The sequence below is a fragment of the Hemiscyllium ocellatum genome, chromosome 6 (genome assembly GCF_020745735.1).
Source record: "Hemiscyllium ocellatum isolate sHemOce1 chromosome 6, sHemOce1.pat.X.cur, whole genome shotgun sequence".
Classification (NCBI taxonomy): domain Eukaryota; kingdom Metazoa; phylum Chordata; class Chondrichthyes; order Orectolobiformes; family Hemiscylliidae; genus Hemiscyllium; species Hemiscyllium ocellatum.
In genome coordinates, this window is record NC_083406.1 from 123,319,607 (window position 1) to 123,391,695 (window position 72,089).

General features: G+C 51.3%; 2 protein-coding genes and 1 non-coding gene across 5 annotated transcripts; 2 read left to right on the top strand and 1 right to left on the bottom strand.

Annotated features, from left to right (window-relative positions):
• Window positions 1–4,554: 4,554 nt before the first annotated feature.
• Window positions 4,555–15,020, top strand: LOC132816583 (sialidase-3-like). 2 transcript variants are annotated; one of them, XM_060826372.1, is made up of 3 exons: window positions 4,555–4,588; window positions 7,137–7,344; window positions 9,871–15,020. In XM_060826372.1, the coding sequence occupies exons 2-3, from the start codon at window positions 7,147–7,149 to the stop codon at window positions 10,870–10,872; spliced, it is 1,200 nt and encodes a 399-aa protein (XP_060682355.1). In that variant the 5' UTR covers window positions 4,555–4,588; window positions 7,137–7,146; the 3' UTR covers window positions 10,873–15,020. The 2 variants fall into 2 exon arrangements, with proteins under 2 accessions (XP_060682355.1, XP_060682356.1); XM_060826373.1 differs by lacking the exon at window positions 7,137–7,344 and having other exon boundaries at window positions 4,561–4,588.
• On the bottom strand, window positions 13,380–32,676 carry wdr73 (WD repeat domain 73). 2 transcript variants are annotated; one of them, XM_060826374.1, is made up of 8 exons: window positions 32,584–32,676; window positions 29,567–29,634; window positions 26,843–26,931; window positions 23,930–24,018; window positions 21,717–21,784; window positions 17,924–18,085; window positions 16,886–17,242; window positions 13,381–15,797 (listed from the first exon to the last, which is right to left on the bottom strand). In XM_060826374.1, the coding sequence occupies exons 1-8, from the start codon at window positions 32,649–32,651 to the stop codon at window positions 15,568–15,570; spliced, it is 1,131 nt and encodes a 376-aa protein (XP_060682357.1). In that variant the 5' UTR covers window positions 32,652–32,676; the 3' UTR covers window positions 13,381–15,567. The 2 variants fall into 2 exon arrangements, with proteins under 2 accessions (XP_060682358.1, XP_060682357.1); XM_060826375.1 differs by lacking the exon at window positions 17,924–18,085 and having other exon boundaries at window positions 13,380–15,797.
• Window positions 32,677–33,294: 618 nt separating this feature from the next.
• trnaq-cug (transfer RNA glutamine (anticodon CUG)) lies at window positions 33,295–33,366 on the top strand. The gene has a single exon. It is a non-coding gene; the product is annotated as a tRNA-Gln (tRNA).
• The last annotated feature ends 38,723 nt before the right edge of the window (window positions 33,367–72,089 follow it).

The window sequence follows — 72,089 nt, forward strand, 5'->3', positions numbered from 1 at the left end:
TTTCCCCCCCCCAACCAAAACACACACACACACACACACACACACACACACACACACTCATTCTAAACTGAGTGTGGGCCCAGAGTCCTCAACCGTTCCTATATGATAAGCCCTTCATCCTCAGAACCCCCCCGCTCCAATGTCATATATCCCTCCTTAGATATAGGGTCCAAAATTGCTCAGTGTTCCAAATGCAGTCTGGAACATCTCTGATATCTCTGTTCTTCTGTACTAGCCCTCTTGAAATGAATGCTAAAATTACATTTACCTTTCTAACTGCCAACTGAACCCGCATGTTAACCTTAAGTGAATCTTATACTGGAACTCTCAAGTCTCTTGGTGGTTCGGATTTCTGAAGCTTTTTCCTGTTTAGAAAATAGTCTGTGCGTCTATTTTTCCTAAGTGCATAACCTCACACTTTCTCACACTGTATTCCATCTGCCACTTTGCCCATTTTCCTAATATGTCAAAGTCCTTCTGAAGCCTTCCCTCCCTCTCTTTAACACCATCTGTCCCTCCACCTATCTTTGTGTCATCTGCAAACTTAGCAAAAATGTCCTACGTTTCTTCATCTAGATCATTAATGTATGACATGGATAGTTGTAGTCCCAACATTGACCCTTGTGAAATTCCGCTAGTCACCAGGCTGCTATCCTGAAAAAGACTCCTTCAGTCCCAATCTCTGCCTTCTGCCAGTCAGCCAATACTCTATCCATCATGGGCTCTTGGCTTATTTAACAGCCTCCCGTAAAGCACCAAATAGATCACACCCACTGGTTCTCCTTTGTCTAACTTGCTCATTATCTCCTCCAAAGAATTCTAACAAATTTGTCAGGCATAACCTCCCCTTGACGACACCGTGCTAATTCAACTCTACTTTGCCATGTATTTCCAAGTAATCCGCAATCTAATTTTAATATTGAGAAATGTTAAGTCTGTATAAAGGAGGTAAAAGCAGAACACTTAAATAAATATATATGATCAAGAAGAGCCTATGTGGCTTCCTGAAGAGAAATCTAGCTGATTTACAAGAATTAGAGTCATAGAGGTGTACAGCATGGAAACAGACACTTCGGTCCAACAGGGCAACTTTTTCATGCAGAGGGTGGTACGTGTATGGAATGTGCTACCAGAGGAAGTGGTGGAGGCTGGGTACACTTGCAACATTTAAGAGGTATTTGGATGGGCATATGAATAGGAAGGATTTGTAGGGATATGGGCCGGGTGCTGGCAGGTGGGACTGGATTGGCTTGGGATATCTGGTCGGCATGGACAGGTTGGACTGAAGGGTCTGTTTCCGTGCTGTACATCTCTATGACTCTGTCCTTTTCCAAAGTAAACACTGATACAAAGTACTCGTTTAGTATCTTCCCCCATCTCCTGCAGCTCCACACAAAGGCTGCCTTGCTGATCTTTGAGGGGCCCTATTCTCTCCCTAGTTACCCTTTTGTGCTTAATGTATTTGTTAAAACCTTTTGAATTCTCCCTAACTCTATTTGCTAAAACTATCTCATATCTCCTTTTTGCCCTACTGATTTCCCTCTTAAGTATGCGCCTACTGACCTTATACTCTAAGGATTCACTCAATCCCTCCTGTCTATATCTGACATAATCTTCCTTCTTTTTCTTAATTAAACCCTCAATTTCGTTAATCATCCAGCATTCCCTACACCTATCAGCCTTTCACCCTGACAGGAATATACAGTCTCTGGATTCTTGTTATCTCATTTCTGAAGGCTTCCCATTTTCCAGCCATCCCTTTACCTGTGAATATCTGCCCCCAATCAGCTTTAGAAAGTTCTTGCCTAATACTGTCAAAATTGGCCTTTCTCCAATTTAGCCCTCCAACTTTTAGATCTGGTCTATCCTTTTCCATCACTATTTTAAAACTAATAGTATTATGGTTGCTGGCCCCAAAGTGCTCCCCCACTGACACCTTAGTCACCTACCCTGCCTTATTTCCCAAGAGTAGGTCAAGTTTTGCACTTTCTCTAGTAAGTACATACACATACTGAATCGGAAAATGTTCTTGTACATGCTTAACAAATTCCTCTCTATCTAAACCCTTAACACTGTGGCAGTCCCAGTCTATGTTTAGAAAGTTAATATCCACTACTATAACCACTCTATTATTCTTACAGATAACCGAAATCTCCTTACAAATTTGTTTCTCAATTTCCTGCTGACTATTCGGGGGTCTATAATACAATCCCAGTCAGGGTGGTCATCCCTTTCTTATTTCTCAGTTCCACCCAAATAACCTCTCTGGATGTATTTCTGGGAATATCCTCCCTAAGTACAGCTATAATGCTATCCTTTTCTCCCTGCCAGTATATTAGTCCCCTTCCGATTGAGGTGCAATCCGTCCTTCTTGTACAGGTCACCTCTACCCCAGAAGAGATTCCAATGATCCAAAAATGTGAATCCTTCTCCCCTGCACCAACTCCTCAGCCATGCATTCATCTCTATCCTATTCCTCCCCTCACTAGCTCGTAGCACCAGGAGTAATCCAGATATTACCCCTGTCAAGGACCTCCTTTTTAGATTCCTGCCTAACTTTCTGTACTCTCCCTTCAGAATCTCATCCCTTTCCCTTCCTATGTCATTGTTTCCAATGTGGACAGTGTCCTCCTGCTGGCCCCTCTCCCCCGCGAGAACCTTCTGCACTCTCTCTGAGACATCCTTGATCCTGGCACCAGGGAGACAACACACCATTCTGATTTTTCACTGCTGGCCACAGAAACGTCTGTCTGTGCCTCGGACTAGAGAGTCCCCTAACTCAATCTCTTGGAACCCGACGTACCTCTCATTACATCAGTCTCGATACCAGAAGCATGGCTGTTCGTGCTACATGCGCCGGAAAATCCATCACCCCCTACGTTTTCGAAAACAGCATACTTGTTTGAAATGGAGATAGCCATTGAAACCTCCTGCACTACCTGCCTACCTCGCTTACCTTTCCTGGCGTCAACCCATCTATGTGACTGTATCTGTGACTTTTCTCACTTCCTATAACTGCCATGCATCACACCCCCTTGCTCTTGTAAATTCTTCATTGCCTATAACTGTTACTCCAACCGTTCCATTTGATCTGATAGGATTCACAACCAATGCCATTTATTGCAGATATAATCCTCAGTAACCCTTAAACTCTCCCTAAACACGCATTCAACAAGAAGACCATATCACTCTACTCAGGGCCATTTTTGCTTCTTCCAATCTGCAGGCATATGGGTGTTCCAGAGATGTTCTCTGATAGCCTCAGAAGAATTCATACACTGAACAGACTATATTTCTAAACACAAAATCTGTAAGTACAACAAACCCGCACCTACTGCCCCATGACAGAACATTTCAACTATCCTTCCCACTCTGCCAAGGACATGCAGGTCCTGGGCCGCCTCCACCGCCGCTCCCTTACCACCTGATGCCTGGAGGAAGAATGCCTCATCTTCCACCTCGGGATCCTTCAGCCCCAAGGCATCAATGTGGACTTCACCAGTTTCCTCATTTCCCCACCTCACCCCAGTTCCAACCTTCCAGCTCAGCACTTCCCTCATGACCTGTCAATCTTCTTTCCCACCTATCTGCTCCATCCTCCTCTCTGACCTATCACCTTCAACCCCACATGCATCTCCCTATTGCGCTCTCTCAGCTACCTTCTCCGCAGTTATCTCTCCACCTCCGAGGCTCCCAGCCTCATTCCTAATGAAGGGCCTTTACCCGAAACATCGATTCTCCTGCTCCTCGGATGCTGCCTGATCTGTGGTGCTTTTCCAGTATCACTCTAATCTGAAAGATATACTGGCATTGGAGGTTGTTAGGCTGAAACCAGGTATGGAGGACCTGCCTTACGAGGAAAGGTTAAATTGTTTGAGTTTGTACAGTTGGAACAAAAACAGAAGTTGCTGGAGAAAAGTAAAATGTCAGCATATCTGGCCGTATCTGTGGAGAAAAAGCAGAGTCAAAAGTGACCCTTCAGCAGGAGCTGTAAAAAAAAATCACACGTCGCATGGTTATAGTCTAATTTATTTGGAAACATGAGCTTTCAGAGCACTACTCCTTTATTAGGTCATAATTCAGAGATGCCGGTGTTGGACTGGGGTGTACAAAGTTACAAATCACACACCAGAAGGAGCGTTGCTCCAAGAGTTAGTGTTTCCAATTAAACCTGTTGGACTACAACCTGGTGTTGTGATTTTTAACTTTATTAGGTGTGAGTGAGAGAGGATGAGAGATTCTTAAACACAGAATTTGTCAGATAAAAATCAAAGGGCCATACAACTCATGCATTGAAGTGTTCTTTAGACACATAGTTTATAAGGTCTTCCTCCAGCTAACAGCTGATGAAGGTGTAGTGTCCCAAAACCGAAAGCCTTTGGACTGTAACCTGCTGTTGTGTGATTGTGGACCTTGTCCACATCACAGGAGCTGTGTTGTACTCAGTAGGATTGAGAAGAATGGGAGGGGACTGGGAGGGTCCAGGAGCACACAGTCCGGACTACAACTCCCAGAGTGCCCCGCGGCTCGCGCATGCTCTGTTCGCTCAGGTGTGGTGCGGCGTCGGTCTGACACCGCGGAGCTGGAGGTAAAAGCGGACGTGAGGGAAACAACCCCCACCCTAACTCCACACCCCTCCCCCACCCCCCCCCACACCCCGGGGGGTGAGGGGAGACACGGAGCCCCTCTACCCTCAGACCGCGGAGGCCGGAGTGGAGTCGCAGGCTTCAGGCCGCGACATTGCGGTAGCGCCTTCCGCATCCTCACGGTGCACACACCAGGGAGCACAGCAAGATCCCACTGACCCCATAAAACACGGGCTCCTCCGACAGTGCGGCGCTCCCTCAGCACTGACCCTCCGACAGTGCGGCGCTCCCTCAGCACTGACCCTCCAACAGTGCGGCACTCCCTCAGCACTGACCCTCCGACAGTGCGGCACTCCCTCAGCACTGACCCTCCGACAGTGTTCACTCCCTCAGCACTGACCCTCCGACAGTGCGGCACTCCCTCAGCACTGACCTTCCAACAGTGTTCACTCCCTCAGCACTGACCCTCCGACAGTGCCCACTCCCTCAGCACTGACCCTCCGACAGTGCCCACTCCCTCGGTACTGACCCTCCGACAGTGCCCACTCCCTCAGCACTGACCCTCCGACAGTGCGGCACTCCCTCAGCACTGACCCTCCGACAGTGCGGCACTCTCTCAGCACTGACCCTCCGACAGTGCGGCACTCCCTCAGCACTGACCCTCCGACAGTGCCCACTCCCTCAGCACTGATTCTCTGATAGTGAACAAACAAGGAAAATTTACAGCTCAGGAACAGGCCCTTCGACCCTCCGAGCCTGAGCCGATCCAGATCTACTGTCTAAACCTGTCGGTCAATCCTAAGCGCCTGTATCCTCCTGCTCCCCACTGAATCACGCATCTGTCCAGTCGCGTCTTAAACGAATCTACCGTGCCTGCCTCTACCACCTCTGCTGGCAACGCGTTCCAGACGCCCACCACCCTCTGTGTGAAGTACTTGCCGCATGTATCCCCCTTAAACTTTCCACCTCTCACCTTGAAAGCATGACCTCTCATTATTGAATCCCTCACTCTGGGAAAAAGCTTGTCTCTATCCACCCTGTCTATACCCTTCATGATTTTGTAAACTTCATTCAGGTCCCCCCTCAATCTTTTTTCTAATGATAGCAATCTTAACCTCCTCACCCTCTCTTCATAGCTAGCACTTTCTAGGCCAAACAACATCTTCGTGAACCTTCTCTGTACTGTCTCCAAAGCTTCGACATCCTTTTGGTAATGTGGCGCCCAGAACTGTACATAGTATTCTAAATGCAGCTGAACCAGCGTTGTGTACAATTTTAACATGACCCACCAGCTCGTATACTCAATCCCTCGTCCGGTGAAGGCAAGTATACCATATGCCTTCCTGACCACTTGATCCACCTGTGCAGCCACCTTCAGGGAACAATGGACCTGCACTTCCAGATCTCTCTGCTCATTATCTTTTCTCAAGGCTCTTCCGTTTACAGTATAGTTCGCTCTAGAATTAGACGTCCCAAAATGTATCACCTCACATTTACCTGGATTGAACTCCATCTGCCACTTCTCCACCCAACTCTCCAATCTATTTATATACTCCTGTATTCTCTGCTACTCCACCAATCTTCGTGTCATCTGCAAACTTATTAATCAGATCAACAGTGCCCTCTTCCAGATCATTTATGTGTATGTGTGGTGCTCGCTCAGCGCTGACCCTTTACATTACATTGTGATGTGAAGGTGTCTTTGTTGCTTAGTTGAACTTGTTAGACATAGGGTAAAGTGTTTGCAGATATAGAAAAAGCATACAGAAAAGGGGTACAGCAAAAGAACTATTAACTCAGCAGGTGTTTAGGGAAGAGTATCTCTACTTTTCAGTGTGTAATTGTGGTTAATTAAATACAAACTTTGGTGTGTAATTATTATAGCAAATAAGTTATTTTTAAAAATTGTTTTCAGCAAAAAGCTGAGATAACCGAAATACTTGGGCTACACAAATGATGCAAGTTAATGAAATGTCCGAGGATGGAATGTACCAGCAGAATTGATACAAAATGTTAAACCAAATCTTGATGTACTGTTGACAAAATAATGCGTGTGTTAGCACTTAGAGAGGAAGGTTCCCAACCTGGGGAAGGGGGCAATGGGCATAGAGCATAGATGGGCAGAGGCAAAATACTAAGAGAGATTGGGTAATGCAGGAGTCAGGAGAGGTGACCTCACGCAGCTCAGAAGTATAACTGTGTAGTAGTTTGAATAATCATCACTTCAATTGCTCTCTGCAATTGGGGTCCTTTCTTGCAAGATCGTAGAATAAATTGTCTTGTTTCCAGCTTTGGTAGTCTCACCTAAATTTTATTGAATTTTGTTTCTAACAAACTGGCCACGGAGCAGGTTGCCATGCGCATGATGTCTGTTCCAGAGCTCCTTCCTGGCGATAGTGACTGTTAACAGTTAAAGAGCAGGAGAATTGATAAGCAGATTAAAAGAGCCAAATGGAGATTCCTTCTGAGGCAGTACCCTGTATCATTTTAATTACTTACTGACACATTTTAAACATGCAGAAAATATTTTTTTTCTGTTGTTTGTTTTAGGGCCGTAATTATGCCAGCTAACCAACATCCAAGTAGAATTACCTTATTTAAGAGGGAGAAGGATACTGTGTACCGCATCCCCTCACTCCTCTACCTCAAGGAACACAACATTTTTTTAGCCTTTGCAGAGGAACGAGCATCATTCCGCGATGTGGATGCAAAGCGTCTGGTGATGAGGAGAGGCTCGTTTATCAGAGGAACAGTGAAGGTACGCATCGTCCACAATCAAGATGGTGTCTTAATCATCTCTCTCATCCACCGCCCGGACACACCTTGGCGTGCCCATTTGCCACCGGGCGATGTGGATCCCCAGTGGAGGGCCCTCTATGCAGGAGTCCTCCCCCTTTCTCTCGGGGATCTGGGGTGGAGGGTGCTGCACGCAGCGGTCCCCTGCAATCGCAGATTGCGGTGGTTCACAGACTCCCAGCCCAACTGCTTGTTCTGTGGTGCTGTGGAGTCCGTGGACCATGTGTACGTTGGGTGTGGGCGTTTACACTCCCTTTTTGATTTTCTAAAAACTCCTTCTCTGTTTTTGGTTGCACTTCAGTCCCACGCTCCTGATCTTCGGGCACCCGGTGCAGAGGAGGGAGGGCAGGTCTGAAGACCTCCTCGTGGGTCTGCTCCTGGGCCTGGCTAAACTGGCCATAAACAGGTCCAGGCAGCGGGCCGTGGAGGGGGTCATTAGGGCCGACTGCCTGCCCCTCTTCCACAGTTACGTTAGACCCCGGGTGTCTCTGGAGAAGGAGCACGCGGTGTCCACCAACACCCTGGAGTTGTTCAGGGAGAGGTGGGCACCGCAGGGAGTAGAGTGCATCATTGCCCCCTTCAACTCTATTTTGATTTAACCCCTGCCCTCCCCTTCACTGTTTTGATCACACAGCATTGCCCTTTGATGTGAGGGGCACTGCTTGTCACTGGCTACTCGGGTGTTTCTTTTCTTCCTGGTGATGGAAATTGGGAAAAAATAAATAAATGAACAGGAGTGTTATAGGTGCTGTTCACTCTGAGAGCTGGCTCTGAGGGAGCTGAATCAGTGTCGAGGACTCTCCACATGTAAATAAAAGAAAGAAAAAGATGGTGTCTTAATCAGTTCTAAATGGCACAGGAATGTTTTGAAACGAAGAGAAAAATGGACTGAATAGAATCATACCTTCTAGCCAATGCCCAGATACCCCATCCCTGCACATGTCCTGTACCACAGGCAGGACAGAACCATTAGAGATGGTGGCACAGTGGTAGTCAGTTGGTGAGGGAGTTGCTCTGGGAGTCCTCAATATTTACTCCATGAAGTTTCCTGACACCAGGTCAAACATGGTGCCATACATGGATTTGTTGTTGGTTTAGTCAGCCGGGGGCACAATCCCCTGTGGACAGTTTGAAAGCTGTAAATAAAAATCTGATCTCAGAAGCTGGTTCACTGATAGTTTTCAGGGAAGGATACCTGCTGTCCCTCTCCCAGCCTGGGTCTATGTGTGTGTCGAAAGCATTGAACATTTCGGAAATGGGACTCACCATCACCTGCTTAAGGCTGATTTGAGACTGGCAGAAAATGCTTACCTTATCAACTCGTTCTACATCCCTTTTTTAAAAAAATAAAAATTTCCAAAGTGCACCCTGAAATTTCTTAGTTCAGTAAATATCCAAAAACGCAGCGATCATCCTCAGACCGACGACTGGAGCAGTTACAAAATATGGGCTGGCTTTGTCCTAAAAAAAATAAAATCAACCTGGCTCAGTTTAGGGTTCCTACCCCGGGGTTAGGCAGGTTCCTACCCTTGCCCTGCCTGGCATTCCGTAACTCAAGTTTTAACACCATAAAGTGACACCGTTTTTTTTTGCAGTTCATGTGAAAGGAGGTTCATTCACAGTTTTTCAGGGTAACTGAGAAAGGCAATGAATGCCAATCTTGTTAGGATCATGTTTTAGACCAGTGCCCCTTGGGTTAAACCTGAGCAATGGCCTCACATTAAAAATCCCATTGTGGTTCCAGATTCCTTAAGCGATAGCCTAGGAGGTCAGTTAATACACACAAGTACTAATTTAATAATCTGTCTTTGATAATAATTGGATTTTAATCCCTGTTTACCCCATAGACAGCATCCCCCACAAAACCTCACATAAATACCTTCCCTGCCCTCCCTCAACAATAACAAGCAGATGAGGCAACTGGGAATTAGGAACACTGATCATGGGAAGGGTGAAGAGAGAGATTGGAGAAGGAGAGAAATCAGAGTGAAGAGGAGATCAGAGATCAAGAGAGGTGAGAGAGAGTGACAAATTAAGAAAGACTGGAGAGGAGAGAGAGATCAGAAATGAGTGATTGGAGTGAGGGGAGACAAAGACATCAGAGAAAGTAGAAATTAGGAGATGGAATTTGAGAGGTCCGAATTGAAACTGAGATTGATTGTCTGGGAAGAGAGAGATTGGAGGCTGGGGGTTAAGGATGAGACGGGGAGGGTGGGGAGATATCTCTGGCAGCATGATCCCTGGGGTTGGGTGTATTTGGGGAATTGTGAATTTGACAGAAGTGTGGGTGAATGGCAGCTGTTGGAGGAGTTTATTGTGGAAGGGCTAACGCTGATAGTTGCAATGTGCCCACAACAGCCTGTGATAACAACTGTATCCCTACCCAGCCAAACTCCTTTGAGCTCAATCCTGACTGCTCCAGCCCACTTACCTCTGCACTGTCTGTGGAAGGAGCTGTGTCTGATCTTGTTGTGTTTTTGGTTCCTAGTGGAAGGACATGATACCACTGAAGATGGCCATGCTGCCTGGGTATCGGACAATGAACCCGTGCCCAGTTTACGAGCGGAAGTTTGGAGTGATTTACTTGTTCTTCACCTGCGTCAAGGATGGTGTCACAGAGCAGCAGCAGATCTGGTGGGGGAAGAACGCGGCCAGGCTGTGCTATGTGCTGAGTCGAGATGCTGGAGCCAGCTGGAGCCAGCTGACAGATCTGACTGACACAGTCCTCGACAGCCGGCTCAGCAAATGGGCCACCTTCGCGGTGGGACCCGGTCATGGTGTGCAGACACAACAAGGGAGACTCATCGTCCCGGCCTATGCCTACATCATCAGCCGGAAATGCTGCCTGATCCCGCCTATATTCTTCACACACCCGCACTCTTTCTACTTCTACAGTGACGACGGTGGAGACAACTGGAAACTGGCGGAACCAATAACTGAGTGCCCAGCAGTGGAGTGTGAGCTGGCAGAGATTACCATCACTGACAACTACCATCTCCTGTACTGCAATGCCCGAACACAAAGGCGGCACAGAATGGAAGCACTGAGCCTGGACCTCGACCACTTTGAGATTGTTCGCTTGGCGCAGGGACTGCCAGAATCGAAGGATGGCTGTCAGGGCAGCGTGGTGAGTTTCCGTCTCTCAAACCCAGAGACCGTTTCATCCAGCAAGTCAAAACCTGGGCAGACTGGCACAGCGGTTGAGATGTCCTGGCTCCTGTACACTCACCCAACAGGCGAACCTTGCTGTTTTTATCACAAACGCAATCGGACTAACCTGGGTGTCTACATCAACCTGATGCCCCTGAAGCCTAAACAATGGTATGGACCGTGGATCATCCAGGCTGGACCTAGTGGTTACTCTGACCTGGTGTACCTTGATGGGATGGGAATCTTTGCTTGTTTGTATGAATATGGTATCTCCAAATTCTGGGAACAAATTGCTTTCTGTATGTTTACCATCGATGAGGTAATGGAAAATATCTTTTAATCGCATAGCCATAATAATATTGACAGAAGGCCAATTGTTCCACTACCTTCTGGAAGTAACCTCCATTTGGAAATAGCCCTCCATGTTCCAAGTATGAATAGGTGGGCCACGTGAGAGTGAGTGCCTGTGACAGAGTTGGGGGCTGTGTGTTTGTGTGTTTGAACTGGAGGAATGTGTGCACACAAGAGTTGGACACGTGTTAGGGTTAGGGTGAGTTTTAGGTTGGTGTGTCAGAGGTTTGGACATGTATGTGTAAGTTGTTCGGGTGTTTGAGAGTTGTGGGGAAATATATGATTTGGGTGTGAGAGGGTTAGGGGATGTGTGTTTTTGAATTGGAGGGGTGTGCAAGAAAGAGAGAGAGGAAGTTGGAGGGATGTGTGAAAGGTAGTGAGTTGTGGGGTGAGTGTGTGCAAGAGATGGAAAAATCACAACACCAGATTATAGTCCAGGAGAGAGTGAGGGATGAAGAGTTTATGCTTGAAACTTCGACTCTCCTGCTCCTTGGATGTTGTCCTTTTCCAGCAGCACGTTTTGACCGGGTTGTTAGTCCTTCATCAGGCAGCTCGAAAAGCTTGTACTTCCAAATAAACCGGTTTCTAACTTTGTACACGTAGTCCACTGGCACTGGTACCTCCACATCATGTTGAAAGAGAGACAGAAAGACAGTTGGAGGGTTGTGTGTGTGTGTGTGTGAGAGAGAGAGTGTGAGTTGGAGGGGTGTGAGAGAGTGCCCCTGAGAGAGTTGGAGGGGTGTTTGTGCATATGTAGGTGTGTCTTCATGTGGACATGTATTAGATGGAGATGTTTAGGCATGAATATCAGCTCAATGCTGGTCAGGCAAATATTCCACCTCTCACATATGTTGAAAGAGGGATTTGGGAATATATTGAACATTTTCCAGATCTTGGCAGCAGCCTTCGCTCAGGAGGAAGAGATCCAACACTGGCTTAAGTGCACCAACTCACATTCAACAAACTCCAGCAGCGAGTGTTTTGACTGTCAGTCAACAGAAGGCCTAATGTACAGAGCACATTGCCTTGCTGCTGTGAGACCTGGACAGTGTATCCATCACACAGTGGGAGGATATGGGCCAAGGGCAGGCAGAATGATCATTTTGGTCCTGTTCAGCACAACATTGTGAGCCAAAGGACCTGTTCTTGTGCTGTACAGTTTCTCTGGTTTATGTAAAACAAAGACTCCCCCAGCACTGCGTTTCTGGAATGTGGGAGGATCACTGAATTAGTCCTTCTTGAAACCTGCTCCACAGTATTTCAATCAAAATTGCGATAGGATCGATGATCATCAACCTGGCACTCTGCAAATCGGATAGCCACCATTCCTGGCAGTCTCGTTTTCTCAACTCCTAAATGCCCACCTCGGAGGACAGAGCGATCACCACAAAGACATGAGAGATATCTCATTTGAAACACAGCAGCATTGACAGTAATGACTGGGAGGCCACAACCTGTTTATCCAACTGGATCAGTCTCGATGTCTTAATGAGGTAGAAAGGTGACACACAAACAAGGGAAAGAAAGTAAATTCTGCTCTTAACCTCCTGGGTCATGTCCTCATCTGTCTAAGGACACATGGATCAAAAATTAGCCTTCTCAGTCACTTAAAAGTAATGGCAGAAACTAGCAACTCTGGTAAAGTTCACCCTCAAATCGAGGAACAGCCAATCACAGAATTGTATGAGAGTGAAACGTCCATGTGAAAACGTGTCTGTGTGTAAGTGCAGTATGTGATTGAAGGTGTGAGAGAGTTAGTGAACAAAAGTGTGGTTGAAGTATGTTAATTGTTAATATTTGAACACGAGTGTATGTGAGCATGGAAGGGTGTGAAAGACAGTGTACATGAATGCAGAAATTCCCATGTATGTTTGTGTTCCTGATTCAGCACGTGTACTACACAGGTATGTAAATGTGGGAACCTGAGTAGGAGTTTGAGCATGACTGCCCATGTATGTGCAACTGGGATTGTGTACATGTGTGTGTGATTGTGTATGAGCCTGTGTGAGACTGTGTGCACACAAATGAGAGAGAGTATGAGAGTACTGTGCATGTGTAAGAAAACGTTCAGGCGGCTGAGACTGTCATGTCTGTACGAGGTCATGGGTGCAGATGTTGGAGAGAAAAATGGCTGGATACGCATTCCTGTCTCAGAGCCAAAAATGTCTTTAATCTGGAATTGAAAGCTGTTTTGTGGTCAACAGCACTGAATCCAATCATCGATTATTATAAAAACCTATCCAGTTCACTACTATCCTTTAGGGAAGGAAATCTGCCCCCCTGACCTGGTCTGGCCGCCACATAGCCGTGGTTCAGGAGTTAACTCTTCACTACCGTCCGGGTAATTAGGGATTCACAGCAAATACTGACCCAGCTGACAATGCCTATATCCATGAACAAATAAATAAAACACCAACAGCAATGTGCTGTAATCTTAAAGCCTTCTGAAATAGCCAAGCAAGCCATTCGGTTTTAAAAGTATACCAGTATTTTGTTTTAATGTTATTCCAACTTATGTGAGCACTGGCTGTCTTGTATGGCACACAGCACATATATAAGCTTAGTTTTAGGCATAAACCTAGATTTTCGATAGACAAAAGAGCTATTTTAAATTGTTTTCATGGGATGTAGGTGTTACTGGCATTTATTATATCCACGAGAAGATGGTGAGCTGTCTCCTTGGAACATTGCAGTCCATTTGCTTTACATAGCCCTATGGTGCTGTTGTAGTCATCAACATATATCGCCACTTCCGACCTTATGATGGAGGCAAGGTCATGAATGAAGCAGCTGAAGATGGTTAGGCCAAGGACACTACCCTGAGGAACTCCTGCAGAGATGTCCTGGAGCTGCCAACAGCCACAAACGTCATCCTTTGTACCAGTATGACTCCAGCCAGTGGAGAGTTTACCCCGATTCCCAGGTCCAATGATGGCCTCCCCCATCATTGAGGATGGGGATATCTGTGGAGCCGCCACCTCCAGTGAGTTGTTTCGTTGTCCACCACTGTTCATAACTGGATGCAGCAGGACTGCAGTGTTATAGATCTATTCATTGGTTGTGGAATCACTTTGCCCCATCTATCACCTGCTGCTTACGCTGTTTGGCATGCTCTTTGGTAGCTTCTCCAACTTTGTTTTAGGTACAAGTCATTCCGGTATAACACAGGCTTTATCAATGCAATTTGGCTGTAACATGATTGATTAATAATGCAAACTTTCTACTGAACAGGTATAATTGAGTTTCTATAATGATCTTCGACAGAGTGAGGTTGTAAAGGAACAAGCCTGTTGTGTTTCTGTGGAATGACCTCTATGTCTGGCGCTGCTCCTGCATGCCAAGCTGCACTCTCCATTAAACCAGGTTGGTCACCTCGCTTGATGGTAAGGGTTAAGCAGAGGAGTACAATTCTGCTGCTGCTGATGGCCCTCAGTACCTCACAAATGTCAATTTTAAGCTGCTAGATTTTTAAGAATCTGTCCCTTTTAGCACAGTGAGGGCACTGTCCAACATGATGGAAAGTATCGTCAGGCCCGATGTGGTAGTCCCTCCGACCGCTCCTCTCATGGACAGATATATCTGCAAGAGGGAGGGTGGTGAGGCTGAGGTCAAAGTATGATTTTCCCATTTGGTGGTCCCCTCACCACCAGCCGCAGACTCAGTCTTGCAGCAATGTCCTTTAGGACCCGACCAGCTCGATCAGTGGTGCTGCTGCCGAGTCACTTACCTATCGCAGTCTGAGCTACCTTCCCTCCAGCCCCTCCCCACCCCCTCGGCTCACATCCTCATTCCAGATGATGGGCTTTTGCGCGAAATGTCAACTCTGCTGCTCCTCAGATGTTGTCTGACCTGCTGTACTTGTCCAGCAACACACACTCTAACCTCCAGCATCTGCAGTCCTCACTTTCGCCTGGTATTTTAGGACAACATCTGCTTTACGCAAGGCTGAAAATCTGATGCAAAATTAACAGATGAAAATCAATGAATCAATAAATAATTATAAATAAGTATTTATAATTTGTGCCAAGTAACCAACAAAAAATAGCCTGTTTTAAAATACACTAAAAAAAACAGAATAAAGAGAATTACTTTTTCACGTGCAATGGTGTACACCAGTTTCAGTTGTTAAATCATTAAAAACATTTATGAAGGTGCCTGCTGTTGTCTTCATACCTAATCCTTGATATCTCTCCCAATGCAATCATTCCTCGTGCTTTAATAGTGACAGCAGCTTTCCAATTATAAATACCTACATCCACAAAGGAAACTCGAATAAAGACCTACAGTCTCTCAAAACAGTATGACAAGTCCCTGCCCCTCGAACAACAGGTCGATCGATCACATAGACGGGGCCGCACTATCGAGGGGCCAGTCAGTCACACAGTGACAGAGCCACACTATTGAGGGGTCAGTCAGTCGGTCACACAGATACAGGGCCGCACTATCGAGGGGTCAGACGATCACATGGTGACAGTCTTATTTATATTGGGTTGTGATGTGTCGCAAGGAGACTGGACTATTTATTACTCACCAGTCCCATGTAAATATCACCCCCTGGCTGAACTTAAGCTGGTATCACAGTCACCGACTCCTGATGCAGTGTGGGATTGCTGGAGAAGACATACAATGGTGTGGGGTTTCTCTTGGGAAGCAGTGTCTGATGGGACAAAGCTAAATCCAACTATCAGAGGGTCTTCTGATTGGTCCAATTCCAGACATGGAAAGAGCCATCGTCTGCAGCTGAGAGCAGGACCTGTTGTTTCCAGGGGTGCCAGGCATGTCTGGTGACAAAGGGCTTTTCTCGATCAGGCTCCGGGACAACACTGTGACCTCGGTGAATAAAGGTCGGCTCCACTTCACCTGTTTCTCCCAACCATGAGCTGGTGTCGTAAATGTGAACTGTCCCATTAAAACCTTCAGAAATGACAAGAACAATCTCAGTAGCTGCACAAATACACCAAAGCCCATGTCAAAGGATACCACCCTTATTGTTCCTGCCCCTTCTCCAACATTCAGCTTTATCAGCATCAAACATCCAATGCCTGATGTAGGACAGTTACAGACAACAAACTGCTCTTACTTTCAACTCCCTCCTCATCTCTGGAATTTCCTCTAGCCCAATAACCCTTGGAGATCTTTGCTTCTAATTCTGGCCCCTTGAGTATTTCCACTTTTAATCACTCTGCCATTGGCAGCTGTGTCTTCAGCTGCCTGGATCCCAAGCTCTAGAATTCTCCCTGCCATTGACAAGCCGTGTCCCCCCCCCACAACATGCCCCTCAATCTCATGTTTGGTGACCTGCCCAAAGGTCTCTCATGGAGGTGTTCAGAGATCTTGGAGGGTTGTGGGGAACTGCAGAGATAGGGAGGGACCTGAAAACAAGTGAGGAATTATTACTAGAGCGAAGGTGCTTGATGGGTGAAAGGGGATCTGAGCGTGGAGCAGTCAGATATAGAAATAGTGAGAACGCAGATATTTAACCCCATCCCAGCAACCCCCAAAAGTGCCCCTTTCTCCCCAGCCTCAGCACAACTGATGCCCCACCTGGTTACTTGACTTCCTGTACTGGGTCATACTTAATCTCTTTTAATCATCTTTGATCTACTGTACACCCAAAACCCAGGAAGTGAAAGATTTAAACACAGATATTATTTCCTCTGGTCCACTGGAGTACTGAACAAGGGAACAGATCCTTCACGTTCAAGTCAGTCTGCAGCCAGGATTGACTAGAGAAAAGACTTCCTCTCTCACAGGAGGGGAGGGGGGAGAAATTTGGAATACTCCTCCCTGAAAGGTTCAAGCCTGTAACTCAACTTGATGATCTAAAAACTGAGATCAGTCATTTGCATTAAAGCAGCACATTAAGAGTTCCTAAACCAAACTGAATAAAAGAGTTCAGATCAGCATTAAGGAGTGGAACATGCTGGAATGAAGCAGGAAGATCCTATATGACAGATAGGCCTCTCTCTTCCCACACACACACCCCCCAAATGCCAACATACCTGACACTGCGAGGTGGTCCTGTAGACAGGGTGCCCATGCCAAGCTCAGGCAGTCACTGTTGGGGATAGTGGTGGGTGTTGCCAATTTGGTCAAGCTCAGGGCCCTACTCAAATCCCGATGATCAGTCAGCACCACTCGGCCATCTGAGCAGAGTCTAGCCACCTTCCGGTGCCCAGGCGCCCATCCCATTGTCCAATGGCAGCCACCCTCGTCACTCACAGGCACATCAGAGTGTCCAATCAGACTTGAGCGCTGGCGGCTATCAACCAACCATAGACGGCCGTTCAGGGAGCAGAAAGAAAAGATGGAATGATCAAGAAACTCCAGCTCACTGATTGGCTCACAGTCAGCTAGCCCTGAGGAGAGAATCAACACATGTTCCTGTTATTTGGGGTCTAGCTTAAAGTGTTCAATCAGGTCACTCCTCAACTCCGCACTCTTATTCATTCCCAATGGACCTAAACCCCTTCCCATTCAATCCCACTGGACCCATTCCCAATAGATTCAATCTCCTTCCATTTCACTCCTGTATCCAAGGTGACCCAAACGCTTTCCCATTCACTTCCACTGTCACATCCCTGACATCGTCCTTACTGTCTCCACATCCCTGACATATTCAGCTACTGGGATAAATAAATTCTCGTTTCAAGTTAAGAGAATTGTGCCCCATTTTGTCTCACCATTTCCCTACCTCAGAATCTTGTCCCCGGTGTCAGAATCACCTCTAAATTTCAGTGCTTGCTAAGTCTGACTGCAGGGGCTGGAGGGAGAGACCTTCCCTGGTCTTATTGCAAGTCCTCCATCATGGTAAGCAGGATCATCACAATAATCCTTCAATCGCCTGGGGCACTGCTCCCATTTGATTCTGTAGTCAGCAGGGCCACACCAGTTTTCCCTGGGATAAGGTGGCTTGGGATCAGGGAGTCCTATTCATCTCCCAAGGTGCTGTGTGACAGAAGTAACTATCAAACAGATGCTATTTGCAGGCACTTTGCATGAGGGGCAAAAATTTTTGAGAGATAGAAAGACAGACCCACCTGTGGTAAAAAGGACTTTGTGTGATGCAATTTCCTGGATTGAGAGGTCGCTAACCTTTGAACCATGGAGCACCCGCGGGGTCGGAGAGCAGACGGTAGAGATTTTTGACCACTGGCTGCCTGGTGTCTGGTACTGGATAGAGTCCACCAAGGTGATGGTGTCTGTCACAGGGAGGACAGACAGTTATTGAAACAGAAGGGCATTACTCATCGCCGTACAGGTGGCTGGTGAGACTGCACCTGCAATACCAAAACCTTGGGACGGTTTCCCATTCAAGTATTTATCCAATTCTCTTCTGAAATGGGGACCCTGCTTCTACCTTTCTGACACTGCACTCCAACTCGCAACTCCATGTGTTAAAAATAAAATTCTCCTCCTCTCCCTTCCAGTTCTCCTGTCAAATCATTTTCAATCTGCCCTCCCCCCCCTCCCCCCAGAATTTCCAGTACAGGACAGTGGCACGAGCCGTTGTAAACTAATGGGTGCAATTGTTGAAGGACTAAAGGGAGCCAGGTGAGTGAAGTCACATTCTTGAAGCTGTCGAGACAAGTCAAATTGGCTGTTAAAAAATAAATCACTGAGGTCCTTGGCTTTATAAATGAACAAAGTCAAGAGTCACCTGACAAAGGAGCAGCGCTACAAAAGCTTGTGATTTCAAATGAACCGGTTAGACTCTACCCTGATGTGGTCTGACTCTGACTTTGTCCATCCCAGTCCAACACCAGCTCCTCCTCCTCATTTATAAATGGAGGCAGAGATTATAAAAGACAAGACTTTGTCCTTAACCTTTGTAAAACAGCAGCAGGCCTCTGCACTCCACTCCAGGCACCACACTTTAGAAAGGATGTTAAGGCCTTAGGGAGGCTGTAGAGGGGGTTTACGAGAGATGAGGGATTTCTGTGAACATGAACCACCTGGAGAAGCTGAGAGTGCTCTCCAATGGGGAAAGTGTCAAGGAAGCTTCACTTTATTTGCAATAAAACCAGGGAAGGTCTCTCCCTCCAGCCCCTGCAGTCAGACTTAGCAAGCACTGAAATTTAGAGGTAATTCTTACACTGGGGACAAGATTCTGAGGTAGGGAAATGGTGAGACTTATCGTTTAAAAGCAGAGAAGGTCAAGATAAAGACATACTGAGATATTCAGAGTTAATAAAAGGTTTCATTGGTGTAAAATGAGGACCAACCAGGACAGACTTATGATGTGCCTGCTAAAAACCCTCACCTTCCCACTGCTTCTTCGACTCAGTGAGTTGTGGAATGTGTTCCGAAAGGGCAGATGGAGCAGATTCAATGAGAGTTTTTAAACAGGAGCCGGAGAAATACTAGAGATGTAAAAAAACCCAAGGTGCTAGGAAAGAGGAAGTGGAATGAGATTAGTTAGGTAGCTCTCTGGCTTCGTGGGGAAAATCGGACAGCTTCCTGTGTTCGATTCTAGGAAATGTCACAGGCAAAAGATCCTCAGGCCACAGAGGCCCTCTGCTGGTGATAGAACTAACAGCGAGTGATGCCCAGGGAGCCAGATCAGCAGATCATTCTCACACACACAGCAACAAGCTCGGTACAGGATTACATCTGCAGACCTCATTTTTTACTCGGTACAGGATTACATACCAACATGAGGAATAAGTGTAGAAGGCGGCTATTCAGCTGCTCAAGCCTGCTCCACCATTCAATAAGGTCACAGCTGGCCTGATTGTTTCAAATCCCATATTGCTGTCTCCCTTCAATAATCCTTAACTCCCTGCAACACCTGAATCTCTCCACCTTAAAAACATTCAGTGACACCTCTGCCTTTCTCTGTGTCAGAGTTGGAAAGAGCTTCTCTTGATCTTTGTTCTAAATGGGTGCCCCCTAATTTTAAAGCCATTCCCCTGGACTGAGCCTTTTGATATCCACCTCGTCATGACCATCCAGGGTCATATACACTTCAGCCCTCACTCTCTCAACTCCAGGGGAAACAAGCTCAGCCTGTCCAACCTTTCCTCAGAAAACAAGCCAATCTCTCCAGGCATTAAGCAAGTGAACTTCCTCCAGTGCCGTTATATCCTTTTCCTTAAATATAGAGGTCAGTAACTCTACTTCGTATCTGAAATGTGGTCTCACCAATACCAGGGGAAGGATGCATGACTATAGGGAATGAGGTCTGCAGATGCTGGAGATCAGAGCTGAAAATGTGTCGCTGGTTAAAGCACAGCAGGTCAGGCAGCATCCAAGGAACAGGAAATTCGACGTTTCGGGCCAGAGCCCTTCATCAGGAATGTTAATTAGACAGCTCTTTCAAAGGGCTAGCAAAGATACAATGGACAGAATGATCTCCTGGCCCATGCACAGTTAAGAAAGGCTTCACATTGAACTAAGTTGCTCAGATCCCAAACCATTGAGTCTAATTCTTTCAGCAGCATTTGTAACCAGCACCCCCACCCCACTACCCAAACTCACAATCACTTACATTCTAAAGGACAGGGGCAGCAGGGACATGGGAACGCCACCCCCTGCAAGTTCCCCTCCGAGACACTCCCCATCCTGACTTGGAAATATATCGCTGTTCCTACAGCGTCACATATTCCTGGAATTTCCTCCCTAAGGAGATTGTGGGTCTGTCTACCACATATAGAGTTATAGGAGCTGGACAGCACGGAAACAGACCATTCAGTCCAACCCATCCATGCCGACCAAATATCCTAAATTAATCTAGTCTGATTTACCAGCACCTGGCCCATATCCCTCTAAACCCTTCCTGTTCATATACCCATCCAGAAACCTTTTAAATGTTGTAATTGTACCAGCCTCCACCGCCCCATGACTTGTCCGGACTTGTCCTACCTGCCTATCTCCTTTTCCACCTATCCACTCCACCCTCTCCTCCCTGACCTATCACCTTCATCTCCTCCCCCACTCACCCATTGTACTCTATGCTACTCTCTCCCCACCCCACCCTCCTCTAGCTTATCGCTCCATGCTTCCAGCTCACTGCCTTTATCCCTGATGAAGGGCTTTTGCCCGAAACGTCGATTTCGCTGCTCGTTGGATGCTGCCTGAACTGCTGTGCTCTTCCAGCACCACTGATCCAGAATCTGGTTTCCAGCATCTGCAGGCATTGTTTTTACCACATTCCATACACATGCCACCCACTGCATGAAAAAATTGTCCCTTAGGTCCCTTTTAAGTCTTCCCCCTCTCACCCTAAACCTGTGCCCTCTAGCATTGGGTTTCCCTACCCTTGGGAAAAGACTTTGCCTATTTACCCTATCCATGCCCCTCATAATTTTGTAAACCTCTATAAGGTCACCCCCTCAGCCTCTGACGCTCCAGGGAAAACAGTCCCAGCCTGTTCAGCCTCTCCCTGTAGCTCAAGCCCTCCAACCCTGGCAGCATCTTTATAAATCTTCTCTGAACACTTTCTAATTTAACGACATCCATCTTATAACAGATTGGACTGCAGGGGTTCAAGGAGGCAGCTAACCACCACCTTCTCACAGAGTAATTAGTGACATTAAAAAAATGCTGGCTGAGATGGATAGGTTTTTGTTGGGTGAGAGTGATCAGCATGTGGAACTAACATGGGTAAACAGAGTTAAGACACTGGCCAAACATGACTACAATGAAGGGACAGCACATTTTCTGGAAGAGGTATCACTGAAGGATGCAGCTGGCCCCAGAATTTAACACTCTGCCTGCTCCATCCTGTACAGGAGAGGCTCTAAACCATACTCAGACCCACGGTATCAACCCCTGCCTTAGTGTAAACCCCTGTGCAACAGGATTAAGAACACGATGTGATGATTCACTAACCGCTTTCATCTGCTGCCAAGCGCCAGACCTGTAGCAGGTTATCAGGTGGTCCACTGCTCACCAACAGGCTGTAGGGAAAGAATTAAGCCCCTAAATACAACATTTACAACATAGGTAAAGGCCAGTTTGGCAAAACCAGCATTTATGCTCAATACTAGCTTCCTCCAAACCCCTCTTCATCTTACCATGCCCTTCTATTCCTTTCTGCCCTATGAGTTTACACAGCTTCCCCTGAATCACATTTATACTGTGGATAGAAACAGAAGCAAGTACAGAGAGAGTGGGCAGTACAGAGCTGGCATTGTAAAACAACAGGATTATTTAATGGTCTCATACTGAAGGCATCCTCAGTATCAGTGATCATAACAAGACTGAATTTTAATTTTCCGTTCACAGGTGAAAAGAATACATCTTTAAAACATTTGTCATAAGGATGAGGCTGTCGCTGGCTAGACCAGCCTTTATTGTCCATCTCTAATTGTCCAGAGGGCAGTTCAGACTCAGCCACATTGCTGTGCTGTGCTCTCCCTGTACCTTTTCTGCAGTTGTAACTCTGTATTCGGCACTCTGTTCTGCTGCCCCCCGATGTACTTTACATGGTACAACCTGCCTGTGTAGCAAGCAGAACACTTTTCACTGTATCTTGGTACGTTTCACCAATAAATCAAATCAAATCATTAGACTCTTAATTCCTAATTTTGTCATTTTCTATGTAAATATTAATTTATTAAACACAAAGAAAACAGGGAACATGTAGAAACAATTACTAAACCAGCAGTCGATGTGGGAGGGGACCCTAAGTCATAGAAGAGGTCCTGCTCACTCCCTTCCCCAGCTGTCTCCACAAAAGGCAGGGCAGGTGACTGAGGTGTCAGTGGGGGAGCACTTTGGGGCCAGCGACCATAATTCTATTCGTTTTAAAATAGTGATGGAAAAGGATAGACCAGATCTAAAAGTTGAAGTTCTAAATTGGAGAAAGGCCAATTTTGATGGTATTAGGCAAGAACTTTCGAAAGCTGATTGGAGGCAGATGTTCACAGGTAAAGGGACGGCTGGAAAATAGGAAGCCTTCAGAAATGAGATAAGATTCCAGAGACAGTATATTCCTGTCAGGGTGAAAGGGAAGGCTGGTAGGTGTAGGGAATGCTGGATGACTAAAGAAATTGAGGGTTTGGTTTGTGGAGTGCCACAAGGATCGGTGCTGGGTTCTCTACTTTTTGTCATTTACATAAATGATTTGGATGCGAGCATAAGAGGTACCATTAGTAAGTTTGCAGATGACACCAAAATTGGAGGTGTAGTGGACAGCGAAGAGGGTTACCTCAGATTACAACAGGATCTGGACCAGATGGACCAATGGGCTGAGAAGTGGCAGATGGAGTTTAATTCAGATAAATGCGAGGTAATGCATTTTGGGAAAGCAAATCTTAGCAGGACTTATACACTTAATGGTAAGGTCCTAGGGAGTGTTGCTGAACAAAGAGATCTTGGAGTGCAGGTTCATAGCTCCTTGAAAGTGGAGTCGCAGGTAGATAGGATAGTGAAGAAGGCGTTTCCTTTATTAGTCAGAGTATATTCCTTTATTCAGTACAGGAGTTGGGAGGTCACGTTGCGACATTGGTTAGGCCACTGTTGGAATATTGCATGCAATTCTGGGCTCCTTCCTATTGGAAAGATGTTGTGAAACTTGAAAGGGTTCAGAAAAGATTTACAAGGATGTTGCCAGGGTTGGAGGATCTGAGCTACAGGGAGAGGCTGAACAGGCTGGGGCTGTTTTCCCTGGAATGTTGGAGGCTGAGGGGTGACCTTATAGAGGTTTACAAAATTATGAGGGGCATGGATAGGATAAATAGGCAAAGTCTTTTCCCTGGGGTCAGGGAGTCCAGAACAAGAGGGCATAGGATTAGGGTGAGAGAGGAAAGATATAAAAGAGACCTAAGGGGCACCTTTTTCATACAGTGAGTGGTATGTGTATGGAATGAGCTGCCAGAGGAAGTGGTGGAGGCTGGTACAATTGATGATTTAAGAGGCATTTGGATGGGTATATGAATAGGAAGGATTTGGAGGGATATGGGCCGGGTGCTGGCAGGTGGGACTAGATTGGGTTGGGATATCTGGTTGGCATGGACGGGTTGGACTGAAGGGTCTGTTTCCATGCTGTACATCTCTATGACTCTATAACAATATTCCGATCATTCACGTTCAAGACCTACCTGGTCCCCACCACATGTTTCAGTTCATAAATGGGCCTCTGTGAGAAGCCACCATGTTTCACCGTGAAGTCTCTTTCTGGGCAAAGTCCCTGCAGGTGAAAAGATAGAGGGTAAAACTCAGAGGGAAATCCCCTTTCCTGATCGCCCTCCCACCCCTTCCCTCCGAGAGAATCCCAACAGTGAGGGAACAGAAGCAGCAATGGAGACGAAGGTGTCAGTTCTTGCCAGATAAAGATGAACAAGGATCAGCTGTCAGACCTTCACCCTCCTGGGAGGGTCGGTCTCACGTGGTGCACTCATGACCCTTGCTGACCCTGAGAACAGATATTAGGGATTGAATCAATGACTGGTGTAGGGCAGCAATGAAACATGGGTCCATCCATAACAATAAAAGAAGGAGGAGGAGGAGGTGAAGGCCACTCAGCCCATCCAGCCTGCACCACCATTTGGCTGATCGCAACTTCACCCTCCTGGCTGTGCTCCATAACCTTTCAACCCATTGGTAATCAAAAATCTATCTCCTTCGCAAATTTGTTCAGAGCCCCCCCACATCCTGGGGTAGTGAGTTACACAGACTCATGACCCTTTGAGAGAGAAAGTTCTCATCTGTTTTAAATCTGTAGACCCTTATCATAAAACTATGACCTCTCATTCTAGATTGGTCTACATAAGGAAACACTTTTCTATTTATTAATCCAATACATACTTCAATGAAATCTCCCCTCATCCTTATACACTCGAGTATAAATACACCTAAACTGCTCAATCCCTCTTAAGACAAACCTGGAATAAACCCAACGGCTACCATTCCCTGTTTCCTCTGTCCCAGCATCTACACTAATACAATTCTCAACCTACAGTCTAAAGGCGATTGGGCAGCACTTACTGAACACTGCTGAGTGCACTAATGGCTACACTAACAATTAATGAAGATAATGAGTTGAGCTTGTAACATGGCTAATCCATACTTGCTGGAAGTGGCAGAGTTCATATACAGAGACCCATTCTCTACAATCAAGAGGCATACACTGAAGACTTGTGCCTTATTTGAAGAACCTGGAAGCCCAGGGAGTCTGTCTTTCCCTATTGCTTTCTCCATGGCAATCACAGCCAACTTTCTGATCAATTATCCCCCTTCCTCATGTAGTAGAAATTGCTGTAATGGATTGGACATTGACATACTGAGTTGAGTATGGTTGCCATTACAAAAGACATAGTGCTAGAAAAGCTAAAAAGTCTTAAGAATCTCCTGGCCCCGACGGGATACATCCTAGAGTTCTGAGAGAGGTAGCTGAGGAAATAGTGGAGGCATTGGTTGAGATCTTTCAAGAGTCACTGGAGTCAGGGAAAGTCCCGGATGATTGGAAGATCGCTGTAGTAACCCCCTTGTTCAAGAAAGGATTAAGACAAAAGATGGAAAATTACAGGCCAATTAGCCTAACCTCGGTTGTTAGTAAAATTCTAGAATCCATCATTAAGGATGAGGTTTCTAAATTCTTAGAAGAGCAGAGACTGATTAGAACAAGTCAACATGGATTTAGTAAGGGGAGGTCATGCCTGACAAACCTGTTGGAATTCTTTGAAGAGGTGACAAGTAGGTTAGACCAGGGAAACCCAGTGGATGTGGTCTATCTAGACTTCCAAAAGGCCTTTGATAAGGTGCCACACAGGAGGCTGCTGAGCAAGGTGAGGGCCCATGGTGTTCGAGGTGAGCTATTGGTATGGATTGAGGATTGTCTGACAGAAGGCAGAGAGTTGGGATAAAAGGTTCTTTTTCGGAATGGCAGCCGGTGACAAGCGGTGTCACGCAGGGTTCAGTGTTGGGACCACAGCTGTTCGCATTATATATTAATGATCTGGATGAAGGGACTGGGGGCATTCTAGTGAAGTTTGCAGATGATACGAAGTTAGGTGGACAGGCAGGTAGTACTGAGGAAGTGGGGAGGCTACAGAAGGATCTAGACAGTTTGGGAGAATGGTCCAGGAAATGGCTGATGGAATTCAATGTGAGCAAATGCGAGGTCTTGCACTTTGGCAAAAAATAAAAGCATAGACTACTTTCTAAACGGTGAGAAAATTCGTAAAGCCAAAGTACAAAGGGATCTGGGAGTGCTAGTCGAGGATTCTCTAAAGGTAAACATGCAGGTGGTGTCCGTGATTAAGAAAGCGAATGCAATGTTGTCACTTATCTCAAGAGGGTTGGAATATAAAAGCAGAGATGTGCTACTGAGACTTTATAAAGTTCTGGTTAGGCCCCATTTGGAGTACTGTGCCCAGTTTTGATCCCCACACCTCAGGAAGGACATACTGGCACTGGAACGTGTCCAGCGGATGATCCCTGGAATGGTTAGTCTAACATATGAGGAACGGCTGAGGATCCTGGGATTGTATTCATTGGAGTTTAGAAGATTAAGAGGAGACTTAATAGAAACTTACAAGATAATACATGGCTTGGAAAGGGTGGACGCTAGGAAATTGTTTCCGTTAGGCGAAGAGACTAGGACCCGTGGACACAGCCTGAGAATTAGAGGGGGTCAATTCAGAACAGAAATGTGGAAACATTTCTTCAGCCAGAGAGTAGTGGGCCAGTGGAATTCATTGCCGCAGAGTGCAGTGGAGGCCGGGACGCTAAATGTCTTCAAGGCAGAGATCGATAGATTCTTGTTGTCTCGAGGAATTAAGGGCTACGGGGAGAATGGGGGTGAGTGGAGTTGAAATGGCCAGCAGCCATGATTGAATGGCGGAGTGGACTCGATGGGCTGAATGGCCTTACTTCCACTCCTATGTCTTATGGCCTTATGGTCTTATGCTCCTATTTGTCCCGATGAGTGATAGTAACATACTTCACTTCAGTGAGCTTTCCTGTTGGTTCTGAATGAAGCTCAATAACTCACTCTTCAATGACACACTCACCTGGTTTCCTTTAGCGCAGAGTTTCTCAGGGAGCGAAAGCTCCAGGATTTCATTCCTCTTCCCCACATTGTATCCAGCGACACAGATACCTACCAAACAGGGAAGGAAGAGATTTAAAGTACTAAGTAACTCTGGTACTACACCAGACAATGCGTGCACACTGCCATAGTTATATTAACACCTCAAGGCCTTCGATTAATTAAAAGGACGAGGATATGTGGACACGAAAGCAAGCAGCAGATACAGCCATAGAGCTCTACAGCATGGAAACAGACCCTTCACTCCAACTAGTCCTTGCCAACCAGATATCCTAAATTAATCTAGTCCCATCTGCCAGCACTTGGCCCAGATCCCTCCAATCCCGTCCAATGCTGTAATTGTATCAGCTTCCACTCCTTCCTCTGGCAGCACGTTCCATACATCGTGTGAAAAGGTTGCCCTTTGGGTCCCTTTTAAATCTTTCCTCTATCACCTTTAACAAAAACATATCTCAGATTTATGCCCTCTAGTTCTGGACTTCCTCACCCCAGGGAAAAGACCTTGGTTGATAATCCTATCCATGCCCCTCATGATTTTATAAACCTCTACAAGGTCACCCCTCAGCCTCCGACGCTCCAGGGAAAACAGCCCCAGCCTGTTCAGCCTCTCCCTCTAGCTGAAATCCTCCAACTCTGGCAACATCCTTGTAAATCTTTTTGAATCCTTTCAAGTTTCCCAACATCTTTCCGATAGGAAGGAGACCAGAATTGCACGCAATATTCCAACAGTGGCCTAACCAATGTCCTGTACAGCCGCAATATGACCTCCCAACTCCTGTACTCAATACTCTGACCAATATAGGAAAGTATACCAAAGACATTCATCATTATCCTATCTACCTGCGACTCCACTTTCAAGGAGCTATGAACCTGCACTCCAAGGTCTCTTTGTTCAGCAACACTCCCTAGGACCTTAGTATTAAGTGTATAAGTCCTGCTAAGATTTGCTTTTCCAAAATGCAGCACCTCGCATTTATCTGAATTAAACTTATCTGCCACTCCCTGACCCAGTCACTCATCTGATCTAGGTCCCATTTTACTCTGAGGTAGCTTTCTTCGCTGTCCACTACACCTCCAATTTTGATGCCATCTGCAAATTTACCTAATATACCTCCTACGTTAACATTCAAATCATTTATACAAAGGACAAAGAGCAGTGCAGAGCAGTAACTAACGTCTGTTTGTCCAGTTCTTTCTCTAGTATAATATGGTTTCAACATGTTCACATGACATACCCGATACCTTTTTCTCTTAGTGAGTTTTGAGAAGTATTGTAGTGCAGTTCTTCCAAACTCAACACAAGTCTGACCTGCTTCCTTCTTAGTGTTTCTGAACCACTGTCCATATACTTCTGGTACCAATTCATAAGCACTTAACATAGCCTCCTCATAATCTCCTGACTCCACATCTGACAGCGCGGCAAATACCTCACTCGCTCTGCCGACCAATTTAGTCTGAACTAGCATTACCCATAAATCCTCGGACTACTCCATCTGCCTCGCCAATTTTTCAGTGAAGTAAAGAAGGCTTCACTATCTTCCTCATCACAAAGTAGCAGAGTTTTGATTTATTTGTTTATCTCACTACCTTCTTTTTTAATCTCCATCCTGTTAACTTGACTTTGCTAAGTTGCAGCTCTCCAAGTTCAAATTCTCTCTTTCTGCTCAGCTAAGAACCTTCCCCCTCTCTCTCTTCCTCCCTCTCTCTCCCTCTTCCTCTCTCTTCTCTTTCTCTCTCCCTTTATCTTCTAACTCCATTTTCCTCAATGTTTTTCTACCTCTCTTACACTTGTCTGGTTCTCTCAGATACCCCTACGTATTTGAGTAATTCCTTCACAATTTCAGCTTTCCTTCTGTTCTTGGTTAAACCCAAATCGAACTTCTTTGCTAATTCTAAAAGTATGGACATTTTTCCTTCATCGTACACTTTCTTGACAAATTTGAGAATCATCTTCAAATCCCAGAACCTCTTTAGCAATTTTAAGAGCCATCTCTCTCACTTCTAATTTAATCAATCACAAGTCACTAAAATTAAACAAATTGTCTCACCTACTTTTTATTTAAAGATCTAGGACACTAAAGTGCAAATGTTTAAATCTGCTGAGATTTTTCGTACCCCAAATCTATTCAAATCTGAATAAACCCTCAGTTCAAATCCCAACAAAAGCCCCTAAACTGTTACAAAAGGTACCTTTAAGACAGCTATTCTCGGGGAAGTCTGTAGATTTCATTGGCTTGGCAATTCTCATCCCAAGTGTTCAATTTTCCCCGGTTTTATACTGCCACATCACCGGATTGTGTCATTGACAATCTTAAAAGTCAATATACTAAATTCAAACTTGATTGGACTTTGTTTTTGGGGGGTATATTTTAAACTGATTGGCTTAATTTGAATCTGTTTTTGTCTCCATGGCAACCAGCTACCCCAGTAACTAGACCACATGTTACATTACATTGTATCTTATTCAGAACACTTGATGCTGTCAGGTAGTTCTGCTTGCTTTTAACTCTCCCAAAGGTCCAGTACACATATCTTCATAACACTTCTAAATCAGAAGAATACAAACTTAGTCTCTATTTTCCATTTTCATAATTTAACTCTTTCAAATCTCAATGAAGATCAGATACTGTTTTGGAAAATGATCTATTATATAAACACATTCAGAGAAAAATGCAAACCAACATACTTCTATCCTGAATCCATTCTATAACTCGTGTTGGTTGCTGAAGTTCGAACACATGAAGGTCATTGTACCTGACACAAATAGACAGAATATGGTGATTCACACTATTGTAATGTAAGGCACTTCAATCTCAACTAACATTTAAAACGTAAAACAAACTACTTCAGAAGAGTAAATAACAGATAAAATGTGACACCAAAATATATAACAAAAAATGATCAAAAAGCTCACTCTAACAGAAAAGAAGCATCTAAAAACCATCATTTCATTTCACAGCCTCATCCCACTATCCTGGTTTAACTTGAGGCAATGCTACTTCAGAATTCACTATTTCCACATCGCAGTCCCAGTTGGGAGTCAGCTGGTGTCGGAGGCAGAGTGACACAAGATGAGCTTAGGTGTGCCCTCATGCCAGGGACCAAACAGACAACACAAGACCAAAGAGGGTGGTGCTGTAAAGCACAGTTGGTCAGGCAGCAACCGAGGAGCAGGAGAGTCACCATTTTGGGCATAAGCCCTTCATCAGAAACATTGATTCTCCTGCTCCTAGGATGCTGCCTGACCAGCTGTGCTTTTCCAGCACCACACTCTTCAATACTGCAGTCCTCATTTTCTCCTAGAAAACACAAGGCCCTCCAGAATACCCTTATTTCCCCTGATGCCCCATCTACAGTCCCATCCAGAATACTTTCCACCCCTAGCACCCTATAGATCACACTGACCCACCCCATGAATTACCCCCATCCCTTTCAGAGAGACACATACAACACTTCACCTTCATGTCACACTGCACCCCCCAAGAGAGCTGGGGAAAATAACATTTGAAAAGACATATTTTAATTTAGACTAAATAAATTAATTTCTTTCAAAAGTACACTGAATGTTTTCGAAAGGAGGGATGGCAAGGCAGCTCAGTTCAGTCCCGCATGGTATACAAACTGCTGTATGCGGGAAATCTTAGATGTTCCTAGCAATCAGGATAACTACATCTGCAGGAAGTGCCAATAGTTTGAGCACAAATGTTTGGATGTTTGGAGGCACAGCAATACGTCAGCATGGCTGGAAGTTACATGGAGAGCACATTTTCAGACATGACCACCCTACATTGTAAGGAAATGCAATAAGAGAAGGAATGGGTGATGTTCAATCAGAAAAGGGGAGGCAGCCAGGCAGTCGGTGAAGCCCCAGATTGCATCTCACTCAACAATGGATTTTCTGTGTTGGAGAAATGGTGACAGTGATGGTACTTCTGAGGAGTGCAGCCAAAACCCAGCAGCACAGGGTGGGAGCACAAACATAGGGTGGGAGCACAAACATAGGGTGGGAGCACAAACATAGGGTGGGAGCACAAACATAGGGTGGGAGCACAAACATAGGGTGGGAGCACAAACATAGGGTGGGAGCACAAACATAGGGTGGGAGCACAAACATAGGGTGGGAGCACAAACATAGGGTGAACAATAATGATGAGAAATTCAACAGAGGTACAGACAAATGTTTCTGCAGCCACAGGCACAACTCAGAGATGGTGTGTTGCTAGGGCCATGGTCAAGGTCATCACTGAACAACTGTAGAGCATGTAGAGGCACGGCAATCATTCAGAGATTGTGGTTCTTGTTGGGACAAACCATATAGGTTAGAAAGAGGAGTGAGGTCCTGCAGCAAGAATTTGGGGAGCTAGGTAGCACATTAAAAAGCAGAACATCAAAAGTTCTATTCTCTGGATTACTCCCAGTTCTGCTGCAGATACAGCCAGGATAACTGGGTTGGTTTCTGGGGAAGATGGTGTCGGTACCCGGATTACACCTTGAACAGACCAACATCCCTGTGTTTGGGGTGAGAGTGGGGTGCTGTTTGCTAGTGGTAGTTTAAACAAATTTGCAGGGGGAAATCGGACGCAAGTGGAGGTACAGCAGAGATGGGTGTACAGATAAATCGAGAGTGGGGCTGGAAAAGCACAGCAAGTCAAGCAGCATTCGAGGAGCAGGAAAATCGATGTTTTGGGCAAAAGCCCTTCATCATAGAACATAGAAAAAATACAGCGCAGTACAGGCCCTCTGGCCTTCGATGTTGCGCCGATCCAAGCCCACCTAACCTAAACTAGCCCACTATCCTCCATATGCTGAAAATGTGTTGCTGGAAAAACACAGGTCAGGCAGCATCCAAGGAGCAGGAGATTCCTGAAGAAGGGCTTATGCCCGAAACGTCGATTCTCCTGCTCCTTGGATGCTGCCTGACCTGCTGCGCTTTTCCAGCAACACATTTTCCAGCTCTGATCTCCAGCATCTGCAGACCTCACTTTCTCCACTATCCTCCATATGCCTATCCAATGCCCATAAAGAGGGAGAGTCCCCCACTGCTACTGGCAGGGCATTCCATGAGCTCACGACTCAGTCGGAGAAGAGGAGCCAAGTCAGTCTAGAAGGCAGTATAAGGACCGTCAAGTTAAAGCACAAGGGGAGGATGGCAGGTTATTTTAATGTAAAGCACAGCAGGCCAGGCAGCATCTCAGGAATAGAGAATTCGACGTTTCGAGCATAAGCTCTATGTGTTCCTGATGAAGGGCTTATGCTCGAAACGTCGAACTCTCTATTCCTGAGATGCTGCCTGGCCTGCTGTGCTTTAACCAGCAACACATTTGCAGCTGTGATCTCCAGCATCTGCAGACCTCATTTTTTACTCGAATATTTTAATGTAAAGCAGATGTACTGAGGGAATTGAGCTGATGCATAGAGCAGTGATAGGATTATCATGAGGGAGAGACTGACAGCTCACAACTGGAAGGGGAGGATTGACGTGAAGAGATGAAGGATGAAGGGATCGAGGAGAGATGGTCCCAGAGAAAGGGAGAGCCTCAGAACCTTCCTGGGGCTGTTCCTACAGACGGTCAAACCCTCAGAGACAGAAAATGGAAATAAGACTCAGACAAGTTTAAAAACGACAAAGCAATCGGGCCCAAGAGGGGCCTCCCTTCCCCCGGCCCCGGGCCCCCGGCCCCGGCCCCGGCCCCGGCCCCTCACAGTCTCAGAGACTCCAACATCCAAAGGTCCCAATCGCTCTCCTCATCCTCCTCCACCGCCGCCGCCATCTTCGCATCTCCACAGCAACGGCCACTTCCGGCTCCCGGAGTTACGTCACTTCCGAATCACTTCCCGCCTTTTCCGAGGCGAACACACCAATCTAATTTTTTTTTCCCCCCAGTGGGAGGAACCGACCGCCCGACAAATTGAAATCTCCGAACGAGGAAATGAAACCCATCCCAATTTCGACTGTTTCTGTGATGCTCCGGGACGGCGCCGTGCGGGGGTATGACGTCACAGAAATATAACAACGCCAGCCTCCGTGTTATTTAATTATTTGCTTAAGAATCACCACATCTTCTGTCAACCAACAAAATGTTAATTATATTTTAAATAAACTGTTCAGGAAAGTAAATAAATCGTCGGTTGGGGTGAAAAGTCACACCCAGCGGTTACGTCACTTCCTTGTTTGGTTTTTTTTAAAAAACTTCTCACACAAATTATTATTACGTGTTTCGTTCCTGGAATTATTTTCACGTCAATCAGAAGCGGGTTTCTCGTCAAATGCCTTTTGTGTAATTATTTTTCTGTCGCCGAGGAGTTTTGGTGGATCGGTAGGTGCTGGCCAATGACAGTGTTGTTGCTCGGGCGGCTGAGGAAGGCGGGCCCACTGCCTGAAATACGCCTCCCAGCGGCTGGCTGAGCAGCTCTGGTTCCGTGGTGTAATGGTTAGCACTCTGGACTCTGAATCCAGCGATCCGAGTTCAAATCTCGGCGGAACCTGCCCCTTTTACATTTTATAGTGTGTCCAGTGCTCAGACCTGGGGAGACAAGTTTTCCCATTGTATAGCGCCTATCACTACCTCACCACTGTGTCCCCCAAGAGCCCCACAGCTGGAAAGAAAAGGCATTCGCCCAAATCCAACTTTACATCCTGTGGAATCACAGAATCGCAGCAGGCCATTCTGTCCATCCAGTGGTTTCTGTTGGTGTTCAATTTCCTGCCCCTGACCCATGTGCCATTACTACCCAAAAAACCACCCAATGCAATCAGATCAGACATTGTCGGAGAACCTCAGCAGATCAGGCGGCACCTGTGGGTAGAAAAGCAGAGTCAAAAGCCCTGACCGCTGGAGGAAGAACACCTCATCATCCGCCATGGGACCCTGCAACCCCAGGGCATCAATGTGGATCTCACCAGTTTCCTCATCTCCCCTCCCCCCGCCTCATCCCAGATCCAACCTTCCAACTCGGCACTGCCCTCTTGACCTATCCTACCTGTCCATCTTCCTTCCCCCCTATCTGCTCCATCCTCCACTCCGACCTATTACCTTCACCCCCCCCAACTTCATCTACCTAGCACATCCTCAGCTATCTTCCACCTCGCCCCACCCTCCTCCCATTTATCTCTCAGCCCCCTTGGGCTACCCCCTCATTCCTGATGAAGAGCTAATGCTTGAAACATTGACTCTCCTGCTCCTTGGATGATGCATGACCTGCTGTGCTTTTCCAGCAACACACCCTTCGACTCTGATCTCCAGCATCTGGAGTTCTCACTTTCTCCTCAGTCTATCTCCTGTGTGTTCATTAACCTATGTTGGCCCTGGTCACGTAAGGACTTCATTGTAAGATTCAACATCCTTGTATTGTGCTTTTCTCTATCTCTGAATGCTCCACCAGCCCTCCAAGATTGATTGATTGATTGATTGTCACGTGTATCGAAGAACATTGAAAAGTTTTGTTTACAAGTAATACAGGCAGATCATAGTAAGCAAGGATGTAAATCAAAGGACTTAGACAGAGGGATACAGGTTATATTGATCAGGGTGTACAAGAGAAATCAACATTAGCAAGATCAGCTTTATTTGAGCCTATAGAGTCCATTTATCAAGTTAATAACAGCCGTGAAGATGGTGTTCCTGAACCTGCTGGTGCACATGTTCAAGCTTCTACCTGATGGAAGAGGTTATAGAGAGCATTGTTGGAGTGCGATGGGTCTTTAATGATGTAGGCAACTTCTCCCGCAGCAACAAACCATGTAAATAGAGTCCCTGGATAGAAGGCAGGTTTCCGTGATGGTCTGGGCTGTGCACACAGCCTTCTGTAGTTTCTTATGGTTCTGGGTAGAGCAGTTGCCACACCAGGCTGTTACACAGCCGGACTGCAATGGTGCACCTGTACAAGTTGGTGAGGGGCCTTATGGACGTGCTGCATTTCTTGAAAGGAGAAGCGATGTTGTGCTTTCCTGACCATCGCATCTACATGGAAATCCAGGATGTTGCCCAACTCCAATTCTGACCTCGTGTGCATCACCCATGGGTCTGCCAGTCAGCTGCTTGGATCCCAAGCTCCAGCATACCCTCCCCTCCCCCTTCCCTGAACACCTCCCCTTCCCTGAACCCCTCCAACTCCTTCCCTGAACCCCTCCCCCTCTCACCCCCTCCCTCCTTGAACCCCTCCCCTCTCTCCCCTCCCTCCCTCCCCCTCCCTCACTGAACCCCTTCCCCTCCCTCCCTGAACCCCTCCCCCTCTCTCCCCCCCTACTTGAACCCCTCCCCTCTCTCCCCCTCCCTCCCTGAACCCTCCCCCTTCCTCCCTGAACCCCTCCCCTCTCTCCCCCTCCCTCCCTGAACCCTCCCCCTTCCTCCCTGAACCCCTCCCCTCCCTCCCTGAACCCTTCCCCTCCCTGAACCCTTCCCCCTCCCCCTTCCCGAACCCCTCCCCCTCCCTCCCTGAACTCCTCCCCCTTCCCTCTCCTCCCCTTCTCCCTCCCCTTCCCTCCCCCTCACTCCCCCTCCCTCCCCTCCTTTAGTGCAGTTCCTACCTGCTTCATATTAAGCCTTCAGTCACGTGTCCTAACATCGTCCCGTGGGGTTCAGTGTCCTGCTTTGTTTTATAATACACTTGCCATCTTTGAGACCTTTCAATGTTGTTAAAAGGTTCACTTTATTTATTCATGGAATGTGAGTGCCAGTGACGCGGCCAACACTGATCTCCCATCTCTACTTTTATTTTTTATGTATTCACTTGTGGGACATGGGTGTCACTGGCCTGGCCAGTGAGCAGAGAGCAGTTAAGGGTCACCCACATTGCTGTGGGTCCCATGTGGGCCAGACCAGGTAAGGTTGGCAGATTTCCATCCCTAAAGGACATTAGTGGGTTTTTCCAATATTGACTATGGTTACGAAAATAACTCCACGGAGGCTGCTCTCCCATCACCAAGTCATTCTTTATTTATACACAGTCTTTATCGTACTACCTCAGACAAAGCCAGCTCTCAGAGAGTCAGTATCTCAATGTTTCAGAGAATTGGCCTGAGGTCCCAGGTTAGTATGAGCACTAGGGCACCGCCTCTGACAAATATGGGCCATACAAATGCAAACGGTCCCACAACGTTTTCACCCAGAGGGTGGTGCGGGTATGGAATGAGCTGCCAGAGAAAGTGAGGGAGCTTGAGGACTGCAGATGCTGGAGATCAAAGTTGGAAGTATGTGTTGCTGGAAAAGCCCAGCAGGTCAGGCACCTTCCGAGGAGCAGGAGAGTCGACGTTCTGGGCTGGAGCTCTTCATCAGGAATGAGGCTGGGAGCCTCGGGGTGGAGAGATAAATGGGAGGGGGGGTGCAATAGGTGGATGGAGGTGGGTGGAGGGGAAATGAGGAAACTGGTGAAGTCCACGTTGATGCCCTGGGGCTGAAGTGTTCCGAGGTGGAAGATGACGTGTTCTTCCTCCAGGCGTCTGGTGGAGAACATCTCCAGGGCACCCGCACCAATCATCCCCACCACTCCATAGCCCAACATTTCAACTACCTCCCCTCCACCCCACTTCGCCGAGGAAATGCAGGTCCTGGGTCTCCTCCATCACCACTCCCTCCCCCCACCTTACCCCAGTACCAACCTTCGGGCTCAGCACTGTCCCCATGACCTGTCCCACCTTCCTTCCCACCAATCCGCTCCACCCTCCTCTCCAATCTATCACCTTCACGCTCCCCTCCATCCACTTATTGCACTCTTAGCTACCTTCTCCCCCAGCGCCCCCCCCCCCCCCCGCCTCCCATTTATCTCTCCATCCCCTCGACTCCCAGCCTCATTCCTGATGAAGGGCGTTTGCCCGAAACGTCAATTCTCCTGCTCCTTGGATGCTGCATGAGCTGCCAGAGGAAATGGTAGAGGCTGGTACAATTACAACGTTTAAAAGGCATCTGGATGGGTACATAAAAAGGAAGAGTTTAGAGGGATATGGGCCAAGTGCTGGCGAATGGGACTAGATTAGGTTAGGATATCAGGTCAATCTGGATGAGTTGGACCGAAGGGTCTGTTTCTGTGCTGTACATCTCAGTGACTCTGTAATCCCTCCTCAAAAGTCCCTCTTGTCGTTGCTGGTAACAGCCAAGTGAATATAGAACATTCCAGCACAGTACAGGCCCTTCGGCCCTCGATGTTGCACCGACCTGTGGCACCAATCTGAAAGGATTCCTGAAGAAGGGCTTATGCCCGAAACGTCGAATTTCCTGTTCCTTGGATGCTGCCTGACCTGCTGCACTTTAACCAGCAACACATTTTCAGCACCAAAATGAAGCCTATCTACCCTACACTATTCCATTATCATCTATATGTTTATCCAATGACCATTTAAATGCCCCTACTACTCTCTGAGTACAGAACCTACCTCTGACATCTGCCCTATATCTATCATCCCTCAGTTTAAAGCTATGCCCCCTTGTGTTCGCCGTCCCCATACTTGGAGAAAGGCTCTCCCTGTCCACCCTATCTAACCCTCTGATTATCTTGTGTCTCTATTAAGTCACCTCTCAACCTCCTCCTCTCTAACAAAAACAGCCTCAAGTCCCTCAGCCTCTCCTTGTGAGACCTTCCCTCCATACCCGGCAATATCCTGGTAAATCTCCTCTGTACTCTTTCCAAAGCTTCCACATCCTTCCTATAATGCGGTGACCAGAACTGTACACAATACTCCAAATGCAGTCACACCCACGTTTTGTACAGCTGCAGCATGACCTCATGGCTCCGAAACTCATTCCCTCTACCAATAAAAGCTAACATACCATATGCCTTCTTAACAACCCTATCAACCTGGGTGGCAACTTTCCGGGATATATATATAATGGACACAGAGATCTCTCTGCTCATCCATACTACCAAGAATCTTACCATTAGCCCAGTGTTCTGTTTTCCTGTTGCTCCTTCCAAAGTGAATCACCTCACACTTTTCCACATTAAACTCCATTTGCCACCTCTCAGCCTAGCTCTGCAACTTATCTACGTCCCTCTGTAACCTGCAACATCCTTCAGCACTGTCCACAACTCCACCGACATTAGTGTCATCTGCAAATTTACTAACCCATCATTCTGTGCCCCCATACAGATCCTTGTGGTACCCCACTAGTAACTGAACTCCACATCCCATCAACCACCACCCTCTGTCTTCTTTCAGCTAGCCAATGTCTGATCCAAACCATTAAATCCCCCTCAATCCTCTGCCTCCATACTTTCTGCAATTGCCTACTGTGTGGAACCTTATAAAATGGTCAATGGTAAATATACGAGTAAAAAATGAGGTCTGCAGATGCTGGAGATCACAGCTGAAAATGTGTTGCTGGTTAAAGCACAGCAGGTTAGGCTTATGCTCGAATTCCCTATTCCTGAGATGCTGCCTAACCTGCTGTGCTTTTACCAGCAACACATTTTCAGCAATGGTAAATATATCCTTTCCTAGGTCGGGAGACTAAAATGATACCCAATATTCCAGCTGTGGTCTCACCAAGGCCCTGTGTAACTGGAGTAAGACATCACAACCTCTCAAATCCATTTGGCTTGTAATGATATTCAATGGACCATTTACGTCCCTGTCTGTTGCTCCCACCTGCCTGTCTACCCTGGCTGACTGTGTACATGCACCCGAATCCCTTTGTAGATCTACACCTCCCAGTATATCACCATTAAATAGTTCTCTTCATTTCTGCTATTTTTCCCCAATTGTTTAAAGAATAGGTTTGTTTGTTAGAAGCAAATCATTTTTGAATTTTTTGAGGGATTGTGGTGCAGGTCTGTTTGGTTCTGGATATAACTGGAATAAAGAGAAACAAAATCTGAAAGAACGGTGGATGCTGTAAATCAGAAACAAAAGCAGGGATCGCAGCATCTGTGGAGAGGGAGGGTCACTCGATCTTAGATTAGACTTACAGTGTGGAAACAGGCCCTTCGGCCCAACAAGTCCACACCGACCCGCCGAAGCGCAACCCACCCATACCCCTACATTTTACCCCTTACCTAACACTACGGGCAATTTAGCATGGCCAATTCACCTGACCCGCACATCTTTGTGACTGTGGGAGGAAACCAGAGCACCCGGAGGAAACCCACGCAGACACGGGGAGAACGTGCAAACTCCACACAGTCAGTCGCCTGAGTCGGGAATTGAACCCGGATCTACAGGCGCTGTGAGGCAGCAGTGCTAACCACTGTGCCACCGATCTGAAACATAACTCTGCATTCTCTCCACTGATGCTGCCTGACCTGCTGAGCTTTACCAGCAATTTCTGTTTTTCTTTATGAAGAGGAGCAAATATAAGTTTATGAAAGGATTGGACCCTCTGGCAGCAGGAAACATGTTTCCGCTGATGGGTGAGTGCCGAACCAGAGGACACAGCTTAAAAATACGGGGTAGACCATTTAGGACAGAGATGAGGAGAAACTTCTTCACCCAGAGAGCGGTGGCTGTGTGGAATGCTCTGTCCCAGAGGGCAGTGGAGGCCCAGTCTCTGGATTCATTTAAGAAAGAGTTGGATAGAGCTCTCAAGGATAGTGGAATCAAGGGTTATGGAGATAAGGCAGGAACAGGATACTGATTAAGGATGATCAGCCATGATCATATTGAATGGTGGTGCAGGCTCGAAGGGCAGAATGGCCTACTCCTGCACCTATTGTCTATTGTCACATTGACTAGTTTGGTGATTAAAGAAAAGAGTTGCAGTTTTGGTCTGGAATCAGGAGCGGTGGGATTTAATGACCGGAGCTCTCTTCCCATTGGATTTATATTGATGTCCGTGACCAGTCCCATTACTGACTGTGTGATCATGACAGACACCAGCAGCTAGGATTTATTCACTCGAAGCTCGGACATACTTCAATAAGAAAGCATTTCCCACCATAACACAAAGAAAAACAAACATGACTATTACAGAATCATAGGTTCATATAAGAGGCCCTTGGGTTGGTCAAGTCAGTACATTTGGAAATGCCCCACTACCTACACAAGCTCCATTTTCCTGCACTCAGCTGAGAGTCTTGACTGTTGAGATATTTCAAGTGTTCATCCAAGTACTTTTTAAAGATTGAAAACACCGACCACTGGAGATCACAGTGGGTCAGGCAGCATACCCTGGAGAGAGAGCACGCTAACAATTCGAGTCGAAGTGATTTTTCATCAGGCAGTTAGCTTGCTCTCTCTCCATGGACGCTGCCTGTCCCACTGTGCCCTGCAGTGTTTGCTGTTTTCCGAATACATTCCACGATCTGCAGTAATTTGCTGTTACTTATGAAAGGTGGTGAGGCTTCCTGCCTCATATCCCCTCCCATGGAGCTGATTCCAGAGCTCCATCAACCTCAGGGTGATAAAATTTCTCCCATCGACAGGAACGGGCGCCATCAACAGGAACGGGCACCATCGACAGGAACGGCTACCATCGACAGGAACGGAGACCATCGACAGGAACCGAGACCATCGACAGGGACGGAGACCATCGACAGGAACGGACACCATCGACAGGAACGGGCAGCATCGACAGGAACGGACACCATCGACAGGAACGGGCACCATCGACAGGAACGGAGACCATCGACAGGAACGGAGACCATCGACAGGAATGGGCACCATCGACAGGAACGGGCACCATCGACAGGAACGGAGACCATCGACAGGAACGGAGATCATCGACAGGAACGGGCACCATCGACAGGAACGGGCACCATCGACAGGAACGGAGACCATCGACAGGAACGGGCACCATCGACAGGAACGGGCACCATCGACAGGAACGGACACCATCGACAGGAATGTGCACCATCGACAGGAACGGGCACCATCGACAGGAACGGACACCATCGACAGGAACGGAGACCATCGACAGGAACGGGCACCATCGACAGGAACGGAGACCATCGACAGGAACGGAGACCATCGACAGGAACGGGCACCATCGACAGGAACGGACACCATCGACAGGAATGTGCACCATCGACAGGAACGGGCACCATCGACAGGAACGGACACCATCGACAGGAACGGAGACCATCGACAGGAACGGGCACCATCGACAGGAACGGAGACCATCGACAGGAACGGGCACCATCGACAGGAATGGGCACCATCGACAGGAACGGAGACCATCGACAGGAACGGACACCATCGTCAGGAACGGGCACCATCGACAGGAACGGGCACCATCGACAGGAACGGAGACCATCGACAGGAACGGGCACCATCGACAGGAACGGAGACTATCGACAGGAACGGGCACCATCGACAGGAACGGAGACCATCAACAGGAACGGGCACCATCGACAGGAACGGAGACCATCGACAGGAATGGGCACCAACGACAGGAACGGAGACCATCGACACGAACGGAGACCATCAACAGGAACGGGCACCTTCGTCAGGAACAGACACCATCGACAGGAACGGACATCATCGACAGGAATGGGCACCATCAACTGGAACGGAGACCATCGACAGGAAGGGGCACCGGCGATAGGAACGGAGTCTATTGACAGGAACGGGCACCATCGACAGGAACGGAGACCATCGACACGAACGGAGACCATCAACAGGAACGGGCACCTTCGTCAGGAACAGACACCATCGACAGGAACGGACACCATCGACAGGAATGGGCACCATCAACTGGAACGGAGACCATCGACAGGAAGGGGCACCGTCGATAGGAACGGAGTCTATCGACAGGAACGGGCACCATCGACTGGAACGGACATCATCAACAGGAAAGGAGACCATCCACAGGAATGGACACCATCGACAGGAAAGGCGACCATCGACAGGAATGGACACCATCGACAGGAACGGGCATCATCGACAGGAACGGACACCATCGACAGGAACGTAGACCATCGACAGGAACGGGCACCATCGACAGGAACGGGCACCAACGACAGGAACGGGCATCATCGACAGGAACGGAGACTATCGACAGGAACGGGCACCATCGACAGGAACGGACACCATCGACAGGAACGGAGACTATCGACAGGAACGGGCACCATCGACAGGAACGGAGACCATCAACAGGAACGGGCACCATCGACAGGAACGGAGACCATCGACAGGAACGGGCACCATCGACAGGAACGGAGACCATTGACAGGAATGGGCACCATCGACAGGAACAGACACCATCGACAGGAACGGAGACCATCGACAGGAACGGACACCATCGACAGGAAAGGAGACCATCGACAGGAATGGACACCATCGACAGTAACGGGCATCATCGACAGGAACGGACACCATCGACAGGAACGGGCACCATCGACAGGAACGGGCACCATCGACAGGAACGGACACCATCGACAGGAACGGAGACCATCGACAGGAACGGACACCATCGACAGGAACGGAGACCATCGACAGGAACGGGCACCATCGACAGGAACGGACACCATCGACAGGAACGGAGACCATCGACAGGAACGGGCACCATCGACAGGAACGGACACCATCGGCAGGAATGGAGACCATCGACAGGAATGGAGACCATCGACAGGAACGGGCACCATCGACAGGAATGGACACCATCGACAGGAACGGAGACCATCTTCAGGAATGGACACCATCGACAGGAATGTGCACCATCGACAGGAACGGGCACCATCGACAGGAACGGAGACCATCGACAGGAATGGGCACCATCGACAGGAATGTGCACCATCGACAGGAATGGGCACCATCGACAGGAACGGAGACCATCGACCGGAATGGGCACCATCGACAGGAATGGGCACCATCGACAGGAACGGGCACCATCGACAGGAACGGAGACCATCGACAGGAATGGGCACCATCGACAGGAATGGGCACCATCGACAGGAACGGAGACCATCTTCAGGAATGGAGACCATCTTCAGGAATGGACACCATCGACAGGAACGGGCACCATCGACAGGAACGGAGACCATCGACAGGAATGGAGACCATCGACAGGAACGGGCACCATCGACAGGAACGGACACCATCGACAGGAACGGTCACCATCGACAGGAACGGGCACCATCGACAGGAACGGGCACCATCGACAGGAACGGAGACCATCGACAGGAACGGGCACCAGCGACAGGAACGGACACCATCGAGAGGAACGGAGACCATCGACAGGAACGGGCACCATCGACAGGAATGGACACCATCTACAGGAATGGACACCATCGACAGGAACGGACACCATCGACAGGAACGGGCACCATCAACTGGAACGGAGACCATCGACAGGAACGGGCACCGTCGATAGGAACGGAGTCTATCGACAGGAACGGGCACCATCGACTGGAACGGACATCATCAACAGGAAAGGAGACCATCCACAGGAATGGACACCATCGACAGGAACGGAGACCATCTTCAGGAATGGAGACCATCGACAGGAACAGGCACCATCGACAGGAACGGGCACCATCGACAGGAACGGAGATCATCGACAGTAACGGGCACCATCGACAGGAACGGAGACCATCGACAGGAACGGGCACCATCGACAGGAACGGACACCATCGACAGGAACGGAGACCATCGACAGGAACGGGCACCATCGACAGGAACGGCCACCATCGACAGGAATGGACACCATCTACAGGAACGGACACCATCGACAGGAATGGAGACCATCGACAGGAACGGGCACCATCGACACGAACAGGCACCATCGACAGGAACGGGCACCATCGACACGAACGGGCACCATCGACAGGAACGGGCACCATCGACAGGAACGTACACCATCGACAGGAATGGAGACCATCGACAGGAACGGGCACCATCGACAGGAACGGACACCATCGACAGGAATGGAGACCATCGACAGGAACGGGCACCATCGACAGGAATGGACACCATCTACAGGAACGGACACCATCAACAGGAATGGAGACCATCGACAGGAACGGGCACCATCGACAGGAACGGAGACCATCGACAGGAACGGGCACCATCGACAGGAACGGACACCATCGGCAGGAATGGAGACCATTGACAGGAATGGAGACCATCGACAGGAACGGGCACCATCGACAGGAACGGAGACCATCGACAAGAATGGAGACCATCGACAGGAACGGGCACCATCGACAGGAACGGACACCATCGGCAGGAATGGAGACCATCGACAGGAACGGGCACCATCGACAGGAACGGAGACCATCTTCAGGAATGGAGACCATCGACAGGAACGGGCACCATCGACAGGAACGGAGACCATCTTCAGGAATGGAGACCATCGACAGGAACAGGCACCATCGACAGGAACGGGCACCATCGACAGGAACGGAGATCATCGACAGTAACGGGCACCATCGACAGGAACGGAGACCATCGACAGGAACGGGCACCATCGACAGGAACGGACACCATCGACAGGAATGGAGACCATCGACAGGAACGGGCACCATCGACAGGAACGGCCACCATCGACAGGAATGGACACCATCTACAGGAACGGACACCATCGACAGGAATGGAGACCATCGACAGGAACGGGCACCATCGACACGAACAGGCACCATCGACAGGAACGGGCACCATCGACACGAACGGGCACCATCGACAGGAACGGGCACCATCGACAGGAACGTACACCATCGACAGGAATGGAGACCATCGACAGGAACGGGCACCATCGACAGGAACGGACACCATCGACAGGAATGGAGACCATCGACAGGAACGGGCACCATCGACAGGAATGGACACCATCTACAGGAACGGACACCATCAACAGGAATGGAGACCATCGACAGGAACGGGCACCATCGACAGGAACGGGCACCATCAACTGGAACGGAGACCATCGACAGGAACGGGCACCGTCGATAGGAACGGAGTCTATCGACAGGAACGGGCACCATCGATAGGAACGGAGTCTATCGACAGGAACGGGCACCATCGACAGGAACGGACACCATCGACAGGAACGGAGACTATCGACAGGAACGGGCACCATCGACAGGAACGGAGACCATCAACAGGAACGGGCACCATCGACAGGAACGGAGACCTTCGACAGGAACGGGCACCATCGACAGGAACGGAGACCATCGACAGGAACGGGCACCATCGACAGGAACGGAGACCATCGACACGAACGGAGACCATCAACAGGAACGGGCACCTTCGTCAGGAACAGACACCATCGACAGGAACGGACACCATCGACAGGAATGGGCACCATCAACTGGAACGGAGACCATCGACAGGAAGGGGCACCGTCGATAGGAACGGAGTCTATCGACAGGAACGGGCACCATCGACTGGAACGGACATCATCAACAGGAAAGGAGACCATCCACAGGAATGGACACCATCGACAGGAAAGGCGACCATCGACAGAAATGGACACCATCGACAGGAACGGGCATCATCGACAGGAACGGACACCATCAACAGGAACGTAGACCATCGACAGGAACGGGCACCATCGACAGGAACGGGCACCAACGACAGGAACGGGCATCATCGACAGGAACGGAGACTATCGACAGGAACGGGCACCATCGACAGGAACGGACACCATCGACAGGAACGGAGACTATCGACAGGAACGGGCACCATCGACAGGAACGGAGACCATCAACAGGAACGGGCACCATCGACAGGAACGGAAACCATCGACAGGAACGGGCACCATCGACAGGAACGGAGACCATCGACAGGAATGGGCACCATCGACAGGAAAGGAGACCATCGACAGGAATGGACACCATCGACAGTAACGGGCATCATCGACAGGAACGGACACCATCGACAGGAACGGGCACCATCGACAGGAACGGGCACCATCGACAGGAACAGACACCATCGACAGGAACGGAGACCATCGACAGGAACGGACACCATCGACAGGAACGGAGACCATCGACAGGAATGGGCACCATCGACAGGAACGGAGACCATCTTCAGCAATGGAGACCATCTTCAGGAATGGACACCATCGACAGGAACGGACACCATCGACAGGAACGGAGACCATCTTCAGGAATGGAGACCATCGACAGCAACGGGCACCATCGACAGGAACGGGCACCATCGACAGGAACAGAGATCATCGACAGTAACGGGCACCATCGACAGGAACGGAGACCATCGACAGGAACGGGCACCATCGACAGGAATGGACACCATCGACAGGAACGGGCACCATCGACAGGAATGGACACCATCGACAGGAACGGGCACCATCGACACGAACAGGCACCATCGACAGGAACGGGCACCATCGACAGGAATGGGCACCATCGACAGGAACGGGCACCATCGACAAGGAACAGACACCATCGACAGGAATGGAGACCATCGACAGGAACGGGCACCATCGACAGGAACGGACACCATCGGCAGGAATGGAGACCATCGACAGGAATGGAGACCATCGACAGGAACGGGCACCATCGACAGGAATGGACACCATCGACAGGAACGGAGACCATCTTCAGGAATGGACACCATCGACAGGAATGTGCACCATCGACAGGAACGGGCACCATCGACAGGAACGGAGACCATCGACAGGAATGGGCACCATCGACAGGAATGTGCACCATCGACAGGAATGGGCACCATCGACAGGAACGGAGACCATCGTCCGGAATGGGCACCATCGACAGGAATGGGCACCATCGACAGGAACGGGCACCATCGACAGGAACGGAGACCATCGACAGGAATGGGCACCATCGACAGGAATGGGCACCATCAACAGGAACGGAAACCATCTTCAGGAATGGAGACCATCTTCAGGAATGGACACCATCGACAGGAACGGGCACCATCGACAGGAACGGAGACCATCGACAGGAATGGAGACCATTGACAGGAACGGGCACCATCGACAGGAACGGAGACCATCTTCAGGAATGGAGACCATCGACAGGAACGGGCACCATCGACAGGAACGGGCACCATCGACAGGAACGGAGACCATCGACAGGAACGGGCACCAGCGACAGGAACGGACACCATCGAGAGGAATGGAGACCATCGACAGGAACGGGCACCATCGACAGGAATGGACACCATCTACAGGAATGGACACCATCGACAGGAACGGACACCATCGACAGGAACGGGCACCATCAACTGGAACGGAGACCATCGACAGGAACGGACACCGTCGATAGGAACGGAGTCTATCGACAGGAACGGGCACCATCGACTGGAACGGACATCATCAACAGGAAAGGAGACCATCCACAGGAATGGACACCATCGACAGGAACGGAGACCATCTTCAGGAATGGAGACCATCGACAGGAACAGGCACCATCGACAGGAACGGGCACCATCGACAGGAACGGAGATCATCGACAGTAACGGGCACCATCGACAGGAACGGAGACCATCGACAGGAACGGGCACCATCGACCGGAACGGACACCATCGACAGGAACGGACACCATCGACAGGAATGTGCACCATCGACAGGAACGGGCACCATCGACAGGAACGGACACCATCGACAGGAACGGAGACCATCGACAGGAACGGGCACCATCGACAGGAACGGAGACCATCGACAGGAACGGGCACCATCGACAGGAATGGGCACCATCGACAGGAACGGAGACCATCGACAGGAACGGACACCATCGTCAGGAACGGGCACCATCGACAGGAACGGGCACCATCGACAGGAACGGAGACCATCGACAGGAACGGGCACCATCGACAGGAACGGAGACTATCGACAGGAACGGGCACCATCGACAGGAACGGAGACCATCAACAGGAACGGGCACCATCGACAGGAACGGAGACCATCGACAGGAATGGGCACCAACGACAGGAACGGAGACCATCGACACGAACGGAGACCATCAACAGGAACGGGCACCTTCGTCAGGAACAGACACCATCGACAGGAACGGACATCATCGACAGGAATGGGCACCATCAACTGGAACGGAGACCATCGACAGGAAGGGGCACCGTCGATAGGAACGGAGTCTATTGACAGGAACGGGCACCATCGACTGGAACGGACATCATCAACAGGAAAGGAGACCATCCACAGGAATGGACACCATCGACAGGAAAGGCGACCATCGACAGGAATGGACACCATCGACAGGAACGGGCACCATCGACAGGAACGGACACCATCAACAGGAACGTAGACCATCGACAGGAACGGGCACCATCGACAGGAACGGGCACCAACGACAGGAACGGGCATCATCGACAGGAACGGAGACTATCGACAGGAACGGGCACCATCGACAGGAACGGACACCATCGACAGGAACGGAGACTATCGACAGGAACGGGCACCATCGACAGGAACGGAGACCATCAACAGGAACGGGCACCATCGACAGGAACGGAGACCATCGACAGGAACGGGCACCATCGACAGGAACGGAGACCATCGACAGGAATGGGCACCATCGACAGGAACAGACACCATCGACAGGAACGGAGACCATCGACAGGAACGGACACCATCAACAGGAAAGGAGACCATCGACAGGAATGGACACAATCGACAGTAACGGGCACCATCGACAGGAACAGACACCATCGACAGGAACGGAGACCATCGACAGGAACGGGCACCTTCGTCAGGAACAGACACCATCGACAGGAACGGACACCATCGACAGGAACGGGCACCATCAACTGGAACGGAGACCATCGACAGGAATGGGCACCGTCGATAGGAACGGAGTCTATCGACAGGAACGGGCACCATCGATAGGAACGGAGTCTATCGACAGGAACGGGCACCATCGACAGGAACGGACACCATCGACAGGAACGGAGACTATCGACAGGAACGGGCACCATCGACAGGAACGGAGACCATCAACAGGAACGGGCACCATCGACAGGAACGGAGACCATCGACAGGAACGGGCACCATCGACAGGAACGGAGACCATCGACAGGAACGGGCACCATCGACAGGAACGGAGACCATCGACACGAACGGAGACCATCAACAGGAACGGGCACCTTCGTCAGGAACAGACACCATCGACAGGAACGGACACCATCGACAGGAATGGGCACCATCAACTGGAACGGAGACCATCGACAGGAAGGGGCACCGTCGATAGGAACGGAGTCTATCGACAGGAACGGGCACCATCGACTGGAACGGACATCATCAACAGGAAAGGAGACCATCCACAGGAATGGACACCATCGACAGGAAAGGCGACCATCGACAGGAATGGACACCATCGACAGGAACGGGCATCATCGACAGGAACGGACACCATCGACAGGAACGTAGACCATCGACAGGAACGGGCACCATCGACAGGAACGGGCACCAACGACAGGAACGGGCATCATCGACAGGAACGGAGACTATCGACAGGAACGGGCACCATCGACAGGAACGGACACCATCGACAGGAACGGAGACTATCGACAGGAACGGGCACCATCGACAGGAACGGAGACCATCAACAGGAACGGGCACCATCGACAGGAACGGAGACCATCGACAGGAACGGGCACCATCGACAGGAACGGAGACCATTGACAGGAATGGGCACCATCGACAGGAACAGACACCATCGACAGGAACGGAGACCATCGACAGGAACGGACACCATCGACAGGAAAGGAGACCATCGACAGGAATGGACACCATCGACAGTAACGGGCATCATCGACAGGAACGGACACCATCGACAGGAACGGGCACCATCGACAGGAACGGGCACCATCGACAGGAACGGACACCATCGACAGGAACGGAGACCATCGACAGGAACGGACACCATCGACAGGAACGGAGACCATCGACAGGAACGGGCACCATCGACAGGAACGGACACCATCGACAGGAACGGAGACCATCGACAGGAACGGGCACCATCGACAGGAACGGACACCATCGGCAGGAATGGAGACCATCGACAGGAATGGAGACCATCGACAGGAACGGGCACCATCGACAGGAATGGACACCATCGACAGGAACGGAGACCATCTTCAGGAATGGACACCATCGACAGGAATGTGCACCATCGACAGGAACGGGCACCATCGACAGGAACGGAGACCATCGACAGGAATGGGCACCATCGACAGGAATGTGCACCATCGACAGGAATGGGCACCATCGACAGGAACGGAGACCATCGTCCGGAATGGGCACCATCGACAGGAATGGGCACCATCGACAGGAACGGGCACCATCGACAGGAACGGAGACCATCGACAGGAATGGGCACCATCGACAGGAATGGGCACCATCGACAGGAACGGAGACCATCTTCAGGAATGGAGACCATCTTCAGGAATGGACACCATCGACAGGAACGGGCACCATCGACAGGAACGGAGACCATCGACAGGAATGGAGACCATCGACAGGAACGGGCACCATCGACAGGAACGGACACCATCGACAGGAACGGTCACCATCGACAGGAACGGGCACCATCGACAGGAACGGGCACCATCGACAGGAACGGAGACCATCGACAGGAACGGGCACCAGCGACAGGAACGGACACCATCGAGAGGAACGGAGACCATCGACAGGAACGGGCACCATCGACAGGAATGGACACCATCTACAGGAATGGACACCATCGACAGGAACGGACACCATCGACAGGAACGGGCACCATCAACTGGAACGGAGACCATCGACAGGAACGGGCACCGTCGATAGGAATGGAGTCTATCGACAGGAACGGGCACCATCGACTGGAACGGACATCATCAACAGGAAAGGAGACCATCCACAGGAATGGACACCATCGACAGGAACGGAGACCATCTTCAGGAATGGAGACCATCGACAGGAACAGGCACCATCGACAGGAACGGGCACCATCGACAGGAACGGAGATCATCGACAGTAACGGGCACCATCGACAGGAACGGAGACCATCGACAGGAACGGGCACCATCGACAGGAACGGACACCATCGACAGGAACGGAGACCATCGACAGGAAAGGGCACCATCGACAGGAACGGCCACCATCGACAGGAATGGACACCATCTACAGGAACGGACACCATCGACAGGAATGGAGACCATCGACAGGAACGGGCACCATCGACACGAACAGGCACCATCGACAGGAACGGGCACCATCGACACGAACGGGCACCATCGACAGGAACGGGCACCATCGACAGGAACGTACACCATCGACAGGAATGGAGACCATCGACAGGAACGGGCACCATCGACAGGAATGGACACCATCTACAGGAACGGACACCATCAACAGGAATGGAGACCATCGACAGGAACGGGCACCATCGACAGGAACGGAGACCATCGACAGGAACGGGCACCATCGACAGGAACGGACACCATCGGCAGGAATGGAGACCATCGACAGGAATGGAGACCATCGACAGGAACGGGCACCATCGACAGGAACGGAGACCATCGACAGGAATGGAGACCATCGACAGGAACGGGCACCATCGACAGGAACGGACACCATCGGCAGGAATGGAGACCATCGACAGGAACGGGCACCATCGACAGGAACGGAGACCATCTTCAGGAATGGAGACCATCGACAGGAACGGGCACCATCGACAGGAACGGAGACCATCTTCAGGAATGGAGACCATCGACAGGAACAGGCACCATCGACAGGAACGGGCACCATCGACAGGAACGGAGATCATCGACAGTAACGGGCACCATTGACAGGAACGGAGACCATCGACAGGAACGGGCACCATCGACAGGAACGGACACCATCGACAGGAATGGAGACCATCGACAGGAACGGGCACCATCGACAGGAACGGCCACCATCGACAGGAATGGACACCATCTACAGGAACGGACACCATCGACAGGAATGGAGACCATCGACAGGAACGGGCACCATCGACACGAACAGGCACCATCGACAGGAACGGGCACCATCGACACGAACGGGCACCATCGACAGGAACGGGCACCATCGACAGGAACGTACACCATCGACAGGAATGGAGACCATCGACAGGAACGGGCACCATCGACAGGAACGGACACCATCGACAGGAATGGAGACCATCGACAGGAACGGGCACCATCGACAGGAATGGACACCATCTACAGGAACGGACACCATCAACAGGAATGGAGACCATCGACAGGAACGGGCACCATCGACAGGAACGGGCACCATCAACTGGAACGGAGACCATCGACAGGAACGGGCACCGTCGATAGGAACGGAGTCTATCGACAGGAACGGGCACCATCGATAGGAACGGAGTCTATCGACAGGAACGGGCACCATCGACAGGAACGGACACCATCGACAGGAACGGAGACTATCGACAGGAACGGGCACCATCGACAGGAACGGAGACCATCAACAGGAAGGGGCACCATCGACAGGAACGGAGACCATCGACAGGAACGGGCACCATCGACAGGAACGGAGACCATCGACAGGAACGGGCACCATCGACAGGAACGGAGACCATCGACACGAACGGAGACCATCAACAGGAACGGGCACCTTCGTCAGGAACAGACACCATCGACAGGAACGGACACCATCGACAGGAATGGGCACCATCAACTGGAACGGAGACCATCGACAGGAAGGGGCACCGTCGATAGGAACGGAGTCTATCGACAGGAACGGGCACCATCGACTGGAACGGACATCATCAACAGGAAAGGAGACCATCCACAGGAATGGACACCATCGACAGGAAAGGCGACCATCGACAGGAATGGACACCATCGACAGGAACGGGCATCATCGACAGGAACGGACACCATCAACAGGAACGTAGACCATCGACAGGAACGGGCACCATCGACAGGAACGGGCACCAACGACAGGAACGGGCATCATCGACAGGAACGGAGACTATCGACAGGAACGGGCACCATCGACAGGAACGGACACCATCGACAGGAACGGAGACTATCGACAGGAACGGGCACCATCGACAGGAATGGAGACCATCAACAGGAACGGGCACCATCGACAGGAACGGAAACCATCGACAGGAACGGGCACCATCGACAGGAACGGAGACCATCGACAGGAATGGGCACCATCGACAGGAAAGGAGACCATCGACAGGAATGGACACCATCGACAGTAACGGGCATCATCGACAGGAACGGACACCATCGACAGGAACGGGCACCATCGACAGGAACGGGCACCATCGACAGGAACAGACACCATCGACAGGAACGGAGACCATCGACAGGAACGGACACCATCGACAGGAACGGAGACCATCGACAGGAACGGGCACCATCGACAGGAACGGAGACCATCTTCAGCAATGGAGACCATCTTCAGGAATGGACACCATCGACAGGAACGGACACCATCGACAGGAACGGAGACCATCTTCAGGAATGGAGACCATCGACAGCAACGGGCACCATCGACAGGAACGGGCACCATCGACAGGAACAGAGATCATCGACAGTAACGGGCACCATCGACAGGAACGGAGACCATCGACAGGAACGGGCACCATCGACAGGAATGGACACCATCGACAGGAACGGGCACCATCGACAGGAATGGACACCATCGACAGGAACGGGCACCATCGACACGAACAGGCACCATCGACAGGAACGGGCACCATCGACAGGAATGGGCACCATCGACAGGAACGGGCACCATCGACAAGGAACAGACACCATCGACAGGAATGGAGACCATCGACAGGAACGGGCACCATCGACAGGAACGGACACCATCGGCAGGAATGGAGACCATCGACAGGAATGGAGACCATCGACAGGAACGGGCACCATCGACAGGAATGGACACCATCGACAGGAACGGAGACCATCTTCAGGAATGGACACCATCGACAGGAATGTGCACCATCGACTGGAACGGGCACCATCGACAGGAACGGAGACCATCGACAGGAATGGGCACCATCGACAGGAATGTGCACCATCGACAGGAATGGGCACCATCGACAGGAACGGAGACCATCGTCCGGAATGGGCACCATCGACAGGAATGGGCACCATCGACAGGAACGGGCACCATCGACAGGAACGGAGACCATCGACAGGAATGGGCACCATCGACAGGAATGGGCACCATCAACAGGAACGGAAACCATCTTCAGGAATGGAGACCATCTTCAGGAATGGACACCATCGACAGGAACGGGCACCATCGACAGGAACGGAGACCATCGACAGGAATGGAGACCATTGACAGGAACGGGCACCATCGACAGGAACGGAGACCATCGTCAGGAATGGAGACCATCGACAGGAACGGGCACCATCGACAGGAACGGGCACCATCGACAGGAACGGAGACCATCGACAGGAACGGGCACCAGCGACAGGAACGGACACCATCGAGAGGAATGGAGACCATCGACAGGAACGGGCACCATCGACAGGAATGGACACCATCTACAGGAATGGACACCATCGACAGGAACGGACACCATCGACAGGAACGGGCACCATCAACTGGAACGGAGACCATCGACAGGAACGGGCACCGTCGATAGGAACGGAGTCTATCGACAGGAACGGGCACCATCGACTGGAACGGACATCATCAACAGGAAAGGAGACCATCCACAGGAATGGACACCATCGACAGGAACGGAGACCATCTTCAGGAATGGAGACCATCGACAGGAACAGGCACCATCGACAGGAACGGGCACCATCGACAGGAACGGAGATCATCGACAGTAACGGGCACCATCGACAGGAACGGAGACCATCTTCAGGAATGGAGACCATCGACAGGAACGGGCACCATCGACAGGAACGGGCACCATCGACAGGAACGGAGACCATCGACAGGAACGGGCACCAGCGACAGGAACGGACACCATCGAGAGGAATGGAGACCATCGACAGGAACGGGCACCATCGACAGGAATGGACACCATCTACAGGAATGGACACCATCGACAGGAACGGACACCATCGACAGGAACGGGCACCATCAACTGGAACGGAGACCATCGACAGGAACGGGCACCGTCGATAGGAACGGAGTCTATCGACAGGAACGGGCACCATCGACTGGAACGGACATCATCAACAGGAAAGGAGACCATCCACAGGAATGGACACCATCGACAGGAACGGAGACCATCTTCAGGAATGGAGACCATCGACAGGAACAGGCACCATCGACAGGAACGGGCACCATCGACAGGAACGGAGATCATCGACAGTAACGGGCACCATCGACAGGAACGGAGACCATCGACAGGAACGGGCACCATCGACAGGAACGGACACCATCGACAGGAATGGAGACCATCGACAGGAACGGGCACCATCGACAGGAACGGCCACCATCGACAGGAATGGACACCATCTACAGGAACGGACACCATCGACAGGAATGGAGACCATCGACAGGAACGGGCACCATCGACACGAACAGGCACCATCGACAGGAACGGGCACCATCGACACGAACGGGCACCATCGACAGGAACGGGCACCATCGACAGGAACGTACACCATCGACAGGAATGGAGACCATCGACAGGAACGGGCACCATCGACAGGAACGGACACCATCGACAGGAATGGAGACCATCGACAGGAACGGGCACCATCGACAGGAATGGACACCATCTACAGGAACGGACACCATCAACAGGAAGGGAGACCATCGACAGGAACGGGCACCATCGACAGGAACGGAGACCATCGACAGGAACGGGCACCATCGACAGGAACGGACACCATCGGCAGGAATGGAGACCATCGACAGGAATGGAGACCATCGACAGGAACGGGCACCATCGACAGGAACGGAGACCATCGACAGGAATGGAGACCATCGACAGGAACGGGCACCATCGACAGGAACGGACACCATCGGCAGGAATGGACACCATCGACAGGAACGGGCACCATCGACAGGAACGGAGACCATCTTCAGGAATGGAGACCATCGACAGGAACGGGCACCATCGACAGGAACGGGCACCATCGACAGGACCGGAGACCATCGACAGGAACGGGCACCATCGACAGGAATGGACACCATCTACAGGAACGGACACCATCAACAGGAATGGAGACCATCGACAGGAACGGGCACCATCGACAGGAACGGAGACCATCGACAGGAACGGGCACCATCGACAGGAACGGACACCATCGGCAGGAATGGAGACCATCGACAGGAATGGAGACCATCGACAGGAACGGGCACCATCGACAGGAACGGAGACCATCGACAGGAATGGAGACCATCGACAGGAACGGGCACCATCGACAGGAACGGACACCATCGGCAGGAATGGAGACCATCGACAGGAACGGGCACCATCGACAGGAACGGAGACCATCTTCAGGAATGGAGACCATCGACAGGAACGGGCACCATCGACAGGAACGGGCACCATCGACAGGACCGGAGACCATCGACAGGAATGGGCACCATCGACAGGAACGGGCACCATCGACAGGAGCGGAGACCATCGACAGGAACGGGCACCATCGACTGGAACGGAGACCATCTTCAGGAATGGAGACCATCTTCAGGAATGGACACCATCGACAGGAACGGGCACCATCGACAGGAACGGAGACCATCGTCCGGAATGGGCACCATCGACAGGAATGGGCACCATCGACAGGAACGGGCACCATCGACAGGAACGGAGACCATCGACAGGAATGGGCACCATCGACAGGAATGGGCACCATCGACAGGAACGGAGACCATCTACAGGAATGGACACCATCGACAGGAACGGGCACCATCGACAGGAACGGAGACCATCTTCAGGAATGGAGACCATCGACAGGAACAGACACCATCGACAGGAACGGAGACCATCGACAGGAATGGGCACCATCGACAGGAACGGGCACCATCAACAGGAACGGAGACCATCTTCAGGAATGGAGACCATCTTCAGGAATGGACACCATCAACAGGAACGGAGACCATCGACAAGAATGGACACCATTGACAGGAACAGGCACCATCGACAGGAACGGAGACCATCTTCAGGAATGGAGACCATCGACAGGAACAGACACCATCGACAGGAACGGAGACCATCGTCAGGAATGGGCACCATCGACAGGAACGGGCACCATCGACAGGAACGGGCACCATCGACAGGACCGGAGACCATCGACAGGAATGGGCACCATCGACAGGAACGGGCACCATCGACAGGAGCGGAGACCATCGACAGGAACGGGCACCATCGACAGGAACGGAGACCATCTTCAGGAATGGAGACCATCTTCAGGAATGGACACCATCGACAGGAACGGGCACCATCGACAGGAACGGAGACCATCGACAGGAATGGAGACCATTGACAGGAACGGGCACCATCGACAGGAACGGAGACCATCTTCAGGAATGGAGACCATCGACAGGAACGGGCACCATCGACAGGAACGGGCACCATCGACAGGAACGGAGACCATCGACAGGAACGGGCACCAGCGACAGGAACGGACACCATCGACAGGAATGGACACCATCGACAGGAACGGAGACCATCTTCAGGAATGGACACCATCGACAGGAATGTGCACCATCGACAGGAACGGGCACCATCGACAGGAACGGAGACCATCGACAGGAATGGGCACCATCGACAGGAATGTGCACCATCGACAGGAATGGGCACCATCGACAGGAACGGAGACCATCGTCCGGAATGGGCACCATCGACAGGAATGGGCACCATCGACAGGAACGGGCACCATCGACAGGAACGGAGACCATCGACAGGAATGGGCACCATCGACAGGAATGGGCACCATCAACAGGAACGGAGACCATCTTCAGGAATGGAGACCATCTTCAGGAATGGACACCATCGACAGGAACGGGCACCATCGACAGGAACGGAGACCATCGACAGGAATGGAGACCATTGACAGGAACGGGCACCATCGACAGGAACGGAGACCATCTTCAGGAATGGAGACCATCGACAGGAACGGGCACCATCGACAGGAACGGGCACCATCGACAGGAACGGAGACCATCGACAGGAACGGGCACCAGCGACAGGAACGGACACCATCGAGAGGAATGGAGACCATCGACAGGAACGGGCACCATCGACAGGAATGGACACCATCTACAGGAATGGACACCATCGACAGGAACGGGCACCATCGACAGGAACGGGCACCATCAACTGGAACGGAGACCATCGACAGGAACGGGCACCGTCGATAGGAACGGAGTCTATCGACAGGAACGGGCACCATCGACAGGAACAGACACCATCGGCAGGAATGGAGACCATCGACAGGAACGGGCACCATCGACAGGAACGGAGACCATCGACAGGAATGGAGACCATCGACAGGAACGGGCACCATCGACAGGAACGGAGACCATCGACAGGAACGGGCACCATCGACAGGAACAGACACCATCGGCAGGAATGGAGACCATCGACAGGAACGGGCACCATCGACAGGAACGGAGACCATCGACAGGAATGGTGACCATCGACAGGAACGGGCACCATCGACAGGAACGGACACCATCGGCAGGAATGGAGACCATCGACAGGAACGGGCACCATCGACAGGAACGGAGACCATCTTCAGGAATGGAGACCATCGACAGGAGCGGAGACCATCGACAGGAACGAGCACCATCGACAGGACCAGAGACCATCGACAGGAATGGGCACCATCGACAGGAACGGGCACCATCGACAGGAGCGGAGACCATCGACAGGAACGGGCACCATCGACTGGAACGGAGACCATCTTCAGGAATGGAGACCATCTTCAGGAATGGACACCATCGACAGGAACGGGCACCATCGACAGGAACGGAGACCATCGTCCGGAATGGGCACCATCGACAGGAATGGGCACCATCGACAGGAACGGGCACCATCGACAGGAACGGAGACCATCGACAGGAATGGGCACCATCGACAGGAATGGGCACCATCGACAGGAACGGAGACCATCTTCAGGAATGGACACCATCGACAGGAACGGGCACCATCGACAGGAACGGAGACCATCTTCAGGAATGGAGACCATCGACAGGAACAGACACCATCGACAGGAACGGAGACCATCGACAGGAATGGGCACCATCGACAGGAACGGGCACCATCGACAGGAACGGAGACCATCTTCAGGAATGGAGACCATCTTCAGGATTGGACACCATCAACAGGAACGGAGACCATCGACAAGAATGGACACCATTGACAGGAACAGGCACCATCGACAGGAACGGAGACCATCTTCAGGAATGGAGACCATCGACAGGAACAGACACCATCGACAGGAACGGAGACCATCGTCAGGAATGGGCACCATCGACAGGAACGGGCACCATCGACAGGAACGGAGACCATCTTCAGGAATGGAGACCATCTTCAGGAATGGACACCATCAACAGGAACGGAGACCATCGACAAGAATGGACACCATTGACAGAAACAGGCACCATCGACAGGAACGGAGACCATCTTCAGGAATGGAGACCATCGACAGGAACAGACACCATCGACAGGAACGGACACCATCGACAGGAACGGACACCATCGACAGGAACGGACACCATCGACGGGAACGGGCAACATCGACAGGAATGGAGACCATCGACAGGAGCGGACACCATCGACAGGAACGGAGACCATCGACAGGAACGGACACCATCGACAGGAACGGGCACCATCGACAGGAACGGACACCATCGACAGGAACGGGCACCATCGACAGGAACGGACACCATCGACAGGAACGGGCACCATCGACAGGAACGGAGACCATCTTCAGCAATGGAGACCATCTTCAGGAATGGACACCATCGACAGGAACGGACACCATCGACAGGAACGGAGACCATCTTCAGGAATGGAGACCATCGACAGCAATGGGCACCATCGACAGGAACGGGCACCATCGACAGGAACGGAGACCATCGACAGGAACGGGCACCATCGACAGGAATGGAGACCATCGACAGGAACGGGCACCATCGACAGGAACGGACACCATCGACAGGAATGGAGACCATCGACAGGAACGGGCACCATCGACAGGAACGGGCACCATCGACAGGAATGGACACCATCTACAGGAACGGGCACCATCGACAGGAACGGGCACCATCGACAGGAATGGACACCATCTACAGGAACGGGCACCATCGACAGGAACGGAGACCATCGACAGGAACGGGCACCATCGACAGGAATGGGCACCATCGACAGGAACGGAGACCATCGACAGGAACGGACACCATCGTCAGGAACGGGCACCATCGACAGGAACGGGCACCATCGACAGGAACGGAGACCATCGACAGGAACGGGCACCATCGACAGGAACGGAGACTATCGACAGGAACGGGCACCATCGACAGGAACGGAGACCATCAACAGGAACGGGCACCATCGACAGGAACGGAGACCATCGACAGGAATGGGCACCAACGACAGGAACGGAGACCATCGACACGAACGGAGACCATCAACAGGAACGGGCACCTTCGTCAGGAACAGACACCATCGACAGGAACGGACATCATCGACAGGAATGGGCACCATCAACTGGAACGGAGACCATCGACAGGAAGGGGCACCGTCGATAGGAACGGAGTCTATCGACAGGAACGGGCACCATCGACTGGAACGGACATCATCAACAGGAAAGGAGACCATCCACAGGAATGGACACCATCGACAGGAAAGGCGACCATCGACAGGAATGGACACCATCGACAGGAACGGGCATCATCGACAGGAACGGACACCATCAACAGGAACGTAGACCATCGACAGGAACGGGCACCATCGACAGGAACGGGCACCAACGACAGGAACGGGCATCATCGACAGGAACGGAGACTATCGACAGGAACGGGCACCATCGACAGGAACGGACACCATCGACAGGAACGGAGACTATCGACAGGAACGGGCACCATCGACAGGAACGGAGACCATCAACAGGAACGGGCACCATCGACAGGAACGGAGACCATCGACAGGAACGGGCACCATCGACAGGAACGGAGACCATCGACAGGAATGGGCACCATCGACAGGAACAGACACCATCGACAGGAACGGAGACCATCGACAGGAACGGACACCATCAACAGGAAAGGAGACCATCGACAGGAATGGACACAATCGACAGGAACGGGCACCATCGACAGGAACAGACACCATCGACAGGAACGGAGACCATCGACAGGAACGGGCACCTTCGTCAGGAACAGACACCATCGACAGGAACGGACACCATCGACAGGAACGGGCACCATCAACAGGAACGGAGACCATCGACAGGAATGGGCACCATCGACAGGAACGGAGTCTATCGACAGGAACGGGCACCATCGATAGGAACGGAGTCTATCGACAGGAACGGGCACCATCGACAGGAACGGACACCATCGACAGGAACGGAGACTATCGACAGGAACGGGCACCATCGACAGGAACGGAGACCATCGACAGGAACGGGCACCATCGACAGGAACGGAGACCATCGACAGGAACGGGCACCATCGACAGGAACGGAGACCATCGACAGGAACGGGCACCATCGACAGGAACGGAGACCATCGACACGAACGGAGACCATCAACAGGAACGGGCACCATCGTCAGGAACAGACACCATCGACAGGAACGGACACCATCGACAGGAATGGGCACCATCAACTGGAACGGAGACCATCGACAGGAAGGGGCACCATCGATAGGAACGGAGTCTATCGACAGGAACGGGCACCATCGACTGGAACGGACATCATCAACAGGAAAGGAGACCATCCACAGGAATGGACACCATCGACAGGAAAGGCGACCATCGACAGGAATGGACACCATCGACAGGAACGGGCATCATCGACAGGAACGGACACCATCGACAGGAACGTAGACCATCGACAGGAACGGGCACCATCGACAGGAACGGGCACCAACGACAGGAACGGGCATCATCGACAGGAACGGAGACTATCGACAGGAACGGGCACCATCGACAGGAACGGACACCATCGACAGGAACGGAGACCATCGACAGGAACGGGCACCATCGACAGGAACGGAGACCATCAACAGGAACGGGCACCATCGACAGGAACGGAGACCATCGACAGGAACGGGCACCATCGACAGGAACGGAGACCATCGACAGGAATGGGCACCATCGACAGGAACAGACACCATCGACAGGAACGGAGACCATCGACAGGAACGGACACCATCGACAGGAAAGGAGACCATCGACAGGAATGGACACCATCGACAGTAACGGGCACCATCGACAGGAACGGACACCATCGACAGGAACGGGCACCATCGACAGGAACGGGCACCATCGACAGGAACGGACACCATCGACAGGAACGGAGACCATCGACAGGAACGGACACCATCGACAGGAACGGACACCATCGTCAGGAACGGGCACCATCGACAGGAACGGGCACCATCGACAGGAACGGAGACCATCGACAGGAACGGGCACCATCGACAGGAACGGAGACTATCGACAGGAACGGGCACCATCGACAGGAACGGAGACCATCAACAGGAACGGGCACCATCGACAGGAACGGAGACCATCGACAGGAATGGGCACCAACGACAGGAACGGAGACCATCGACACGAACGGAGACCATCAACAGGAACGGGCACCTTCGTCAGGAACAGACACCATCGACAGGAACGGACATCATCGACAGGAATGGGCACCATCAACTGGAACGGAGACCATCGACAGGAAGGGGCACCGTCGATAGGAACGGAGTCTATTGACAGGAACGGGCACCATCGACTGGAACGGACATCATCAACAGGAAAGGAGACCATCCACAGGAATGGACACCATCGACAGGAAAGGCGACCATCGACAGGAATGGACACCATCGACAGGAACGGGCATCATCGACAGGAACGGACACCATCAACAGGAACGTAGACCATCGACAGGAACGGGCACCATCGACAGGAACGGGCACCAACGACAGGAACGGGCATCATCGACAGGAACGGAGACTATCGACAGGAACGGGCACCATCGACAGGAACGGACACCATCGACAGGAACGGAGACTATCGACAGGAACGGGCACCATCGACAGGAACGGAGACCATCAACAGGAACGGGCACCATCGACAGGAACGGAGACCATCGACAGGAACGGGCACCATCGACAGGAACGGAGACCATCGACAGGAATGGGCACCATCGACAGGAACAGACACCATCGACAGGAACGGAGACCATCGACAGGAACGGACACCATCAACAGGAAAGGAGACCATCGACAGGAATGGACACAATCGACAGTAACGGGCACCATCGACAGGAACAGACACCATCGACAGGAACGGAGACCATCGACAGGAACGGGCACCTTCGTCAGGAACAGACACCATCGACAGGAACGGACACCATCGACAGGAACGGGCACCATCAACTGGAACGGAGACCATCGACAGGAATGGGCACCGTCGATAGGAACGGAGTCTATCGACAGGAACGGGCACCATCGATAGGAACGGAGTCTATCGACAGGAACGGGCACCATCGACAGGAACGGACACCATCGACAGGAACGGAGACTATCGACAGGAACGGGCACCATCGACAGGAACGGAGACCATCAACAGGAACGGGCACCATCGACAGGAACGGAGACCATCGACAGGAACGGGCACCATCGACAGGAACGGAGACCATCGACAGGAACGGGCACCATCGACAGGAACGGAGACCATCGACACGAACGGAGACCATCAACAGGAACGGGCACCTTCGTCAGGAACAGACACCATCGACAGGAACGGACACCATCGACAGGAATGGGCACCATCAACTGGAACGGAGACCATCGACAGGAAGGGGCACCGTCGATAGGAACGGAGTCTATCGACAGGAACGGGCACCATCGACTGGAACGGACATCATCAACAGGAAAGGAGACCATCCACAGGAATGGACACCATCGACAGGAAAGGCGACCATCGACAGGAATGGACACCATCGACAGGAACGGGCATCATCGACAGGAACGGACACCATCGACAGGAACGTAGACCATCGACAGGAACGGGCACCATCGACAGGAACGGGCACCAACGACAGGAACGGGCATCATCGACAGGAACGGAGACTATCGACAGGAACGGGCACCATCGACAGGAACGGACACCATCGACAGGAACGGAGACTATCGACAGGAACGGGCACCATCGACAGGAACGGAGACCATCAACAGGAACGGGCACCATCGACAGGAACGGAGACCATCGACAGGAACGGGCACCATCGACAGGAACGGAGACCATTGACAGGAATGGGCACCATCGACAGGAACAGACACCATCGACAGGAACGGAGACCATCGACAGGAACGGACACCATCGACAGGAAAGGAGACCATCGACAGGAATGGACACCATCGACAGTAACGGGCATCATCGACAGGAACGGACACCATCGACAGGAACGGGCACCATCGACAGGAACGGGCACCATCGACAGGAACGGACACCATCGACAGGAACGGAGACCATCGACAGGAACGGACACCATCGACAGGAACGGAGACCATCGACAGGAACGGGCACCATCGACAGGAACGGACACCATCGACAGGAACGGAGACCATCGACAGGAACGGGCACCATCGACAGGAACGGACACCATCGGCAGGAATGGAGACCATCGACAGGAATGGAGACCATCGACAGGAACGGGCACCATCGACAGGAATGGACACCATCGACAGGAACGGAGACCATCTTCAGGAATGGACACCATCGACAGGAATGTGCACCATCGCCAGGAACGGGCACCATCGACAGGAACGGAGACCATCGACAGGAATGGGCACCATCGACAGGAATGTGCACCATCGACAGGAATGGGCACCATCGACAGGAACGGAGACCATCGTCCGGAATGGGCACCATCGACAGGAATGGGCACCATCGACAGGAACGGGCACCATCGACAGGAACGGAGACCATCGACAGGAATGGGCACCATCGACAGGAATGGGCACCATCGACAGGAACGGAGACCATCTTCAGGAATGGAGACCATCTTCAGGAATGGACACCATCGACAGGAACGGGCACCATCGACAGGAACGGAGACCATCGACAGGAATGGAGACCATCGACAGGAACGGGCACCATCGACAGGAACGGACACCATCGACAGGAACGGTCACCATCGACAGGAACGGGCACCATCGACAGGAACGGGCACCATCGACAGGAACGGAGACCATCGACAGGAACGGGCACCAGCGACAGGAACGGACACCATCGAGAGGAACGGAGACCATCGACAGGAACGGGCACCATCGACAGGAATGGACACCATCTACAGGAATGGACACCATCGACAGGAACGGACACCATCGACAGGAACGGGCACCATCAACTGGAACGGAGACCATCGACAGGAACGGGCACCGTCGATAGGAATGGAGTCTATCGACAGGAACGGGCACCATCGACTGGAACGGACATCATCAACAGGAAAGGAGACCATCCACAGGAATGGACACCATCGACAGGAACGGAGACCATCTTCAGGAATGGAGACCATCGACAGGAACAGGCACCATCGACAGGAACGGGCACCATCGACAGGAACGGAGATCATCGACAGTAACGGGCACCATCGACAGGAACGGAGACCATCGACAGGAACGGGCACCATCGACAGGAACGGACACCATCGACAGGAACGGAGACCATCGACAGGAACGGGCACCATCGACAGGAACGGCCACCATCGACAGGAATGGACACCATCTACAGGAACGGACACCATCGACAGGAATGGAGACCATCGACAGGAACGGGCACCATCGACACGAACAGGCACCATCGACAGGAACGGGCACCATCGACACGAACGGGCACCATCGACAGGAACGGGCACCATCGACAGGAACGTACACCATCGACAGGAATGGAGACCATCGACAGGAACGGGCACCATCGACAGGAACGGACACCATCGACAGGAATGGAGACCATCGACAGGAACGGGCACCATCGACAGGAATGGACACCATCTACAGGAACGGACACCATCGACAGGACTGGAGACCATCGACAGGAACGGGCACCATCGACAGGAACGGAGACCATCGACAGGAACGGGCACCATCGACAGGAACGGACACCATCGGCAGGAATGGAGACCATCGACAGGAATGGAGACCATCGACAGGAACGGGCACCATCGACAGGAACGGAGACCATCGACAGGAATGGAGACCATCGACAGGAACGGGCACCATCGACAGGAACGGACACCATCGGCAGGAATGGAGACCATCGACAGGAACGGGCACCATCGACAGGAACGGAGACCATCTTCAGGAATGGAGACCATCGACAGGAACGGGCACCATCGACAGGAACGGAGACCATCTTCAGGAATGGAGACCATCGACAGGAACAGGCACCATCGACAGGAACGGGCACCATCGACAGGAACGGAGATCATCGACAGTAACGGGCACCATTGACAGGAACGGAGACCATCGACAGGAACGGGCACCATCGACAGGAACGGACACCATCGACAGGAATGGAGACCATCGACAGGAACGGGCACCATCGACAGGAACGGCCACCATCGACAGGAATGGACACCATCTACAGGAACGGACACCATCGACAGGAATGGAGACCATCGACAGGAACGGGCACCATCGACACGAACAGGCACCATCGACAGGAACGGGCACCATCGACACGAACGGGCACCATCGACAGGAACGGGCACCATCGACAGGAACGTACACCATCGACAGGAATGGAGACCATCGACAGGAACGGGCACCATCGACAGGAACGGACACCATCGACAGGAATGGAGACCATCGACAGGAACGGGCACCATCGACAGGAATGGACACCATCTACAGGAACGGACACCATCAACAGGAATGGAGACCATCGACAGGAACGGGCACCATCGACAGGAACGGGCACCATCAACTGGAACGGAGACCATCGACAGGAACGGGCACCGTCGATAGGAACGGAGTCTATCGACAGGAACGGGCACCATCGATAGGAACGGAGTCTATCGACAGGAACGGGCACCATCGACAGGAACGGACACCATCGACAGGAACGGAGACTATCGACAGGAACGGGCACCATCGACAGGAACGGAGACCATCAACAGGAAGGGGCACCATCGACAGGAACGGAGACCATCGACAGGAACGGGCACCATCGACAGGAACGGAGACCATCGACAGGAACGGGCACCATCGACAGGAACGGAGACCATCGACACGAACGGAGACCATCAACAGGAACGGGCACCTTCGTCAGGAACAGACACCATCGACAGGAACGGACACCATCGACAGGAATGGGCACCATCAACTGGAACGGAGACCATCGACAGGAAGGGGCACCGTCGATAGGAACGGAGTCTATCGACAGGAACGGGCACCATCGACTGGAACGGACATCATCAACAGGAAAGGAGACCATCCACAGGAATGGACACCATCGACAGGAAAGGCGACCATCGACAGGAATGGACACCATCGACAGGAACGGGCATCATCGACAGGAACGGACACCATCAACAGGAACGTAGACCATCGACAGGAACGGGCACCATCGACAGGAACGGGCACCAACGACAGGAACGGGCATCATCGACAGGAACGGAGACTATCGACAGGAACGGGCACCATCGACAGGAACGGACACCATCGACAGGAACGGAGACTATCGACAGGAACGGGCACCATCGACAGGAACGGAGACCATCAACAGGAACGGGCACCATCGACAGGAACGGAAACCATCGACAGGAACGGGCACCATCGACAGGAACGGAGACCATCGACAGGAATGGGCACCATCGACAGGAAAGGAGACCATCGACAGGAATGGACACCATCGACAGTAACGGGCATCATCGACAGGAACGGACACCATCGACAGGAACGGGCACCATCGACAGGAACGGGCACCATCGACAGGAACAGACACCATCGACAGGAACGGAGACCATCGACAGGAACGGACACCATCGACAGGAACGGAGACCATCGACAGGAACGGGCACCATCGACAGGAACGGAGACCATCTTCAGCAATGGAGACCATCTTCAGGAATGGACACCATCGACAGGAACGGACACCATCGACAGGAACGGAGACCATCTTCAGGAATGGAGACCATCGACAGCAACGGGCACCATCGACAGGAACGGGCACCATCGACAGGAACAGAGATCATCGACAGTAACGGGCACCATCGACAGGAACGGAGACCATCGACAGGAACGGGCACCATCGACAGGAATGGACACCATCGACAGGAACGGGCACCATCGACAGGAATGGACACCATCGACAGGAACGGGCACCATCGACACGAACAGGCACCATCGACAGGAACGGGCACCATCGACAGGAATGGGCACCATCGACAGGAACGGGCACCATCGACAAGGAACAGACACCATCGACAGGAATGGAGACCATCGACAGGAACGGGCACCATCGACAGGAACGGACACCATCGGCAGGAATGGAGACCATCGACAGGAATGGAGACCATCGACAGGAACGGGCACCATCGACAGGAATGGACACCATCGACAGGAACGGAGACCATCTTCAGGAATGGACACCATCGACAGGAATGTGCACCATCGACTGGAACGGGCACCATCGACAGGAACGGAGACCATCGACAGGAATGGGCACCATCGACAGGAATGTGCACCATCGACAGGAATGGGCACCATCGACAGGAACGGAGACCATCGTCCGGAATGGGCACCATCGACAGGAATGGGCACCATCGACAGGAACGGGCACCATCGACAGGAACGGAGACCATCGACAGGAATGGGCACCATCGACAGGAATGGGCACCATCAACAGGAACGGAAACCATCTTCAGGAATGGAGACCATCTTCAGGAATGGACACCATCGACAGGAACGGGCACCATCGACAGGAACGGAGACCATCGACAGGAATGGAGACCATTGACAGGAACGGGCACCATCGACAGGAACGGAGACCATCTTCAGGAATGGAGACCATCGACAGGAACGGGCACCATCGACAGGAACGGGCACCATCGACAGGAACGGAGACCATCGACAGGAACGGGCACCAGCGACAGGAACGGACACCATCGAGAGGAAAGGAGACCATCGACAGGAACGGGCACCATCGACAGGAAAGGACACCATCTACAGGAATGGACACCATCGACAGGAACGGACACCATCGACAGGAACGGGCACCATCAACTGGAACGGAGACCATCGACAGGAACGGGCACCGTCGATAGGAACGGAGTCTATCGACAGGAACGGGCACCATCGACTGGAACGGACATCATCAACAGGAAAGGAGACCATCCACAGGAATGGACACCATCGACAGGAACGGAGACCATCTTCAGGAATGGAGACCATCGACAGGAACAGGCACCATCGACAGGAACGGGCACCATCGACAGGAACGGAGATCATCGACAGTAACGGGCACCATCGACAGGAACGGAGACCATCTTCAGGAATGGAGACCATCGACAGGAACGGGCACCATCGACAGGAACGGGCACCATCGACAGGAACGGAGACCATCGACAGGAACGGGCACCAGCGACAGGAACGGACACCATCGAGAGGAATGGAGACCATCGACAGGAACGGGCACCATCGACAGGAATGGACACCATCTACAGGAATGGACACCATCGACAGGAACGGACACCATCGACAGGAACGGGCACCATCAACTGGAACGGAGACCATCGACAGGAACGGGCACCGTCGATAGGAACGGAGTCTATCGACAGGAACGGGCACCATCGACTGGAACGGACATCATCAACAGGAAAGGAGACCATCCACAGGAAAGGACACCATCGACAGGAACGGAGACCATCTTCAGGAATGGAGACCATCGACAGGAACAGGCACCATCGACAGGAACGGGCACCATCGACAGGAACGGAGATCATCGACAGTAACGGGCACCATCGACAGGAACGGAGACCATCGACAGGAACGGGCACCATCGACAGGAACGGACACCATCGACAGGAATGGAGACCATCGACAGGAACGGGCACCATCGACAGGAACGGCCACCATCGACAGGAATGGACACCATCTACAGGAACGGACACCATCGACAGGAATGGAGACCATCGACAGGAACGGGCACCATCGACAGGAACAGGCACCATCGACAGGAACGGGCACCATCGACACGAACGGGCACCATCGACAGGAACGGGCACCATCGACAGGAACGTACACCATCGACAGGAATGGAGACCATCGACAGGAACGGGCACCATCGACAGGAACGGACACCATCGACAGGAATGGAGACCATCGACAGGAACGGGCACCATCGACAGGAATGGACACCATCTACAGGAACGGACACCATCAACAGGAATGGAGACCATCGACAGGAACGGGCACCATCGACAGGAACGGAGACCATCGACAGGAACGGGCACCATCGACAGGAACGGACACCATCGGCAGGAATGGAGACCATCGACAGGAATGGAGACCATCGACAGGAACGGGCACCATCGACAGGAACGGAGACCATCGACAGGAATGGAGACCATCGACAGGAACGGGCACCATCGACAGGAACGGACACCATCGGCAGGAATGGACACCATCGACAGGAACGGGCACCATCGACAGGAACGGAGACCATCTTCAGGAATGGAGACCATCGACAGGAACGGGCACCATCGACAGGAACGGGCACCATCGACAGGACCGGAGACCATCGACAGGAACGGGCACCATCGACAGGAATGGACACCATCTACAGGAACGGACACCATCAACAGGAATGGAGACCATCGACAGGAACGGGCACCATCGACAGGAACGGAGACCATCGACAGGAACGGGCACCATCGACAGGAACGGACACCATCGCCAGGAATGGAGACCATCGACAGGAATGGAGACCATCGACAGGAACGGGCACCATCGACAGGAACGGAGACCATCGACAGGAATGGAGACCATCGACAGGAACGGGCACCATCGACAGGAACGGACACCATCGGCAGGAATGGAGACCATCGACAGGAACGGGCACCATCGACAGGAACGGAGACCATCTTCAGGAATGGAGACCATCGACAGGAACGGGCACCATCGACAGGAACGGGCACCATCGACAGGACCGAGACCATCGACAGGAATGGGCACCATCGACAGGAACGGGCACCATCGACAGGAGCGGAGACCATCGACAGGAACGGGCACCATCGACTGGAACGGAGACCATCTTCAGGAATGGAGACCATCTTCAGGAATGGACACCATCGACAGGAACGGGCACCATCGACAGGAACGGAGACCATCGTCCGGAATGGGCACCATCGACAGGAATGGGCACCATCGACAGGAACGGGCACCATCGACAGGAACGGAGACCATCGACAGGAATGGGCACCATCGACAGGAATGGGCACCATCGACAGGAACGGAGACCATCTTCAGGAATGGACACCATCGACAGGAACGGGCACCATCGACAGGAACGGAGACCATCTTCAGGAATGGAGACCATCGACAGGAACAGACACCATCGACAGGAACGGAGACCATCGACAGGAATGGGCACCATCGACAGGAACGGGCACCATCAACAGGAACGGAGACCATCTTCAGGAATGGAGACCATCTTCAGGAATGGACACCATCAACAGGAACGGAGACCATCGACAAGAATGGACACCATTGACAGGAACAGGCACCATCGACAGGAACGGAGACCATCTTCAGGAATGGAGACCATCGACAGGAACAGACACCATCGACAGGAACGGAGACCATCGTCAGGAATGGGCACCATCGACAGGAACGGGCACCATCGACAGGAACGGGCACCATCGACAGGACCGGAGACCATCGACAGGAATGGGCACCATCGACAGGAACGGGCACCATCGACAGGAGCGGAGACCATCGACAGGAACGGGCACCATCGACAGGAACGGAGACCATCTTCAGGAATGGAGACCATCTTCAGGAATGGACACCATCGACAGGAACGGGCACCATCGACAGGAACGGAGACCATCGACAGGAATGGAGACCATAGACAGGAACGGGCACCATCGACAGGAACGGAGACCATCTTCAGGAATGGAGACCATCGACAGGAACGGGCACCATCGACAGGAACGGGCACCATCGACAGGAACGGAGACCATCGACAGGAACGGGCAC

Coding starts and splice junctions, on each gene's coding strand:
- LOC132816583 (XM_060826372.1), top strand. CDS start 7,147: ATGCCAGCTAACCAACATCCAAGTAGAATTACCTTATTTAAGAGGGAG. Junction 7,345..9,870: donor TTATCAGAGGAACAGTGAAG/GTACGCATCGTC, acceptor TTTGGTTCCTAG/TGGAAGGACATGATACCACT.
- wdr73 (XM_060826374.1), bottom strand. CDS start 32,651: ATGGCGGCGGCGGTGGAGGAGGATGAGGAGAGCGATTGGGACCTTTGG. Junction 24,019..26,842: donor TCTGCGCTAAAGGAAACCAG/GTGAGTGTGTCA, acceptor TTTCACCTGCAG/GGACTTTGCCCAGAAAGAGA. Junction 18,086..21,716: donor CTTGGCAGCAGATGAAAGCG/GTTAGTGAATCA, acceptor TCCCTGTGACAG/ACACCATCACCTTGGTGGAC.